Source organism: Phyllobates terribilis, unplaced genomic scaffold (assembly GCF_046119375.1).
Source record: "Phyllobates terribilis strain yellow unplaced genomic scaffold, ASM4611937v1 Scaffold_1__5_contigs__length_1240528914, whole genome shotgun sequence".
Taxonomy (NCBI): domain Eukaryota; kingdom Metazoa; phylum Chordata; class Amphibia; order Anura; family Dendrobatidae; genus Phyllobates; species Phyllobates terribilis.
Window position 1 is genome coordinate 836,395,139 of NW_027362761.1, and position 72,089 is coordinate 836,467,227.

Here is a 72,089-nt window from a genome sequence, read left to right on the forward strand (position 1 = left end):
CTTCTGCAGATTTTACTCCCCCCCCACCGTGGGGGGCCTCGACCCACCGGCGGACAGGCACCAGTATTGGGATAGGGGGCTGGCCGTCAGGGTCCACCGCGGCTCTGGCACAAACCCGGCGACACAGAGGTGGCACGGGCAGAAACGGACTGGCCGTGTCGGCTTCTCACTTTTTGGATTTTAGAAGGGCATGACATGCCTATATCTGTGTCTCCCCCTCCTTTTACTCCTCCACCTCTTTTCTTTTCGCATGACTATATGTACTTGTCACTTTTCCATGTGTTAGTTGTGTCTTCTGAGCAGTTTGTCAGCTTTTGGACACCTTTGAAGGTGTTTTCTATGTGTTTCTATGTGTTTTTGTTTGCCTGCCATTGGTTTTAATGGTGTTCGAAGGTGTTCGACGAACAGTTCGACGAACAGTTCGCCGAACACACGGGTGTTCGACGAACCGAACCGAACTCGAACAGTACGGGGGTGGCTCAACACTAGTCGCAATAGCTTAACAAGACGGTTTTAATGCCCCTTGGAAGAATGGTGGAGGTCGCAGTGGAATAAAAAAACAATATCAATGCCCCTTGTAAAAGTGGTGGAGGTCGCAGTAGCTTATCAAGACGGTTTTAATGCCCGTGGGAAAATTGGTGGAGGTCGCAGTAGCTTAACACGACGATTTTAATGCCCCTGGGAATAGTGGTGGAGGTCGCAGTAGCTTAACATGACGGTTTTAATGCCACTTGGAAGAATGGTGGAGGTCACAGTAGCTTAACAAGACGGTTTTAATGCCCCATGGAAGAATGGTGGAGGTCGCAGTAGCTTAATAATATGGCTTTAATGACCCTTGGAAGAATTGTGGAAGTCGCAGTAGCTTAACAAGATGGTTTTAATGCCCCTAGTAAAAGTGGTGGAGGTCGCAGTAGCTTAACAAGACGTTTTTAATGCCACTTGGTAGAGTGGTGGAGGTCACAGTAGCTTAACAAGACAGTTTTAATGCACCTTGGAAGAATGGTGGAGGTCGCAGTAACTTAACAAGATGGTTTTAATGCCCCTTAGAAGAATGGTGGAAGTCACAGTAGCTTAACAAGACGGTTTTAATGCCCTATGGAAGAGTGGTGGAGGTCGCAGTAGCTTAACAAGACGGTTTTAATGCCCTTTGGAAGAATGGTGGAGGTTGCAGTAGCTTATCAAGATGGTTTTAAAGCCCCTGGGAAAAGTGGTGGAGGTCGCAGTATCTTAACAAGACGGTTTTAATGCCCCTGGGAAAAGTGGTGGAGGTCGCAGTAGCTTAACAAGACGGTTTTAATGCCCCGTGGAAGAATGGTGCAGGTTGCAGTAGCTTAAGAATATGGCTTTAATGCTCCTTGGAAGAATGATGGATGTCGCAGTAGCTTAACAAGACGGTTTTAATGCCCCTTGGAAAAGTGGTAGTGGTCACAGTAGCTTAACAAGATGGTTTTTAATGCCACTTTAAAGAATGGTGGAGGTCGCAGTAGCTTAACAAGACGGTTTTTAATGCCCCTTGGAAGAAGGATGGAGGTCGCAGTAGCTTTAAAAGACGGTTTTAGTGCCCCTGGGAAAAGTGGTGGAGGTCGCAGTAGCTTAACAAGATGGTTTTAATGCCACTTGGAAGAATGGTGGAGGTCGCAGTAGCTTAACAAGACGGTTTTAATGCCCCATGGAAGAATGGTGGAGGTTGCTGTAGCTTAACAATTAGAGAAGAGCATTGTTCGACTCGAACTCTTCGCCAATCTCAAATTCGAGCTGTTTTTGGCGGTGTTCGAGCCGTTCGGCGAACATGAACGATTTGAAAAAAATTCGGCTGTTCGAGGTTATGTTCGATAACTGTTCGTGCACCAAAATCATAACTGGATTTTTTCTCAGTAATGATGAAAATTAATGTTAATACGCAGTTTGAGTGTACAGCGGGGCGGGGGGAGGGGCAGGGGATGGATCTCTGCAGGAATAATTAAGATCTCCATCTTTTTTCTCTTTCCCGCATTTACAGTGGGGAGGTGCAATCAGTCAGCCTATCAGCAGCGCACACACGGAGCGAAGTGCTTTTTTTCACACACGCAAGGGCATGTGTCATTGGCAGTGTATGTCACATGTCCTTGCCTTATAAGACCCAGCCATTTTCCCCGTCGTCATCATTTTCTCACTGCTGCAGCTGCGTGTTAGACGGCACCGCTGTTGCTGTGTGCGCTATACCTTGTTAATTTCAAGCCAATTTTCGCACAAATCTACAGATAGCTTGGGAGTATGGAATAGTTGTGATTGCAGTCCTTTTAAGGACTAGGTTACAGCATTTCCTACGACTTTTATCAGGCAGGTCTGTGCTCTTAAATAGATAGGTTGGAAGTAAAGACGAATTGTAATTGCAGTCCTTTTCAGGACTAAGTTACATCAGTTCCTATCAGTTTTTGCCAGGCAGGTCTGTGCCAGTGCTGTGCAAGTTTTTTTCACAGCATTTGGCTAAATCTAGAAAAGCTAATCCTTTTTGGCCTATTGCAGAGTGTGTTAGTCAGTGGAGTAGCCTATCTGTGTTCCAAGCTACACCACCTGTGTATAGAATACCAATTTTTTTACTGCACCTAGTGAAGTAAAACCTTTTGGGCATAGCATCATTCTATTAGTCCATCTATACTGACCTCCATCTGGTTGCAAATTGAATATAATTTTTTTCTGCATCTAGCTCTGAAAAAATATTTGGGCTTCTAGCAGTGTGTGGGACTTGTTCTATTAGTCCATCTATACTGACCTCCACCAGGTTGCAAATTGAATATAATTTTTTTCTGCATCTAGCTCTGAAAAAATATTTGGGCTTCTAGCAGTGTGTGGGACTTGGTCTATTAGTCCATCTATACTGACCTCCATAAGGTTGCAAATTAAAAATAATTTTTATCTGCATCTAGTTCTGAAAAAATATTTGGGCTTCTAGCAGTGTGTTGGACTTGGTCTATTAGTCGATCTATACTGACCTCCATCAGGTTGCAAATTAAAATAATTTTTATCTGCATCTAGCTCTGAAAAAATATTTGGGCTTCTAGCAGTGTGTGGGACTTGGTCTTTTAGTCCATCTATACTGACCTCCATCAGATTAAATTAAAAATAATTTTTTATCTGCATCTAGCTCTGAAAAAATATTTGGGCTTCAAGCAGTGTGTGGGACTTGGTCTTTAAGTCCATCTATACTGACCTCCATCAGGTTGGAAATTAAAAATAATTTTTATCTGCATCTAGCTCTGAAAAAATATTGGGGCTTCTAGCAGTGTGTGGGACTTGTTCTATTAGTCCATCTATACTGACCTCCACCAGGTTGCAAATTGAATATAATTTTTTTCTGCATCTAGCTCTGAAAAAATATTTGGGCTTCTAGCAGTGTGTGGGACTTGTTCTATTAGTCCATCTATACTAACCTCCACCAGGTTGCAAATTCAATATCATTTTTATCTGCATCTAACCCAGCCAATACTTTTGGCCTAATACCACAGTTTGGCCACTCAGCTCTGCTCAGTTCCCATCCATTGTTTTTTTGTGCAAACAACTCGAGAGTTGTGAATTAGTTAACCACCAAAATGAGTGGAAAAAGGCCTGCTGCTGGTGGAAAGGGGAATAGGCGTGTTGGGAAGGGGAAAAAAGGTTGTGTCCGTGGGGTAGGTGTTAAAGCAACAGTAACATCTGCAGAAGAAAGACCATCTTCCAGCCAGACTAAAATGTCTACTTCTTTTAGCGGACAATGTGATAAGATCCCTTTCTTACAGCCACACCAATCGCTACAAATTCCAGATGAGGCACAAAAACAGCAGGTGCTTCAACGGATATCAAGTGCTCATTTATGTGGGCTCTCCTCCACATCAACTTCAACATCATAAATACTCCAGTCCTCAGAGGTGTCACCCCAATCGCTCTTGCTTCCTCACAGCTCCCAAATCTCCAGCTGCCCGTCTGAGTATGAGGTCGAACAGATGGTTGAGTCTGCAGAGCAGCTTACTCATACTATAGCCTAGGAATCAGAGGACGGCTCCAGCGCTTCTGTGAATCCAGACGAGGAAATGATCTGCACTGATGCCCAGAATCTTTATGAGTCGGATCCAGGACCAGACGCAGAAGGTTCTGACCATAATGTAGACCCTCATTCCCAAACTGTAACTCCTGCTGGTGGAGACAATGAGGAGGACGATGATGGGACTCAAATACCTGATTGGAGCGACAACTTTAGTTTTTTGTCAGGGCAGGAACAGGTTGGCTCTGAGGACGACGGGTGTGATAACACACAGGGTGATGATGATGAGGATGGAGATCCCACTTACTGTCAACCCACAGTCAGCCAAGAGATGAGGTAAGCAGAGGAGGTGGAGGAGAATGCTAGTGACGACGAGGTCAGGTTGCGCCTTACTGGACTGAAACGTAGTACTGGAAGCACATCAACAACTGCATCCTCAAACACAACTCTGCCTCTCACCACAAGTCGTGGTGGCTCTTCTGGTCGCATGGGTGCTAAGCCTTGCATAGCCTGGGCATTTTTTCAGATCGATAAAGATGACCCAACTCATGTTATCTGTAACATTTGTCAGCAAAAGCTAAGTAGAGGCCAAAAAATACATAGTTTGAGTACTTCATGCATGAACCGGCACATGGACATGAAGCATAAGTTGCAGTGGGAAGCTCACTGTGCTACAATGCGGCCTAGCCGGCCGGGCCAACCACCGTCTGCCATATCTTGTGCATCCGAGGCCTCTTCATCCTCTGTGATTGGGGGACAGCAGTCACACCTGTTTTGGGACACAGACCTGCCACCTCTTTACCCGCAACAGCCAGCGTGATTGGCACGTCATCATTTTCTTTGGAGGTGGTAACACCAGCTGGTGTTGAGCGCTGTCTGACATCGATAGCACCACCTTTGGATCAAGGCATCCTAACATGTCCGCCTCCATCTTCCTCACAGACCGGCAGTTTGCCGGGGACACCCTTATCAACCCAGTCTAAGCACAACAGCCAGCCCTCGGTCCCTCAGATGTGGACAAGTAAAAGACCATTTCCTCCTAGCCATGAGAAAGCTAAGAGGTTGAATTTCACCATCTGCAAGCTCTTGGCTACAGAAATGCTGCCTTTCCACCTGGTGGACACAGATGATTTTCGAGACCTTATGTCTGTTGCAGTGCCCCAGTACCAGATGCCCAGTCGGTACTACTTCTCAAAGAAAGGTGTGCCTGCGCTCCACCAGCATGTCGCACACAACATCACCGCTTCTTTGAGAAACTCTGTGTGTGACAGGGTGCATTTCACCACAGACACTTGGACGAGTAGGCATGGACAGGGACGTTACATGTCGCTGACTGGGCACGGGGTAACTATGGTGACAGCAGGACAAGGGGCTGCTGTCCAAGTCTTGCCGTCCCCACGAGTTGTGCGTCAATCCTCTTTATCTCAAAGTTCCTCCACTGCTTCTGCCTCCTCAACCTCCACTCGGTCCTCCAATTGCACCCAAAGCCTGTCTGGTCTTGCCACAAGCTTTTTCACTGCGCAGAATTGATCCTGCACACCTCCTTACTATGCTGGCAGTAGGGCTCAACGTCATCAGGCGGTTTTTACTTTGAAATGTCTGGGAAATGTGAGTCACACAGCAGAGGAGTTGTTTGTCTCCACTGGACCTGAAACCAGCGAAGGCCGTGTGCGACAATGCTGCAAACCTGGGTGCGGCCCTTCGCCGGGGCAATGTCACACACGTGCCTTGTATGGCTCACGTGTTGAACCTGGTTGTCCAGCAATTTTTAGCCCACTATCCCGGACTAGATGGCCTTCTGCAGAGGGCATGGTCGCTGTGTGCTCACTTCCGCCGTTCGCATCCCACAGCTCAGCGACTTACATCTCTACAGAAGTCGTTGGGCCTTCCACTTCACCGGCTACAATGCGATGTGCCTAACCGGTGGAATTCAACTCTGCACATGTTGCAGCGACTGTGGCAGCACCGACAAGCCCTGGTGCAATACGTTCTGACGTATAGCCTAGGCCAACGAGATCCAGAGGTGGGGCAAATCACGCTGGTGGAGTGGTCTCAGATCAGGGACCCCATTCACCCTTCTGCACAGTTTTGAAATGGCGACGAAGATGTTTAGTGCTGACGATGCCATTATCAGCATGACTATTCCGGTGATTTACATGCTGGAGCCCATGTTAAACAGAATTCGGAGTCAGGTGGTGGTACAAGAGGAGGTGGCGGAAGAAGAGGAGGAGGAGTTGTAGGCGGAAGGGCTGACATCTGCAAGGTCCAGACGGTCGGCAGCACCAAGGCGGCAGGCATGTGAGGGTGGGGAAGATGGTTTTACCAGGGCGCATGATAGCAGCCAAACTAGTGAGGAAGGTGCAGGAGCCCAGGAAGAAGTGGAGGACGAGCTGATGGAAGACTCATCAGATGAGGGAGACCTTGATCACATTTCTGTTGTGCGAGGTTGGGGGGAGAGGACAGAGGAAGGAAACATGATTGTTACCTCGCCACCAACACAACAGGGACTTGGTGCTCCTGGATGCGCAAGACACATGAGTGCCTTCTCGCTGCACTACCTGCAACATGACCCTCGAATTGTGAGAATTAGAAATAATCCTGACTACTGGGTTGCCACACTCTTAGATCCCCGGTACAAAAGTAAATTTGCAGAAATTATTCCTGCCATAGAAAGGGATGCACGCATGCAGGAGAATCAGCAGAGACTGTTGCAGAATCTTACATGTGCTTTTCCACAAAACACCAGTGGTGCACGTAGTGAATCTCACAGTTCCAACTTGCCAACCGTGGGACCGTCGAGTGTTCAGCACTCAAACCATAACAGAAATACAGTATCTGCTGGTAACATCAATTTTGCAGAATCATTTCACCACTTTTTTAGCCCATCCTTTGCAAGGCCACAGGAGACAAGAAGTCTGACACATAGTCAACGCCTAGAGACGATTGTACAGGAGTATCTCCAAGTAAACATTGAAGCCATGACTGTGTCACTGGACCCTTGCTCTTTTTGGGCTTCCAATCTGGATAAATGGCCGGAGCTAGCCACTTACGCCTTGGAGATCTTGTCATGCCCCGCAGCCAGCATTCTGTCTGAACGTGTGTTCAGCGCTGCTGGTGGTGTGCTGACAGATAAGCGCCCACGGCTCTCCACTGATAATGTAGACAGACTCACGTTCATAAAGATGAACAAATCAGGTATCCGAAACTACTTTTCTACCCCTGTGTCATCCTGGGGAGAGTAAAAGCTTGATGATTGGTTAAAATCACCTCACCAACCGTTTTAAGCTTTCAAATTACTAATCATGTTTATCTGTATCTTGGCTGGATATTAATTTTAGATTTGTAGCAGTGTGCAGTACTGATTATATTAGGCCATCTATACTAAGCTCCACTAGATTTAAAATTACTAATCATGTTTATCTGTATCTTGGCTGGAAAATAATTTGGGCTTTGTAGCAGTGTGCAGTACTGATTCTATTAGGCCATCTATACTAAGCTCCACCAGATTTAAAATTAATAATAATTTTTAGCTGCATCTAGCCCGGAAAATTATTTTGGGGCTCCGAGATGCGCAAGACACATAAGTGCCTTCTTGCTGCACTACCTGCAACATGACCCTCAGATTGTCAGAATTCGAAGTAATCCTGACTACTGGGTTGCCACTCTCTTAGATCCCCCACACTCTTCGATCAACCTTTTCATTTTAATAAAGACCAAAAAAATGGTCATTTTTTAAATTAGAAGCATTAGCAGGTTATTAGAAACTGAAATCAAACAGTTTTCAACTCAAAACTTTATTCTAGGTGATGTTACATTTGCACATAGGACCCCTTGTTCGAAAGGAGCTTCTGAACTCTCTCGTCCATTGAATTTGTCAGGTTTTGGATGGTTTCTGCTTCAATTGTTTTGCATGAGGACAGAATACCCTCCCAGAGCTGTTGCTTAGATGTGAACTGCCACCCGCCATCATAGACACTCCTTTTGATGATGCTCCAGAGGTTCTGAATGGGGTAGAGGTCAGTGGAGCATGGGGGTCACACCATAAGTTTGTCCCCTTTTATGCCCATATCAGCCAGAGATGCAGATGTGTTATGTGCAGCATGAGACAGTGCATTATCATGCATGAAAATGATCTTGCTGTGGAATACACGGTTCTTCTTCTTGAACCATGGCAGGAAGTGCTGTTTGAGAAACTCCACATACATTATGGAGTTCATCTTTACCCCTTCAGGGATCCTAAAGGGGCCGACAATCTCTCTCCCCATGATTCCAGCCCAAATCATTACTCCACCTCCTCCTTGTTGGCGCTGTAGCTGTGTTTGCGTGGGGTGTCCATTAACCAGCCATCCTCCACTCCATCCATCTGGATCATCGAGCGTTGCACAGCACTCATCCGTGAACAAAACAGTTTTGAAATCAGTCTTCATGAATTGTTTGGCCCACTGGAGCCATTTCTGCTTGTGTGCAGTGGATAGAGGAGGTCGACAGGATGGCGTACGCACAGCTGCAAACCTCTGAAGGACCCTGCATCTTGTTGTTCGGGGGACGTTGGAGGCACCAGCAGCTTCAAAAACTTGTCTGCTGCTATGACAACGCTTTTTTTCCGCTGCTCTTTTAATCTGACGTAATTGCCTGAAGGAAAGAGTCCTCAATTTGCCCTTATCAGCATGCACACGTGTGTACTGTGAATCAGCTGCATACTTCTTGATTGCCAAGACACTTCATCCTGATCATCGCACAATGTTGATTGTAGTTATGCCTTGACCTAAACACTCCACAATTTGTTGCTTCTCAGCATCCGACACATCCTTTTTCTTTCCCATTTTGGCAGAAAATGTAGGCTGCTTAATAATGTGGGACAGCCTTCTTAAGTAGTCTTGCCTTTCATTGGACACACCTGCCAAACTAATTAGCACAGGTGTCTGCAATTGCTTACAGTGATATAAAGAGCCCTGACACACATCACCATCAATGAGTTTAACTGACAAACAAACAAATTCTTCCCTTATCACTCCTAAACACTTTTTGCATAATAATTTGGAACACAGCGTACATGTGCTTTTCCACAAAACACCAGTGGTTCACGTAATGAATCTTACAGTTCTAACTTGCCAACCGTGGTCTGTATGGAGTTGTTCAATAAAGGGCCCAAAATTAAGATAACATAGATGGGAGAGGTCTCTATGAATAGGAATTCCTAAGTATTTGATACCCTGTGAGGGCCAGGCAAAGGGAAAGTTGGACTGGATGGAATCCTGTATGGATTTGGGGAGGGAGACATCGAGGGCCTCAGACTTCGCTGCATTGATTTTAAAATTTGACCATGTAACAAAGTGATCTATTTCAGCTATAACAGCATGGATGGATATATCTGATTGAGTGATATATACTAGGACATCATCAGCAAATAGAGAGCACTTGTACTCAGTGCCTCCCACCTCAATCCACCTAATATTGGGGTTATGGCGAATTGATGAGAGCAGGTGCTCCGTCACTAGGATGTATAAGAGAGGGGACAGAGGACATCCCTGCCTTGTCCCATTGGTGAATATGAAAGGTGATGAAAATGTTCTGACGCGCCCCCTGGGCCTTGGGACACCCGGAGCCGGACCCTTTTTGGTGGATGCTGGTTGTTGTAGTCTCCGTGGCGGCGACCCGGTTCCGTGGCTCAGGGCGGTCAAACCAGTGGCGGAACTATTTATGTGGTTTTGATGTTTAAACGTCCGACTACGCCACCCGTGGATTGCGGTCAGAGTGAACCGCCGCTGCAGGGCAGAGCGCTGAGGCTGGTGTTGTGGGTGCAGCAGAGCATAGCATAACTCCCCACGGGAGGAGTATAGCCTCAGGGCAGTGTATGCGGAGGATGGGGGTGATTTTGCAGGGCAGCAGCAGTAACGACACAGAGTCAGTGATGCAGTCCAGGGCCTTTACTCACAGTTCTTATTATCCAGACCACTTCTGCAGGTAACGGCTGCCCACGTCGTACTGTGCTCACCTGGGGAGGGGCTCAGACAACTCCCAGATAACTTTGGAGCGCTTCACAGGACCCCCTTTGTGTGTCCTTTGTCTGGCCTTTCTTACCAACCCTTCTGTCCGGCAGCCTCGGGCCTCCTCTTGGTAAACTTGGCGCCAGTTTCCCTGACCCTATGTGGTGCCTTCCTAGCGGGTGTAGCGAGGGACTGCGCCACATAAAATTTCACAGCCTCCGGTTTCTAGCTGAGGGTCATTTCCCGCCTCCACTAGTTTCGGGGACCGGTCTCCCCCTTTGACCTGACCCCTCCACGCAGGTGGATTTGGGCGTGCGGTGGCGACTCGCCCGTCTGCAACCCTGGGATCCCTTCGTTCCTCGTTCCTGGAGCCTTCTCCGCTCCTCTTCCTTCCTTCTCCCTCTTCATGGCCTGGGCCTCTGTTACTAGGCCTGCCTCCAGAGCAGAGCTCATGCAGAGCCCCTGCTCCCTGTCACTTCTGCTCAGACTTCTCTGCACTGAACTAAGATGGTGCCCACCTTTTATACTCCCTCCTCAATGCACCCAGGAACTGCTTCCTCCCTGCTCCTGCACTTCAGGGTTCCCCTTTCTCAGTGTTCCCTCCCCCCACTCCAGCCAGGGACAGGGACTGTCGTGCCCATCTCAGGGGCATATTGGTCGCCCTGCCCCACGGCAATGTGGTGTAATGCATGCAGGTGTCGGGTCCTGATCCACACTCCATCCTTACCTGAGAGTGAGATATCACACCTCTGGGTGAGGTGCAATGCCTCTGTAGCAACCGAGCCCTCAGGGTGCTACAGTTCCATTTATCTTCAGCCTAGGTGACGTCTTGCGATACAGGGCCGTGATTTTGGCTATAAAAGGGTCCCCTAGACCCCTACCCCAAGCTTTTTAAGAGAATAATATATGGCATGCCAGGAGACTCTATGGAATGCTTTCTCAGCATCCAACGAGAGTATCTAATTACAAATTTTTAACTGCACCTAGCCCAGGAAATACTTTGTGCCTAGTAGCAGAGTCTGCTAGTCAGCGGATTATCACAGCTGTTAAGCAAGCTACACCACCTGTAGTTTGGACGCTTAATTTTTTCAAAGGAAATGCTTGGGACCACGGGATACTCAGTGAAGAGCATCAGGAGGCACCCCAAAGCATAGGGGCTGGGACTGGCGGTAGGATGCCTTGCGGTGGACAGCCGAGCTCGATCCTTATAAAAGCTTTTTAACTGCAGCAGCTTTAGTGGACGCTACTGGAGCTGGAATTACGCGGCTGCTGGCATGAGACTTGCCCTCCAATAGATCCTTGTAAAAGGATTTAAAGTGTATTCATTCAAATTAGAGAGACAATTTAAATTAAAAAGCTTAGAGCTGCCTCCACCACAGGGGGGCTCGCTCGACCCACCAGCGGACAGGCACCAGTATTGGGAGAGGGGGGCTGGCCGTCAGAGTCCACCGCGGCTCTGCCACAAACCCGGCGACACGGAGGTGGCACGGGCAGGAACTGACTGGCCGTGTCGGCTTCTCACTTTTTGGATTTTAGAAGGGCATGACATGCCTATATCTGTGTCTCCCCCTCCTTTTACTCCTCCACCTCTTTTCTTTTCGCATGACTATATGTACTTGTCACTTTTCCATGTGTTAGTTCTGTCTTCTGAGCAGTTTGTCAGCTTTTGGACACCTTTGAAGGTGTTTTCTATGTGTTTCTATTTTTGTTTGCCTGCCATTGGTTTTAACGGTGTTCGAAGGTGTTCGACGAACAGTTCGACGAACAGTTTGGCGAACACAAGGGTGTTCGACGAACCGAACCGAACTCGAACACTACGGGGGTGGCTCAATACTATTAACAAGACGGTTTTAATGCCCCTTGGAATAGTCATGGAGGTCGCAGTAGCTTAACAAGACAGTTTTTAATGCCACTTTGAAGAATGGTGGAGGTCACAGTAGCTTAACAAGACGGTTTTAATGCCACATTGAAGAATGGTGGAGGTCGCAGTAGCTTAACAAGACGGTCTTTAATGCCCCTTGGAAGAATGGTGGAGGTCGCAGTAGCTTAACAAGACGGTTTTAGTGTCCCTGGGAAAAAAGGTGGAGGTCGCGGTAGCTTAAGTAGACAGTTGTAATGCCCCTTGGAAGAATGGTGGAGGTCGCAGTAGCTTAACAAGACATTTTTTATGCCCCTTGGAAAAGTGGTGGAGGTCGCAGTAGCTTACCAAGACGGTTTTCATGCCACTTGGAAGAATGGTGGAGGTCACAGTAGCTTAACAAGACGGTTTTAATGCCCCGTGGAAGAATGGTGGAGGTTGCAGTAGCTTAACAATATGGCTTTAATGCCCCTTGGAAGAATGGTGGTAGTCGCAGTAGCTTAACAAGACGGTTTTAATGCCCCTTAGAAAAGTGGTGGAGGTAACAGTAGCTTAACAAGACGGTTTTTAATGCCACTTTGAAGAATGGTGGAGGTCGCAGTAGCTTAACAAGTCGGTATTTAATGCCCCTTGGAAGAAGGGTGGAGGTTGCAATAGCTTAACAAGACGGTTTTAATGACCCTGGGAAAAGTGGTGGAGGTCGCGATAGCTTAAGAAGACGGTTTTAATGCCCCTAGGAAAAGTGGTGGAGGTCGCAGTAGCTTAACAAGACGGTTTTCATGCCCCTTACAAGAGCCATGCAGTACAGCATATTAAAAACATTATTCCCATTATTGGGGAGTGGGTCTCCCATAGTCTTTGCCTATGCCTTCCAAGCAAAAGCTGCCAAAAATTAGGACAGAGGAACTTGCAATGCTGGCAACATGGACCATGGTCACCCTGGTGGTATAGTGGTGGTGGAGGCTGAGGATAAGGAGAAGAGCAAAATACAGCCGAAATGAGGAAGCGTATACCCATGTGTGGGTGTGAAGAGGTGCATGGGAATACACCTCCCGAAATAACACAGTGGATTTGACTTTATGTTACTCTGCTGTCATTTGGTGGTTATGAGAAGTCTGGCCCAATCCAGCCCTTGTTTATTTTGATAAGGGTCAGCTTGTCAGCATTGTCAGATGACAGGCGAGTGCGCTTATCAGTTATAATTCCCCCAGCGGCACTAAAAACACGCTCCGATAACACGCTAGCGGCAGGGCAGGCCAGGACGTCCAAGGCTTACAGAGCGATTTCATTCCAAGTGTCCAGCTTGGATACCCAAAAATTAAAAGGAACAGAGGAATCACGGAGGACGCTGGTACGGTCGGCAAGGTACTCCCTCACCATCATTTGAAACTTTCCACTCCTTGTGAGAGTATCCTGCGCCTCAGGGCCTGTAAGCTGGGCGGGTCTCCGAAAACTGACCCAGACTGTTGACAGTGTTCCCCTGACTCTGCTGGATTGTAGTTGCGTCTCTCTCGCCTGTACATCTTTGTTGGTCAACGAACTGTGACCTCTGCCTCTAGCGTGTTCAGATGGGAATTTTTTTAAGAGTTCTTCAGCAAGGGCCTTCTGGTACTGCCCCGTTTTTGTAGACCTCTCCACCTCAGGAATAAGAGAGTGAAAGTTCTCCTTGTAGCGGGGGTCTAAATGTGTCACCAACCAGTAATGACTGTCACCCAACATTTTGACAACGTGAGGATCACGGTTAAGGCAGCGTAACATAAAGTCAGCCATGCGTGCTAGACTGGTAGCGGGCAAAACTTCCATGTCCTCACCAAGATGACGACTTTTTATTACCCTATTTCCATTGATAGTACGAGTGTAAGCTATTTTACTTAATTTACAATGGGCAAGGCTCATGGCAAGGGACGTGGAACTGGACGTTCTGGTGATGGTGCGTGTAGAGGACGGGGCCGTGGCCAAGGTGAAAATGTGCCACAACCAACAGCCACATCTTCTCACACCCAGTTCTTGACCGAATTACTAGGGAAGCACAGAACAACACCAGTATTGCGAACAGATCAGTGTGAACAGGTTATTAATTGGATAGCAGATAATACTTCCAGTCACCTGGGCACCACCACCTCCGGTCTGTCTTCCACAAGGTCAAATCTTAGTAGCCGTGAGTCTCGACCGCATACTCCTCCTCACACTGATGCCCCTTCCTCCCACCATGCCGAGTGTCGTCAGACAGCAACTGATCCCACACTCGGACACTCTGAAGAGCTGTTCACTGGTCCATTTCCAGATTTGTGCCCCTCGCCTGCTCCACTTGAAGTGGTGGAAGAGGAGATCCCATGTAGCGATGCCCAAATATTTGAACAGCCACGGCCACAGTTAGTCGACGCTGGCAATTTGTCACAAGAGGTGGACGATGATGAGACACAATTGCCAGGAAGTGAGGAGGAGGATTGTGGTGCACAAGTGGAAGAGGAGGAGGTGGTGGATGATCTAGTAACTGATCCAATGTGGCAGGAGGACATGCAGAGCGAGGCCAGAAGCACACAGGGTGAGGGAGGCAGAGTACCCCAACAGGCAGGAAGAAGCAGTGTGGTGGCCTCACACAGAAGGCGGGCAACAGTTCCCCGTAACACCAACATGAGAGACGCTGCCAGTACAAACTGTAGGTCTTCCAGAGTCTGGAATTTTTTAAAGACTCTGCTGATAACCCCAAAAAGGCCATTTGTACCACCTGCCATGCCAGCATCAGCAGGGGTGACAAAACTACCAGCCTGACTACCACCAGCATGATCAGGCACATGGCAGCAAAGCACCCGATTTTGTGGGGCGAACCCCAGGGTCCACGACTAGTGTCAGCGGGTGTCACCACTGCTTCTTCCGCTGTTGTGCATGTAAGAGAACCCCCTGTTGTGCGTGCAAGGCAATCCCTGTCCACACTGCATGCAAAGATGCCCACTCCTCTCAGTCTTCACTTGTTATGGCAGTTTCTCAAGAAACAGCATCAATGTCCACGTCCACGTTCCACCGCAGCTTTCAATTGTCCATATGCCAGACCTTTGAACGAAAGCGGAAATTCGCAGCCAATGCCCCAGAGGCCACAGTCCTAAATTCGCACATTTCACGACTGCTTGCATTGGAAATGCTGCCTTTTAGGCTGGTGGAGATGGAATCCTTCCGCAACCTTATGGCGGTGGCCGTCCCTCGGTACTCGGTTCCCAGCCGACACTATTTTGCCCGGTGTGCCATCCCCGCACTACACAATCACGTGTCCCAAAACATATGCCTTGCCCTCAACAATGCAGTAACTGGGAGAGTCCACCTGACAACGGACACATGGACAAGTGCTTGTGGCTAGGGATGGTACATCTCTCTGACGGCACACTGGGTAAACATAGTGGAAGCCGGGACCCAGTCGGACCTTGGGACCGAACACATCCTCCCCACACCGATGATTGCGGGCCCTATGTCAGTCAGAGTTGCCCCCACAGTGTACAGCTCCTGCGCATCAACCTCCTCCTCCTCCTCCTCATGTTCAGCCTCCATCTCAGATATCACCACATCAGTTAAAAGCTGGAAGCACTCCAGTACTGCCTCCGCCAAGCGGCAACAGGCTGTGCTGAAACTCATAAGCTTAGTTGATAAACCTCACACTGCTTGTGAGTTGTGGACAGCTGTGAAAGAGCAGGCAGATCTGTGGCTGAGACCGCTGAACCTACATCCAGGCATGGTCGTGTGTGACAATTGCCGTAACCTGGTGGCGGCTCTGAGGCGAGGTGAGATCACACATCTACCATGCCTGGCTCATGTGCTTAACCTCGTGGTTCAGCGGTTTCTTAAATCATACCCCGAGTTGCCAGATATGTTCGTCAAAGTACGCCACCTGTCAGCTCATTTTCGCAAGTCGGCTACAGCTTCCGCCGCCCTTACTGTGTTGCAGCAGCATTTGCAGCTTCCATCACACCGACTCTTGCAAAGGATTTGTGAGCAGAAGAGAGCAGTTGTGGAGTACCAGCTGCAACAAGGCCATCGATATTCAGGTCAGAATCCACACATAAGACCTCAGGAGTGGACCTGGATGTCTGACATATGTACCATCTTGACAACCTTTGAGGAGTCCACCAAGATGGTGAGTGGCGATGACGCCATCATTAGCATCAGTTTTCCACTTGTCTGTCTTTTGCAACGCTCTCTGCAGAGAATTAAAGAGGAGGCATTGCAGCCAGAGCATGATGAGATGGATCAAGAAGGCGCAGTGGTCTATTACACACAGCCCATCCTCATCTCATCCCAACGTGCATTGGGGGACAATGAGGGAGAGGAGGAGGAGAAGGAGGAGGAGGAAGAACAGGAGCTGGTATCATGTGCTGTAGATGGTAGTACCTGTAAAACTGTCATACCGTCGGTTCAGCGTTGGTGGCCTGAGGACAGGGGGGAGGAGGAGGAGGAGAGCATGGTCAGTTGTCATCTTGGTGAGGAAATGGAAGTCTTGCCTGTTACCAGTCTGGCACGCATAGCTGACATTATGTAACGCTGCCTTAACCGTGACGCTCGCGTTGTCAAAATGTTGGGTGACTGTCATTACTTGTTGGTGACACTTTTAGACCCCTGCTACAAGGAAAACTTTCACTCTCTAATTCCTGAGGTGGAGAGGTCTACAAAAATGGGGCAATACCAGAAGGCCCTTGCTGCAGAAATGTTAAAAAAATTCCCATCTGAGCACGCTAGCGGCAGAGGTCACAGTTCGCTGCCCAACCAAGGCGTACATGCGAGAGAGACGCAACTCCAATCCAGCAGAGGCAGGGTAACACTGTCAACGTTCTGGGACAGTTTTCTGAGACCCGCCCAGCTTACAGGCCCTGAAGCGCGGGGTACTCTCACAAGGAGTGGAAAGTTTCAAAAGGTGGTGAGGGAGTACCTTGCCGACCGTACGAGCGTCCGCCGTGATTCCTCTGTGCATTTTAAGTTTTGGGTATCCTAGTTGGACACTTGGAATGAACTCGCTCTGTAAGCCTTGGAGGTCCTGGCCTGCCCTGCCGCTAGCGTGTTATCGGAGCGTGTTTTTAGTGCCGCTGGGGGAATTATAACTGATAAGCGCACTCGCCTGTCATCTGACAATGCTGACAAGCTGACCCTTATCAAAATGAACAAGGGCTGGATTGGGCCAGACTTCTCATCACCACCAAATGACAGCAGAGTAACATAAAGTCAAATCCACTGTGTTATTTCGGGAGGTGTATTCCCATGCACCACTTCACACCCACACATGGGTATACGCTTCCTCATTTCGGCTGTTTAATGCTCTTCTCCTCATCCTCAGCCTCCACGACCACTGTACCACAAGGATGACCATGGTCCGTGTTGCCATTATTGCAAGTTCCTCTGTCCTAATTTTTGGCAGCTTTTGCTTGGAAGGTATAAGCAAAGACTATGGGAGACCCGCTCCCCAATAGTGGGAATAATGTTTGTAATATGCTGTACTGCATCGCTCTTGTAAGGGGCATTGCAAGTTCCTCCGTCCTAATTTTTGGCAGCTTTTGCTTGGAAGGCATAAGCAAAGACTATGTGAGATCCACTCCCCAATAATGGGAATAATATTTTTAAGATGCTGTACTGCATGGCTCTTGTAAGGGGCATTGCAAGTTCCTCCATCCTAATTTTTGGCAGCTATTGCTTGGAAGGCATAAGCAAAGACTATGGGAGACCCACTCCCCAATAATGGGAATAATGTTTTTAAGATTCTGTACTGCATGGCTCTTGTAAGGGGCATTAAAACCGTCTTGTTAAGCTATTGCGACCTCCACCACTGTTCCAAGGGGCATTAAAACCATCTTGTTAAGTGACTGTGACCTCCACCACTTTTCCAAGGGGCTTTAAATCCATCTTGTTAAGCTACTGCAACCTCCACGTCTCTTTCAAGGGGCATTAAAATGATCTTGTTAAGCTACTGCAATCTCGACGTCTCTTCCAAGGGGCATTAAAACCATGTTGTTAAGCTACTGCGACCTCCACTTCTCTTCCGAGGGGCATTAAAACAGTCTTGTTAAGCTACTGTGACCTCCACCACTTTCCAAGGGGCATTAAAACCGTCTTGTTAAGCTACTGTGACCTCCACCACTTTTCCAGGGGGCATTAAAACCGTCTTGTTAAGCTACTGTAAGCTCCACGTCTCTTCCGAGGGGCATTAAAACCGTCTTGTTAAGCTACTTTCACCTCCACCATTTTTCCAAGGGGCATTAAAACTGTCTTGTTAAGCTACTGTGACCTCCACCACTTTTCCAAGGGGCATTAAAACCATCTTGTTAAGCTACTGTGACCTCCACCACTTTTCCAAGGGGCATTAAAACCGTCTTGTTAAGCTTCTGTAGCCTCCACGTCTCTTCCAAGGGGCATTAAAACCGTCTTGTTAAGCTACTGCGACCTCCACGTCTCTTCCAAGGGGCATTAAAACCATCTTGTTTAGCTACTGTGACCTCCACCACTTTTCCAAGGGGCTTTAAAACCGTCTTGTTAAGGTACTGTGACCTCCACGTCTCTTCCAAGGGGCATTAAAACCGTCTTGTTAAGCTACTATGTCCTCTACCACTTTTCCAGGGGGCATTAAAACCATCTTGTTAAGCTACTGCGACATCCACGTCTCTTCCAAGGGGCATTAAAACCATCTTGTTAAGCTACTGTGACCTCCACCACTTTTCCAAGGGGCATTAAAACCGTCTTGTTATGCTACTGTGACCTCCTCGTCTCTTCCGAGGGGCATTAAAACCGTCTTGATAAGCAACTGCGACCTCCACGTCTCTTCCGAGGGGCATTAAAACAGTCTTGTTAAGCTACTGCGACCTCCACGTCTCTTCCAAGTGGCATTAAAAGCGTCTTGTTAAACCACTCTGAACTCCACAGCTCTTCCAAAGGGCATTAAAATGTTGTTTTTAATTAACTCTAACCTCCACGACTCTTCAAATGGGCATTGCATTTCCCCCTAATTTTTGGCAGCTTTTGCTTGTAAGGCATAAGCAATGACTATGGGAGACCCACTCCCCAATAATGGGAATAATGTTTGTAATATGCTGTACTGCATGGCTCTTGTAAAGGGAATTGCACGTTCCTCCGTCCTAATTTTTGGCAGCTTTTGCTTGGAAGGCATAAGCAAAGACTATGGGAGACCCACTCCCCAATAATGGGAACAATGGTTGTAATATGCTGTACTGCATGGCTCTTGTAAGGTAATTGCATGTTCCTCCATCCAAATTTTTGGCAGCTTTTGCTTGGAAGGCATAAGCAAAGACTATGGGAGACCCACTCCCCAATAATGGGAACAATGGTTGTAATATGCTGTACTACATGGCTCTTGTAAGGGGCATTGCAAGTTCCTCTGTCCTTATTTTTGGCAGCTTTTGCTTGGAAGGCATAAGCAAAGACTATGGGAGACCCACTCCCCAATAATGGGAATAATGTTTTTAAGATGCTGTACTGTATGGCTCCTCCCAGGGGCACTAAAACCATCTTGTTAAGCTGCTGTGACCTCCACCACTTTTCCAAGGGGCATTAAAACCATCTTGTTAAGCTATTGCGACCTCCACCACTTTTCCAAGGGGCATTATAACTGTCTTGTTAAGCTACTGTGAGCTCCACGTCTCTTCAAAAGGGCATTAAAAGCATCTTGTTAAACCACTCTGAACTCCACAGCTCTTCCAAGGGGCATTGAAATGTTGTTTTTAATTACCTCTAACCTCCACGACTCTTCCAACGGGCATTGCATTTCCTCCTAATTTTAGTCAGCTTTTGCTTTTCAATGCAAAGGCGAAAACTAAGGGAGACCCAATCCCCAATAATGGGTAGAAGGTTTTTAGTACGCTGTAATCCACGTCTGTTTCAAGGGGCATTGCAGTTCCTCATAATTTTTGGAAAGCCTTCCATTCACTGCTTAGGTCAACAGTGTACAGGAGACCCAGTTGCTATAAATGGAAAAAACGGTTTAGTTAAGGCCCTCTGACCTCCATGTCACTTCCAAGGGGCATTGGAGTGCCCTATAGCTGTGTAGCCGCATCGCTCCTTTTGTTACAGAAACATATCCTACAAGACATGTGTGGTTGACTGGCCTGATATTGATGTGAATGGTCCCTGTTCTTCCTGCTCTTTCTTCTTTGCCACCACCTCATCCATCATTTATCACCTAAAGCTTTGTTTTAACTGGAGTCATAGAACTGGGATAGTAACAGGAAAACATCCAGCAATCCTTGGTGGAGGTAGGATATGCGCCAAAACTCTGACCACCTCAGGCCTAGCCGCTACTACATACATGCGCTTGCATTCCAAGAAAACAAAGAAGATGCTTACTTCTATCATCATCATCATGCTCCTCACCTTGGCACTCTCAACTCCCCTGATGGAGAAGCCAGGGCCCACCGGAGGTGTCTGGTTCTCTGGTGGGCCAGTCCAATGCTGCCCTAAAGCAGGCCACGCTAAGAAAAGTGTGAGGGAAGGTGACAGGAGAAATAGGGGCGGCTGGTGACAGTTTATGGACACCCGGTCACCCCCAGGCGGCTGGGGATCGTGTGTGGACACTCGGCCACGGGGCGGCTGGGGACCGAGTATGGACACCCGGCCACCGGGCGGTTGGGGACTGAGTATGGATACGAGGCCGCCGACGCAGCCATGACATGGTGGCAAGATTCCGCCTCCACATGCCTAAAAGGCCCAATTTAATGTGCAAGCAAGTAAGCAGTATGTTGTTGCAGCCTGGGGGGTGGGAGGGTGGCAGGCTGCATACTTGCGCTTGCATTGCAAGGAATGGGAGAGGTACAATTGAACACTGCCCTGGGACAAGGACTTGAACGGGGATAGTTGCAAGTCTGCAACGACAGGTGCAGGGTGGGAGGCATCTTCGCATGTGCCATGAACAGGGGGTTGGCATGTACACACTACAGCGGAATAGGCTTTCCTTCCCACTAAATGCACTGGGGAGGGCACAGGTAATGCTTTGCTATGCACCCTTAATCTTATGTATTAGGCGCACCGGGACAAATAGGGGTGGCTGGGGACGGAGCGTGGACACCCGGCCGCCGGGTGGTTGGGGACTGAGTATGGATACCTCGCTGCCGAAGCAGCCATGAGGTAGTGGCCAGTTTCGGCCTCTTCCAAAGTAAAAGGCCCCATTTCAAGTGCAAGCTAGCATTATGGTATTGCAGCCATCGGGTGGGTGGGTGGTTGGCTGCATATTTGCGCTTGCATTGCAAGGAATGGGGGAGGTACAATTGAACACTGCCCTGGGACAAGGACTTGCACGGGGATAGTTGCAAGTCTGCATCTTCTGATGCGGCAAAGATCACTTCTGATGGGCACACTTTTAGGCAGTGACCTGGGTGTCAGAGATGCTTCCAGGGGTCTTCCCCATGCTGTTACCATGTCTTTTCAGCACTGTATGCATGTGTCACACAGCACATGGCCAGATAAGATTGTAAAATGTTAAAATGACATTTCCCGGTGAATGCATTTGTCGCGGTTGAAAGCAATACAAAAGGGCAAAAACGCATAAAAAATGCTACTTGTGAACATAGCCCAAGGTGTAGAGGAGTATTTTTGTTTTTGGTTATTTATTTTACCTTATACACAAGTCTTTACCCTGGAATGGAAATTCCTTAACATATTTCACAGGAAAACTGTTTCAGTTTCGTTTTTGAACGTTTTATTGTGAGCCCGTAAAAGTGGCTTAATATCTCTGACCACATTGTTGACGGCAGTGGCCTGGGAGTCTGAAAAGCTTCCTGGGGTGATCCCCATGCTGTCCCCATGTCTTTTGAGCACTGTCACTATCGTTTTGGGCACTTCTTAGGCTTTCTACAGACTGCCGGGGGTGCCGCCACAAAAATGCTCGGGTCTCCCATAGACTAAGATTGGGCTCGTTTCTCGGGTCGAGCACCCGAGTATCACGGTGAGCTCGGCTCAAGCTTCGAGCACCCGAGCATTTTAGTGCTCGCTCAACACTAACTATTACTGGTTTTTTTTACCAGTAATAAATGCCAAAAGCAGGATAATATAGAAATTTGACCGGTGGAACTGCAAAACCACAGTTATAGTTATGTGGCGTTCACCAGAATATTTTAAACAGATATATTGGTGTCTGACCAGTCAGGGAGACACTACTACAGTTTTTTTTATGGCAAAAAATGCCAAAAGCAGGATAATACAGAGATTTGACCCATGGAACTGCAAAACCACAGTTTTATTTTTCTGGCCTACACCAGACTCTTTTAAAAAGATATATTGGTGTGTGAACAGTCACAGACACACTCAATTTTTTGGTGGTGGGGGGGAATACCAAAAGGTTAATAAGACGCATATTTGGACAGTCTGACTGAGGAAAAAAAAAAAAAAGGATTTAGATGAAAAAAAAAAGGATTTTTCCTGATCCCTGAGACCGGGGTGATAAGTCTAGCAATTTGACCAACAGGAGCACACAGGACTGTAATCCAGCATTTGCTGGTATAACCACTGCATCTCCTATACAGCCTGCCTGCCTGCCTGATATCTGGGATGGATATTAGTCCTGAGAAGAACTGTTTGTTTGATTTGGCAGGCTTTAGAGACCCTACACTAACTATTTTGGAGTATAAATCTCTCCCTAGCTCAGCAGCACTGACCCTACACTGGCTGATCCGGAGCGACTGTGTCCAAGATGGCGGCGCCCGGTTTTAAATGCTTGAGGTGATGCTGTGCGGCCAGTCAGTCACTGTAATGCCCACAAACAACATGGCTGCGGCATTACAGTGACTGGTTGGCAATCCCTGCATGTTCATTGGCTCTGTAAAGTGCGCCAAACCTGAAGGGTGGAAACCCGAGCTCTCGCCCGAGTAACCCGGAAATGCTCGGTGCTCGCCGAACATCCCGAGTAGTGCGATGCTCGGGCGAGTAATGAGTAGTGTCGAGCATGCTCGCTCAACATTAGTGTTTACTTGTGTTATCTTTATCAAATATTTAAATTTGTTTTGTGATCTGAAACATTTAAGTATGACAAACATTCAGAAGAATAAGAATCAGGAAAGGGGCAAACACTTTGTCACCACTGTATCTTATTTAGCTAATGAACCAGCAAGGACTAAAGATTTAAAAATATGATTTAAGCAGTAAAAAGTGGATCACAGTTGTAGAGTCACATCCAATTTTCAGTTTTTTAATCCTTGTTCTTTCCACCAGCAAGAACATAGAAGACATTCTAATAACATGCAAAAGTTTATGTATTATTGGCATATCTCCTTTGATTTTTGACATTTTCAATCAAAATTATTCAACCCACATTGCAAATTAGGTTTATTAGCAAAATTTAACAACTTTGTGCTATTTGCAATAAATCAATGAAACTGTCACACTTCCATCATTTACTGTGTCCTGGAGGAAGTGAGTGACAGCTCTGCTGCCCTAAAGAATCAGGGTTGTGCTGAGCTGTCAAAATTGTGAGTGACAGCTCAGCCATCCAATCTGAGGCGGGGGTATGCAGAGTTATCTGTATTGTGAGTGTCAGAGTGTCATCTGTTCTGGGTGATTACCTGGCTATTTAGATGGCTGTCAGTGTCTGATTACTGCCAGATGTAGCTTTAGCTCCATGGTGTGTATGTGTGCCTTGTTTTCCAGTGCTCTGTTTCTGATCTTTTGCTGCCCGACCTTGGACCTTGCCTTCAACCATCTGTTTGCCTGGCCCATTTGTCCTGGTCTGCTACCTTCCTGGAATTCTGACCTTGGGCTGTGACCTGACTACGACTTTGTCCAAAGAAGAAGGAATTGACAGCACTCAGCAAAATGGACGCCTGTTGCCTCCTAGGAACCGACTTGGAAAAATTGCAGCATATAAAAGGAAAAACAGCATCCAATCCAGGGTGTTCAAGGTATCAAAATTGTACTTTATTCCACCAGATTACAACGTTTCGACTGTTCGCCGGTCTTTATCAAGTATGGTTACAACCCACAATATGTTCACTTATATAGTGAGGTCTGCACAAGTACACCAATCACTACAAGTGCCACCCACTTACATAAAATACAAAAATATACAAAATATCATTGTTGTAGTCTGGCGGAATAAACTACAATTTTGATACATTGAACACTCTGGATTGGACGTTGTTTTTCCTTTTATATGCTGACTATTACTTTGTCTTACCCCTCTGTTTATGATGAGCTCTCTTGATATCTGACCCCTGACTTTATGACTACCCTGCCTCATGGCTTTTCCGTGAGTAGTGACTCAGCTTCACATTTATGTCTCAGCATCACAGAAACAAGAACAATTCAAAAAGCTCAACAAAACTAAATACAATACAAGAGATTTTTTAATTCTGCAGTCTAAGAATTATTCAACTCCTTCATGACAATCGTCTTTAGCACACAGTATAGAAGAGCACCCTTTGGCAGTTATGATTAGCTGCAAATGTGATGCAAAGCTAGACACCATGCCCTGGCAGCTTTCCTGATGAATATTAGCCCATTCCACATGGGCAACAGACCCCAGTTCACTGATAATTCTGTGTGGTCAAGGTTGTGGTCCAAAAAGAGAAGAGATTACTGCCTTACACAACAAGAGTACATATAGATAGCAAAGATACTGAATGTTAATAGACATACGGTTGGAAATAGATTGCAAGTCAGTGTTAAAAAAAACGCTGGCTAGACCACATTTATGTGGTAAAACCAGGAAGCTATCATTTATCCCCAGATTCCTGAAGAGTCATGTGTTCAAAAACCCTCAAATGAATGCAAAATACCCGTTGGAATATTTAGTGGCAGCAGGCTTTGATGTGTCGGCTTGCACAGTATGGTGGAAACTCAATTCTGAAGATCTCCATGCCTACACTTCATGATGTATAGCTCTACTGCCCCAGTAGCACAAGAATAGCCATCTCCCATAACTTTTAAGATTCTGCTCTGTGAAGAAATGAAACAAATTGGATTTTTCTCTGGCCTATGCAAAGGGGCTGGCTGCCAAATATTGGCCTGGGGGGCACGCACATAGCTGTGACCCATCATTTCTGTGTGTACCTCTGGCTGCTTCAGCAAGTAGGGGTTACATAGCTTTAAAAATATAAATCTGGTGTAATGATGGTACAGTTAGGGTCAAATGCTGACTAGATTCTCATACACTTCTCTGTGTGCTAGTGAGAGAAGTGTCTGAAATTCTAGTTGGCATGTGACTAAAACTATGAATATTACATACTTGCGGTCACTACACTGGGAATAGAGAGGAATCATAACAGTGTGTGCATTGCACACTATCACGATTCAACAATCAACAATCACAGAGTCACTATAGAAATATGCCTAAATTATGGAAAACCCCTTTAATACTGCTATGCAGTAAAAGACCCAAGCTTACTACAAAGATATAATAACAAAACCAAGAACCAAGTTTACTAATGTTTACTACTTATAGATACTATAACTGAAGCAACAATACTGCAAAAATACTTAGAAATTGTTGGATATGAAGTGTGTGGCTTGGAAATTGCATGTTATCCTTCTAGAATGTATTCCCATATACTCATTGTAAAATAGACAAAACAGTACACTTAAAGAAATGCTCACATTAACTTTTTTTCTTCTAAAGCTGTGTATATGTGTATGTAACATGGAGCAGGGCGGTAGCCATGGGTGAGGAACCCTGCTGAGGAGCCCTGGCATGTTACATTTAAGAAAGAGGAGGTCCTGGCTGAGTGTGTGGACTTGTGCTGATGGGGCATTACGCCCATGCAAGCCTCATGTAATTGGTGTTGCTGGTTTGCCAAGGCCAGATATTTCATAGTTCAATGAAGGAGACCACAGTTCAAAAATAAACTCTTTACTAAATGGTAACTTGGTAAGGGTTACATAGAATGGATAGTGGAAACAAAGTCTTATGGATGTTTAATTTGCAACATGAAGCATTTTCCACACAGTATCCTTCCTCAGCAGTTTACTCCAGTGCTATTTATGTCGGCTGTTTCTCCCTACTTCGTCACAACCCAGCTTTAGCTCTACAGTCATGATCAACAAGTCTCCTTCACTTGTTCAGCAGCTCTGCATTCTATTTCTTCCACTACTGGTGCCCTGGAACGTCCACTCGGGACCCTTCACTAGTCTCCTGTACTCAGCCCTGTTTATGCAAATTACCTCTCAGCCTTACAAGCTCAAGGTCTCGTGGCTAGGCATCCTCTCCTACAGCTAGTATCTGGAAGGCCACTCTGTCTCTCTTAGTCTCTTATCTTTAGGATCTCACTATCCCTCTTACTCGGTCTCCTCTCACTTAGAATCGTTCTTGTAAGCGATATTGCTCACTCAGCTTTCCAGACCCCATCTGCTTTCTTATCAGGACAGAGTCACTCTGCCTAAGACTAGCCCCTGTCACTAGGGGCTAGTCCAAAACATTAACTATAAACACCCTATAGTCAAATACACACTAGACATTACACAGGCAAACACCCAAATACTATACAATTCACATTACACAATATTTGCATAATATGTAACACACAGTATACATAACACTTTACATGGCACTGATGTGATTGATATCTTCAGAGGTAAGAGCATAACCGCAGCGGTTCACCATCCTTAAAAGCATGTACTGTAATATCACTTTGCTAATATACTCACCCACTGCCATTTTCTCCGGTATATGGCACCTTTCCACTCCTCTCCAGAGTCACATGACAGCAATTTAGACTCCGGATCACTTTATGCTCTCTTTTGTAGGTTTTGCACTTTATGCTCTCTGTATGAGCTGGAAGTCTCTTGTACAATGTAAGCCAATTGAGCGTCAAAATGAGGCTCAATAGGTCACTTCCAGATCACACAGAGATCCAGTGTAATCTAGAGAGTCTAAAGAGTGGTGTCATCACTCAGAAAAGGACCAGAGAGCCAAGGATGCCGGAGAAGGTGGCAGTATATGAGTAAATTAACACACTGACAATACAATAAATACACATATACACAGATTTAGAGGGGAAAAGTTAATGAGAGTGCTTTTTTAAAGCAGAAAATAAATAACATACAGTTATATTCTTTAATTTGACCTGGTAACATTTAAAAATAAGGATACATGTTAATTAGTGATGGGCGAGCACTAAAATGCTCGGGTGCTCGATACTCGGGTCGAGCAAATTGGAATGCTCGGGTGCTCAACCCGAGCAACGAGCCCAATGTAAGTCTATGGGAAACTCGAGCATTTTTCAGATGGCTCCCCCTGGCTGTCTGCAGAGGACCTAAAAATTGTCCAAATCGATAAGAACAGTGCTCAAATAACATGGGAACAGCATGGGGAAGACCCCTGGAAGCATTTCTGACTCCCAGGTCACTGCTGTCAACAACGTTGTCAGAGATATTACGCCAATAAAACATACAAAAACGAAACCAAAATGGATTTTCCTGGGAAATATGTTAAGGAACATCCTTTCCTGGGTAATGACTTGTATAAAAGGGTAAATAAATATACAAAAACAAAAATGCTCCTCCACACCTTGGGCTATGTTCACACATAGCGTTTTTGATACGTTTTTGCACTTTTGCATTGCTTTCAACCAAGACAAATGCATTTACTGGTAAATGTCATTTTAACATTTTACAACCTGATCTAGCTATATGGTGTGTGACATATCAGACACATCCTGTTTCATTTATGATGGAGGAACTCTGAAAGTCACAAAGCCTATTTTTATAGGGCCATCAGGCGGCCCTTACTATTCTTAAAGGGCCCTCGCTATTGTTACAGAGCCATCAGCCGGTTATGCTTTGTTGTTCCCATTGTTGATGTGTGGGTCTCCCATACTGTTCTAGCGTATGCAGTGACTGCAATGACTGCCAAAAATTTGGAGGCACTCCAATGCCCCTTGCAAGAGACGTAGAGGTCAGAGAGCCTCCTAAAAACAATGTTTCCATTATTAGAAAGTGGGTCTCCCATAGTGTTTCACTATGCAGTGAATGCAAAAGCTGCCAAAAATTTAGAGGCACTCCAATGCCCCTTGCAAGACATGTAGAGGAGGTGATATGGTAGATATGGTGGTGAATGATATGGTGATGGAGGATGAGGAGAAGGAGGAGGACAAGAGCAAATGGACAAAATCAGGAAGCGTATATCCATGTCTGGGTGTGAAGACAGAGGTGCATGGGAATAGAGTTAGACCTCTCAAAAAAAGAAACTGTTTTTTGAGTTTATGTTACGTTGCTATTATTCGGTGGTGTTGAGAAGTCTGGCCCAATCCAGCCCTTATTCATTTTTATAAGAGTCAGCCTGTCAGCAATTTCAGTTGACAGGCGGATGCGCTTATTAGTTACTGTATATTTCCACCAGCGGCATTAAAAACCCGTTCTGATAAAACACTAGCGGAAGGGCAGGCCAGGACCTCCAAGGTGTACAGAGCCAGTTCATATCACATGTACAGCTTGGATACCCAATAATTAAAAGGCACAGAAGATTCTCAGAGGACGTTGGTACGGTCGGAAAGGTACTCCCTCACCATCTTAACAAACTTTGCACTCCTTTTAAGAGTACCCCACGCCTCAGGACCTGTAAGATGGGAGGGTCTGAGAAAACTGTCCCAGAACTTTGACAGTGTTCCCCTGCCTCTGCTGGATTGCATTTGTATCTCTCTCGCCTGTACTCCTTGATTGTTCAACGAACTGTGACCTCTGCCGCCAGCGTTTTCAGATGGGATTTTTTTCACTAATTCCATAACAAATGTCTTCTGGTACTGCCCCATTTTAGCAGACCTGGCCGTCTCAGGAATAAGAGATAGAAAGTTCTCCTTGTAGCGTGGGTCTAGAAGTGTCACCAACCAGTAATGAATGTCACCCAAAATTTGGAGAAAGCGAGGGTCACGGGAAAGGCAGCGTAACAAACTAAGTCATGCGTGCCAGACTGCTAACACTAAGAGGACGACTGAGCATGCTCTCCTCCTCCTTGTCTTCAGGCCATCCACGCTGAACAGACGGTATGATAGTTGTGCAGGTAGTATCGTCTATAGCGCATGAAACTAGCTCCTGTTCTTCCTCTTCCTCCTCCTCTTCCTCATTGTCACCCAATCCACATTCGGATGAGATGAAGCTGGGCTGTGTGTAATCACCCTGTATGGTTCCTTGCTCCAGCTCATCGTGCTCCGCCTGCAATGCTTCCTCTTTGATTATGAGCAGAGAGCGTTTCAGAAGACTGAGAAGCGTGATGGTGACTCTAATTATGGCAACATCGCCGCACACCATCTTGGTGGCGTCCTCAAAGTTTTGGAGGATAGTACAGATGTCTGAAATCCATGTCCACTCCTGAGGTCTTATGTGTGGAGTCTGAACTGAATACCGACAGCCTTGTTGATGCTGGTAGTCAACAACTGCCCTCTTCTGCTCACAAATCATTCCCAACATCTGCAATGTAGAGCTCCAAAGCGTGGGGACATCACACACCAGTTTGTGAGCCGGAAGCTGTAAATGCTGCTGAAACATGGCAAGGGCAATGGAAGCTGTAAGTGACTTTCTAAAATGGGTACACAGGAAGCGGACTTTGACAAGCAGATCCGGTAGCTCCGGGTAGGTTTTGAGATACCACTGAACCACGAGGTTAAGCACATGGGCCAGGCATGGTACGTGTGTGAGCTTGCCTCGTCTCAGAGCCGCCACCAGGTTTCGGCCATTGTCACACACGACCAGCCACCGTTCTGCCTGCTCTTTCAGAGCTGTCCACAACTCTTCAGCATTGTGTGGTTTGTCAGCTAAGCATATTAGCTTCAACACAGCCTGTTGCTGCTTGGCCAAGGCAGTGCTGCAATGCTTCCAGCTTGCGACTGATGTGGTAATTTTGGAGATGGATGCTGAAGAGGAGGAGGAGGTGGAGGAGCTGTAAAATGTGGGAGCAACCCTGATTGACCCAGGGCCCGCAATCCTCGGCATCGGGAAGACGTGTTCCGTCCCAAGGTCCGATTGGAACCCGGCTTCCATTATGTTAACCCAGTGTGCCGTCAGCGAGATGTACTGTCCCTGTCAACAAACACTTGTCCACCTGTTCATGGTTAAGTGGACTTTCCCAGTAACTACGTTGTTGAGGGCGCGGCTAATGTTGTGGGACACGCGCTTGTGTAATGTGGGGATGGCACACTTGGAGAATGTGGGGACGGCACACATGGCTGGGGACCGAGTACCGAGGGTTGTCTGCCGCCATCAGGTGCGGAAAGCTTCAGTCTCCACGAACTCAAAAGGCAACATTTCGAGCGCAAGCAGTCACAACTAGTGTTGAGCGAGCACTAAAATGCTGGGGTGATCGAAGCTCGGGCCAAGCTCGCCGTGATACTCGGGTGCTCGACCCGAGCAACGAGCCCAATGTTAGTCTATGGGAGACCCGAGCATTTTTGCGGTGGCACCCCCGGCAGTCTGTAGAAAGCCTAAAAAGTGCCCAAAACGATAGTGACAGTGCTCAAAAGACATGGGGACAGCATGGGCATCACCCCAGGAAGCATTTCTGACCTCCAGGTCACTGCTGTCAACAACGTGGTCAGAGATATTAAGCCACTTTTACGGGCTCACAATAAAACGTTCAAAAATGAAACTGAAACGGTTTTCCTGTGAAATATGTTAAGGAATTTCCTTTCCAGGGTAAAGACTTGTGTATAAGGTAAAATAAATAACGAAAAACAAAAATACTCCTCCACACCTTGGGCTATGTTCACAAGTAGCATTTTTTATGCTTTTTTGCACTTTTGTATTGCTTTCAATCATGACAAATGCATTCACCTGGAAATGTCATTTTAACATTTTACAATCTTATCTGGCCATGTGCTGTGTGACACATGCATACAGTGCTGAAAAGACATGGGAACAGCATGGGAAAGACCCCTGGAAGCATCTCTGACACCCAGGTCACTGCCTAAAAGTGTGCCCATCAGAAGTGATCCTTTCCGCTTCAGAAGATGCAGACTTGCAACTATCCCCGTGCAAGTCCTTGTCCCAGGGCAGTGTTCAATCGTACCTCTCCCCTTCCTTGCAATGCAAGCGCAAGTATGCAGCCTGACACCCACCCACCCCCAGGCTGCAATGCCATACTGCTAGCTTGCTTGCACTTGAAATGGGGCCTTTTAGTTTGGAGGAGGCCGAAGCTGGCCACTTCCTCATGGCTGCTTTGGCAGCGAGGTATCCATACTCAGTCCCCAGCCGCCTGGTGGCCGGGTGTCCACACACGCTCCCCAGCCACCAGGGGGCGGTCGGGTGTCCCTAAACGGTCCCCAGCCGCCCCCTTTTCTCCTTGGAACATCCCCCCACACACTTTTCTTAGCCTGGCCTGCTTTAGGGCAGCATTGGACGAGCCCACCAGAGAACCAGACTCCTCCGGTGGGCCCTGGCTTCTCCATCATGGGAGTTGAGAGAGAGAAAGGTGAGGAGCATGATGATGATGATAGAAGTTAGCATCTGCTTTGTTTTCTTGGAACGCAAGCGTAAGTGTGAAACCAAACACCCACCCACCCCCAGGCTGCAATACCATACTGATAGCTTGCACTTGAAATGAGGCCTTTTAGTTTGGATGAGGCCGAAGCTGGCCACTACCTCATGGCTGCTTCGGCAGCGAGGTATCCAAACTCAGTCCCCAGCCGCCCGGCGGCCGGGTGTCCACGCATGGTCCCCAGTTGCCAGGGGGCGGCCGGGTGTCCATACTCGGTCCCCAGTAGCCCCGCAGCCGGCTGTCCACACACGCTCCCCAGCTGCCCCATTTCTCCTTGGAACATCCCCCCACAGACTTTTCTTAGCCCGGCCTGCTTTAGGGCAGCATTGGACGAGCCCACCAGAGAACCAGACTCCTCCAGTGGGCCCTGGCTTCTCCATCAGGGGAGTTGAGAATGCCAAGATGAGGAGAATGATGATGATAGAAGTAAGCATCTGCTTTGTTTTCTTGGAATGCAAGCGCATGTATGTAGTAGCGGCTAGGCCTGAGGTGGTCAGCTTTTTGGCGCATATCCTACCTCCTCCGAGGATTGCTGGATGTTTTCCTGCTACTATCCCAGTTCTATGACTCCCATTAAAACAAAGCTTCAGGTGATGAATGATGGATGAGGTGGTAGCAAAGGAGAAAGAGCAGGAGGAACAGGGGCCATTCATATCAATATCAGGTCAGTCAAACACATATGTCTTGTAGGATATGTTTCTGTACCGAAAGGAGCTGTTCGGCTACACAGTTAAAGGGCATGCAGTGAGTGCAATGCCTACCAAAAATTTCGAGGCACTCCAATGCCCCTTGGAAGTGACATGGAGGTCAGAGGGCCTTAAATAAACCGTTTTTTCCATTTATAGCAACTGGGTCTCCTGTAAACTGTTGGCCTAAGCAGTGAATGGAAGGCTTTCCAAAAATTATGAGGAACTGCAAAGCCCCTTGAAACAGACGTGAATTACAGCATACTAAAAACCTTCTACCCATTATTGGGGAGTGGGTCTCCCTTAGTGTTTGCCTATGCATTGAAAAGCAAAAGCTGACTAAAATTAGGAGGAAATGCAATGCCCGTTGGAAGAGTCGTGGAGGTTACAGTTTATTAAAAACAACATTTCAATGCCCCTTGGAAGAGCTGTGGAGTTCAGAGAGGTTTAACAAGACGCTTTTAATGCCCCTTGGAAAAGACGTGGAGGTTGCAGTAGCTTAATAAGAAGGTTTTAATGCCCCTCGGAAGAGACGTGGAGGTCGCAGTGGAATAAAACGACAATATCAATGCCCCTTGAAAATGTAGTGGAGGTCGCAGTAGCTTAGCAAGACGGTTTTAATGCCCCTTGGAAGAGAGGTGGAGGTCGCAGTAGCTTAACAAGACAGTTTTAATGCCCCTTGGAAGAGTGGTGTAGGTCACAGTAGCTTAAAAAGACTGTTTAAATGCCCCTTGGAAGAGCCATGCAGTACAGCATCTTAAAAACATTATTCCCATTATTGGGGAGTGGGTCTCCCATAGTCTTTGCCTATGCCTTCCAAGCAAAAGCTGCCAAAAATTAGGACGGAGGAACTTGCAATGCTGGCAACATGGACCAAGGTCACCTTGGTGGTATAGTGGTGGTGGAGGCGGAGGATAAGGAAAAGAGCAAAATACAGCCGAAATGAGGTAGCGTATACACATGTGTGGGTGTGAAGCGGTGCATGGGAATACAGCTCCCGAAATAACACAGTGGATTTTACTTTATGTTACTCTGCTGTATTTTGGTGGTGATGAGAAGTCTGGCCCAATAAAGCCCTTGTTCATTTTGATAAACGTCAGCTTGTCAGCATTGTCAGTTGACAGGCGAGTGCGCTTATCTGTTATAATTCCCCAAGCGGCACTAAAAACACGCTCCCATAACACGCTAGCGGCAAGGCAGGCCAGGACCTCCAAGGCATACAGAGCGAGTTCATTCCAAGTGTCCAGATTGGATACCCAATAATTGAAAGGCACTGAGGAAACACGGAGGACGCTCGTACGGTCGGCAAGGTACTCCCTCACCATCTTTTGAAACTTTCTACTCCTTGTGAGATTACCCAAGCCTCAGGGCCTGTAAGCTGGGCGAGTCTCAGAAAACTGTCCCAGAACATTGACAGTGTTACCCTGCCTCTGCTGGATTGGAGTTTTGTCTCTCTCGCCTGTACACCTTGGTTGGGCAACGAACTGTGACCTCTGCCGCTAGCGTGTTCAGATAGGAATTTTTTTAACAGTTCTGCAGCAAGGGCCTTCTGGTACTGCCCCATTTTTGTAGACCTCTCCACCTCAGGAATAAGAGAGTGAAAGTTCTCCTTGTTGTGGGGGTCTAAAAGTGTCACCAACCAGTAATGACTGTCACCCAACATTTTGACAACGCGAGGGTCACGGTTAAGGCATCGTAACATAAAGTCAGCCATGCGTGCCAGATTGGTAACGGGCAAGACTTCCGTGTCCTCACCAAGATGACGATTGACCATGCTCTCCTCCTCCTCCTCCTCCTCCTCCTCCACCTCCTCCTCCTCCTCCCCCCTGTCTTCAGGCCACCCTTGCTGAACCGACGGTATGACAGTTGTACAGGTACTACTGTCTACAGCGCATGATACAAGCTCCTGTTCTTCCTCCTCCTCTCCCTCATTGTCCCCTAATGCACGTTGGGATGAGATGAGGCTGGGCTGTGTGTAATAGCCCGCTATGGCTTCTTGATCCATCTCATCATACTCTGGCTGCAATGCCTCCTCTTTAATTCTCTGCAGAGAACGTTGTAAAAGACAGACAAGTGGGATGCTGACACTAATGATGGCGTCATCGCCACTCACCATCTTGGTGGACTCCTCAAAGTTTGTCAGGATGGTACATATGTCAAACATCCAGGTCCACTCCTGAGGTCTTATGTGTGGAGTCTGACCTAAATATCGACGGCCTTGTTGCAGCTGGTACTCCACAACTGCTCTCTTCTGCTCACATATCCTTTACAACATGTGGAGGGTAGAGTTCCAACGTGTGGGGACAAACCCACACCAATCAGTGTGCCGGAAGCTGCAAATGCTGCTGCAGCACAGCACGGGTGGCAGAAGCTTTAGCCGACTTGTGAAAATGAGCTGACAGGCGGCGTACTTTGACGAGCAGATCGGGCAACTCGGGGTACGATTTAAGAAACCGCTGAACCACGAGGTTAAGCACATGAGCCAGGCATGGTACGTGAGTGATCTCGCCTCGCCTCAGAGCCGCCACCAGGTTACGGCAATTGTCACACACGACCATGCCTGGACGTAGGTTCAGCGGTCTCCGCCACAGATCTGTCTGCTCTTTCACAGCTGTCCACAACTCATAAGCAGTGTGAGGTTTATCACCTAAGCTTATGAGTTTCAGCACAGAATGTTGCCGCTTGGCTGAGGCAGTACTGCAGTGCTTCTAGCTTGTAACTGATGTGGTGATATCCGAGATGGAGGCTTAACATGAGGAGGGGGAGGAAGATGATGCACAGGAGCTGTACACTGTGGGAGCAACTCTGACTTACATAGGGCCCGCAATCCTCGGTGTGGGGAGGATGTGTTCCGTCCCAAGGTTCCGACTGGGTCCCGGCTTCCGCTATGTTTACCCAGTGTGCCGTCAGGGAGATGTACCGTCTCTGGCCACAAGCACTTGTCCACGTGTCCATTGTCAGGTGGACTCTCCCAGTAACTGCGTTGTTGAGGACACGGCAGATGTTTTGGGACACGTGCTTGTGTAGTGCGGGGATGGCACACCGGGCAAAATAGTGTCAGCTGGGGACCGAGTACCGAAGGACGGCCACCGCCATAAGGTTGCGGAAGGATTCCGTCTCCACCAGTCTAAAAGGCAGCATTTCTAATGCAAGCAGTCGTGAAATGTGCAAATTTAGGACTGTGGCCTGTGGGGTGTGGGTTGCGAATTTGCGCTTTCATTCAAAGGTCTGGGATATGGACAATTGAATGCTGCGGTGGGACGTGGACGTGGATGTTAATGCTGTTTCTTGAGAAACTGCCATAACAAGTGAAGACTGAGAGGAGGGGGCATCTTTGCATGCAGTATGGACAGGGGATTGCCTTGCACGCACAACAGGGGGTTATATTACATGCACAACAGCGGAAGAAGCAGTGGTGATACCTGCCGACACTGGTCGTGGACTCTGGGGTTCGCCCCACAAAATTGGGTGCTTTGCTGACATGTGCCTGATCATGCTGGTGGTGGTCAGGCTGGTAGTTTTGTCACCCCTGCTGATGCTGGCATGGCAGGTGGTACAAATGGCCTTTTTGGGTTATCAGCAGAGTCTTTAAAAAAATTCCAGACTCTGGAAGACCTACCGGTTGTACTGGCAGCGTCCCTCGTGTTGGTGTTACGGGGAACTGTTGCCCGCCTTCTGTGTGCGGCCACCACACTGCTTCTTCCTGCCTGTTGGGGTACTCTGCCTCCCTCCCCCTGTGTGCTGCTGGCCTCGCTCTGCGTGTCCTCCTGCCAAGTTGGGTCAGTTACTAGATCATCCACCACCTCCTCCTCTTCCACTTGCGCACCACAATCCTCCTCCTCACTTCGTGGCAATTGTGTCTCGTCATCGTCTACCTCTTGTGACAAATTGCCAGCGTCGACTTCCTGTGGCCATGGCTGTTCAAATATTTGGGCATCGCTACATGGGATCTTCTCTTCCACCACTTCAAGCGGAGCAGGCGAGGGGCACAAATATGGGAATGGACCAGTGAACAGCTCTTCAGAGTGTCCTACTGTGGGATCAGTTGCTGTCTGATGACACTCGGCATAGTGGGAGGAAGGAGCATCAGGGTTAGGAGGATTATGCGGTCAAGACTCACGGCTACTAAGATTTGACCGTGTGGAAGACAGACCGGAGGTGGTGGTGCCCAGGTGACTGGAAGTATTATCTGCTATCCAATTAATAATCTGTTCACACTGATCTGTTCGCAATACTGGTGTTGTTCTGTGCTTCCCTAGTAATTCGGTCAAGAACTGGGTGGGAGAAGTAGAGATGAGAATTGTTCTACTCGAACTGTTCGCCAATCTCAAATTCGAGCTGTTTTGGGCGGTGTTCGAGCCGTTCGGCGAACACGAATGATTTGAGAAAAATTTGGCTGTTCGAGGTTATGTTCGATAACTGTTTGTGCACCAAAATCATAACTGGATTTTTTCTCAGTAATGATGAAAATTAATGTTAATACGCAGTTTGAGTGTACAGCGGGGTGGGGGGAGGGGCAGGGGATGGATCTCTGCAGGAATAATGAAGATCTCCATTTTTTTTTCTCTTTCCCACATATACAGTGGGGAGGTGCAATCTGTCAGCCTATCAGCAGCGCACACACGGAGCGAAGTGCTTTTTTCACACAAGCAAGGGCATGTGTCATTGGCAGTGTATGTCACATGTCCTTGCCCTATAAGACCAAGCCATTTTCCCCGTCGCCACCATTTTCTCACTGCTGCAGCTGCATGTTAGACGGCACCGCTGTTGCTGTGTGCGCTATACCTTGTTAATTTCAAGCCAATTTTCGCACAAATCTACAGATAGCTTGGGAGTAGGGAATAGTTGTGATTGCAGTCCTTTTACGGACTAGGTTACAGCATTTCCTATGACTTTTATCAGGCAGGTCTGTGCTCTTAAATAGATAGATTGTGGGAGTAAAGACTAATTGTAATTGCAGTCCTTTTTAGGACTAGGTTACATCAGTTCCTATCAGTTTTTGTCAGGCAGGTCTGTGCCAGTGCTGTGCAAGTTTTTTTCACAGCATTTGGCTGAAACTAGCAAAGCTAATCCTTTTTGCCCTATTGCAGAGTGTGTTAGTCAGTGGAGTAGCCTATCTCTGTTGCAAGATATACCACCTGTGTATAGAATACAAATTTTTTTACTGCACCTAGTGAAGTAAAATCTTTTGGGCATAGCATCATTCTATTAGTCCATCTATACTGACCTCCATCAGGTTGCAAATTGAATATAATTTTTTTCTGCATCTAGCTCTGAAAAAATATTTGGGCTTCTAGCAGTGTGTGGGACTTGTTCTATTAGTCCATCTATACTGACCTCCATCAGGTTGCAAACTGAATATAATTTTTTTTCTGCATCTAGCTCTGAAAAAATATTTGGCCTTCTAGCAGTGTGTGGGACGTTCTCTATTAGTCCATCTATACTGACCTCCATCAGGTTGCAAACTGAATATATTTTTTTCTGCATCTACCTCTGAAAAAATATTGGGCTTCTAGCTGTGTGTGGGACTAGGTCTATTAATCCATCTATACAGACCTCCATCAGGTTGCAAACTGAATATAATTTTTTTCTGCATCTACCTCTGAAAAAATATTTGGGCTTCTAGCTGTGTGTGGGACATGTTCTATTAGTCCATCTATACTGACCTCCATCAGATTGCAAATTAAAAATAATTTTTATCTGCATCTACCTCTGAAAAAATATTTGGGCTTCTAGCTGTGTGTGGGACTTGTTCTATTAGTACATCTATACTGACCTCCATCAGGTTGCAAACTGAATATAATTTTTTTCTGCATCTACCTCTGAAAAAATATTTGGGCTTCTAGCTGTGTGTGGGACTTGTTCTATTAATCCATCTATACAGACCTCCATCAGGTTGCAAACTGAATATAATTTTTTTCTGCATCTACATCTGAAAAAATATTTGGGCTTCTAGCTGTGTGTGGGACTTTCTCTATTAGTCCATCTATACTGACCTCCATCAGGTTGCAAATTAAAAATAATTTTTTGTCTGCATCTAGCTCTGAAAAAATATTTGGCCTTCTAGAAGTGTGTGGGACTTTCTCTATTAGTCCATCTATACGGACCTCCATCAGGTTGCAAATTGAATATATTTTTTTTCTGCATCTACCTCTGAAAAAATATTGGGCTTCTAGCTGTGTGTGGGACTTGTTCTATTAATCCATCTATACAGACCTCCATCACGTTGCAAACTGAATATAATTTTTTTCTGCATCTACCTCTGAAAAAATATTTGGGCTTCTAGCTGTGTGTGGGACTTGTTCTATTAGTCCATCTATACTGACCTCCATCAGGTTGCAAACTGAAAATAATTTTATGTCTGCATCTAGCTCTGAAAAAATATTTGGCATTCTAGCAGTGTGTGGGACTTTCTCTATTAGTCCATCTATGCTGACCTCCATCAGGTTGCAAATTAAAAATAATTTTTATCTGCATCTACCTCTGAAAAAATATTTGGGCTTCTAGCTGTGTGTGGGACTTGTTCTATTAGTCCATCTATACTGACCTCCATCAGGTTGCAAACTGAATATAATTTTTTTCTGCATCTAGCACTGAAAAAATATTTGGCCTTCTAGCAGTGTGTGGGACTTGTTCTATTAATCGATCTATACAGACCTCCATCAGGTTGCAAACTGAGTATAATGTTTTTCTGCATCTAACTCTGAAAAAATATTTGGGCTTCTAGCTGTGTGTGGGACTTTCTCTATTAGTCCATCTATACTGACCTCCATCAGGTTGCAAATTAAAAATAATTTTTTGTCTGCATCTAGCTCTGAAAAAATATTTGGCCTTCTAGCAGTGTGTGGGACTTTCTCTATTAGTCCATCTATACTAACCTCCATCAGGTTGCAAACTGAATATATTTTTTTTCTGCATCTACCTCTGAAAAAATAATGGGCTTCTAGCTGTGTGTGGGACTTGTTCTATTAATCCATCTATACAGACCTCCATCAGGTTGCAAACTGAATATAATTTTTTTCTGCATCTACCTCTGAAAAAATATTTGGGCTTCTAGCTGTGTGTGGGACTTGTTCTATTAGTCCATCTATACTGACCTCCATCAGGTTGCAAACTGAAAATAATTTTTTGTCTGCATCTAGCTCTGAAAAAATATTTGGCCTTCTAGCAGTGTGTGGGATTTTCTCTTTTAGTCCATCTATACTGACCTCCATCAGGTTGCAAATTAAAAATAATTTTTATCTGCATCTACCTCTGAAAAAATATTTGGGCTTCTAGCTGTGTGTGGGACTTGTTCTATTAGTCCATCTATACTGACCTCCATCAGGTTACAAACTGAATATAAAATTTTCTGCATCTAGCTCTGAAAAAATATTTGGCCTTCTAGCAGTGTGTGGGACTTGTTCTATTAATCCATCTATACAGACCTCCATCAGGTTGCAAACTGAGTATAATTTTTTTCTGCATCTACCTCTGAAATATATTTGGGCTTCTAGCTGTGTGTGGGACTTGTTCTATTAGTCCATCTATACTGACCTCCATCAGGTTGCAAACTGAAAATAATTTTATGTCTGCATCTAGCTCTGAAAAAATATTTGGCATTCTAGCAGTGTGTGGGACTTTCTCTATTAGTCCATCTATGTTGACCTCCATCAGGTTGCAAATTAAAAATAATTTTTATCTGCATCTACCTCTGAAAAAATATTTGGGCTTCTAGCTGTGTGTGGGACTTGTTCTATTAGTCCATCTATACTGACCTCCATCAGGTTGCAAACTGAATATAATTTTTTTCTGCATCTAGCACTGAAAAAATATTTGGCCTTCTAGCTGTGTGTGGGACTTGTTCTATTAGTCCATCTATACTGACCTCCATCAGGTTGCAAACTGAAAATAATTTTTTGTCTGCATCTAGCTCTGAAAAAATATTTGGCCTTCTAGCAGTGTGTGGGACTTTCTCTTTTAGTCCATCTATACTGACCTCCATCAGGTTGCAAATTAAAAATAATTTTTATCTGCATCTACCTCTGAAAAAATATTTGGGCTTCTAGCTGTGTGTGGGACTTGTTCTATTAGTCCATCTATACTGACCTCCATCAGGTTGCAAACTGAATATAAATTTTTTCTGCATCTAGCTCTGAAAAAATATTTGGCCTTCTAGCAGTGTGTGGGACTTGTTGTATTAATCCATCTATACAGACCTCCATCAGGTTGCAAACTGAGTATAATTTTTTTCTGCATCTACCTCTGAAAAAATATTTGGGCTTCTAGCTGTGTGTGGGACTTTCTCTATTAGTCCATCTATACTGACCTCCATCAGGTTGCAAATTAAAAATAATTTTTTGTCTGCATCTAGCTCTGAAAAAATATTTGGCCTTCTAGCAGTGTGTGGGACTTTCTCTATCAGTCCATCTATACTGACCTCCATTAGGTTGCAAACTGAATATATATTTTTTCTGCATCTACCTCTGAAAAAATATTGGGCTTCTAGCTGTGTGTGGGACTTGTTCTATTAATCCATCTATACAGACCTCCATCAGGTGGCAAACTGAATATAATTTTTTCTGCATCTACCTCTGAAAAAATATTTGGGCTTCTAGCTATGTGTGGGACTTGTTCTATTAGTCCATCTATACTGACCTCCATCAGGTTGCAATCTGAAAATAATTTTTGGTCTGCATCTAGCTCTGAAAAAATATTTGGCCTTCTAGCAGTGTGTGGGACTTTCTCTATTAGTCCATCTATACTGACCTCCATCAGGTTGCAAATTAAAAATAATTTTTATCTGCATCTACCTCTGAAAAAATATTTGGGCTTCTAGCTGTGTGTGGGACTTGTTCTATTAGTCCATCTATACTGACCTCCATCAGGTTGCAAACTGAATATAATTTTTTTCTGCATCTAGCTCTGAAAAAATATTTGGCCTTCTAGCAGTGTGTGGGACTTTCTCTATTAGTCCATCTATACTGACCTCCATCAGGTTGCAAATTAAAAATAATTTTTATCTGCATCCAGCTCTGAAAAAATATTTGGCCTTCTAGCAGTGTGTGGGACTTTCTCTATTAGTCCATCTATACTGACCTCCATCAGATTGCAAATTAAAAATAATTTTTATCTGCATCCAGCTCTGAAAAAATATTTGGCCTTCTAGCAGTGTGTGGGACTTTCTCTATTAGTCCATCTATACTGACCTCCATCAGGTTGCAAATTCAAAATAATTTTTTGTCTGCATCTAGCTCTGAAAAAATATTTGGCCTTCTAGCAGTGTGTGGGACTTTCTCTATTAGTCCATCTATACTGACCTCCATCAGGTTGCAAATTCAAAATAATTTTTTTCTGCATCTACCTCTGAAAAAATATTTGGGCTTCTAGCTGTGTGTGGGACTTTCTCTATTAGTCCATCTATACTGACCTCCATCAGGTTGCAAACTGAATAGATTTTTTTTCTGCATCTACCTCTGAAAAAATATTGGGCTTCTAGCTGTGTGTGGGACTTGTTCTATTAATCCATCTAAACAGACCTCCATCAGGTTGCAAACTGAATATAATTTTTTTCTGCATCTACCTCTGAAAAAATATTTGGACTTCTAGCTGTGTGTGGGACTTGGTCTATTAGTCCATCTATACTGACCTCCATCAGGTTGCAAATGAAAAATAATTTTTATCTGCATCTAGCTCTGAAAAAATACTTGGCCTTCTAGCAGTGTGTGGGACTCATTGTATTAGTCCATCAATACCAATCTCCACCAGCTTTTAAATTAATAATAATTTTTAGCTGCATCTAGCCCTGAAAATAATTTTTCTTCCCAATAGTGGTAGCAATAGAAATATGGAGCGCGCGCCTGGCTTACAAAAATATACGCTTCATAATAAAAAACACCAGCCTAGCGCACTGCATTAATAAGATGGCATCATCATCTCCCCCAGTGCTAGGCCTACTACCCAAGCTAGCATTCCTGTGCCTAAAACACAATGTATGGGTCCGCGCTAGCCACTATGCTGAGGGGTCTAAAGCTGCTGCTAACGCTTTATAACAATTCAATTGGCAGATTTTCACAGAGCTCTTCCACAACGCCCACCCATCGGGCAACAGTTGCCCACCTTCCCTATGGGATCTAGTGGCGAATAGTTGATGCCATTAATCAGAGCGTCACTTGCCCCGTAGACGTGGCAAGCATACAGTAAGGCATGGGAAGAGTGGACATGACTTGTAGCAGGCAGACGGGTTGACCAATGTGAACAAGCGAGATCACAAGTCACCATAGAATTTCTCCACCAGCTAATTATGAGGGGCATATCAGGGGCGTCAGCGCAGCGGTGTCTGACCGGAGTAGCATTTCACTTCCAACTACTGAATTGGGGAGATGTGACAAAGGTTCATCATCAGACAATCCATAAAAGGGTGGAAAAGGGGTCAGCCAAGTCAGGAGTGTAGACGTCCCGTCCCGTGTCACTAAAACTGATTTCTCACATCATATCCCAAACACCATTAACATGACACTCACAATTTGAAGCAACACTACTGTCTACTGCATTTGTGATCGCCTTCTTCGGGGCGCTATGCATAAGAGAATTAGTCCCTCAATCCAAAATTACCACCAGTGGAGGCTTATTACACCAGGACGTAGTCATAGCCAATAATGCAATACGTCTATGCATACACAAATCGAAAACGGTTCCAGCGGGCAGGGGCACTTGGGTACTTCTACAACCCACAAACGGTACACTGAGTTGGGTAACAATACTAAAAACATATCTAACCATCAGATCACAAAGAAATTTCTTCCTATCACACATTAATGGAATGCCATTATCAAGATACCAGTTCCAAGCTATATTTAATAAATGCATAACATCGGCAGGGAACCACCCCAAAGATTACGGGACACACTCATTCCGCATAGGCGCGGCCACGGAAGCAGCAAGAGCAGGAATGTCAGAAACGGAAGTTCAGAGGATAGGGAGATGGCGATACACGTGTTTGGCAAGATACATAAGACCGGACTTGTTATCCTAACGTGGTTTGTTTCTTTTACAGGTGACGCTAATCCAACAGTGTGGGTGATAGGCCACTCGTATATGTATTGGGCACAAAAAAGGGCGAAAGTCTGCCCAGGCGGGAGGAAATTAGAGTTTCATAACACATATTTCAACTAGAGAGGTATTAGAGGCCTACTATGGCCAAAGGTACTAATGGAGGTAATCAAGGTAGGGAGAGAGGCAAGATGTCCAGTCATCTTAGTTATACAGGCCGGGGGAAACAACCTAGGTCATCATAACAGCGCATAACTAATGGCAATAATGAAACTAGACACTGAGCGCTTCAGAGAATTTTTCACAAAACTAGCGATAGTATGGTCAGAGATTGTGCCGATAGCGGTATGGCAAGGTGCGCGAGACATCACGGCCATCGAACGGACAAGGCGGGTAATAAATATTCGGATGGCAAAATTTAGAAGAGACAGAGGCGGTGTAGTGGTACGACACCGACAACTGAAAGGAGATAAAGCAGGCCTCATATGGCCCGACGTTGTTCACTTAATGAATATTGAACTGGACATATTCCTGTCAGGACTCCAGGACGGAGTGGAACAAGCGTTAAGAGTGATGGGTGGGGGTCAGAGTCCTGCATACGAGTATGCAGGATCCTCCGTGGCCTGGAAATAGAAAGGACATGTTGGAGAGTTACACTTGTTGGCCAACTTGCCGGAGTGGAGACCCAGGTCATGCTGCAACAAGCTGAATTATTTTAGAAATAAAATGCCTTTCTAATGGAATGAGTATAAAGAGTTAATAAAGCTGTGACCGATCCTCACCCATCCAGTTGTAAGAGTTACATTATTGTATTGTCAAGGAAAGGGGGGCGGTAGGGGGGCTGAGCGTCTGGGTTTGGTTGGGGGTCCCCACAGTCTGCCTAGGCTAGATGCATTTAAAAATTCTTATTTGATACACAGGCGGTGCAGCTTGCTTTGCAGCTGGGCTACTACGCCCAAAGTATTGCCTAGGCTAGATGCAGTTAAAAATTCTACGCTGACTAGCAGACACTGAAGATTTGGAGCAGACCTCTGAGCTCTTCAGACTCAACCATCTGTGTTACCCCAAGCCATAGTGTATCTAGTTTCTTACAGTTAAAAAGGGGGGGGAGCGACCCAACCCACCTGGAATTGACGATGCCAACGTCACGTAAGACACAGCAAGGGGACTCCAAAAAGAGTCTCCATTTTTTCCCAAAATTGTGGCACAGACACCACTTAACCCTAGAACGCATACTTGGGGCCTCGCAGGCCCGCCCTGTTAATTGTTTTCTATTTTCTGCAAGATTACTTTAGTTAGAATTTTGAAACTCTAGGTATTCTTCATGTATATAGTTGTTTGTCATTTGAGTTTGAGTTATTCCATGTTATTTGCACACGAGCCTAAAATTCCCCAGGTATATGAAAGTGTAGATTTTTATGGTCATGCGTTCTAGGGTTAAGTGGCATCAATTGCCCCACAGTTGCTTAAAACGGTTGGTGAGGTGATTTTACCAAATCCTCAAGGTCTCCCAAGGATAACACAGGGGTAGAAAAGTCCTTGCGAATCCATGATTTGTTCATCTTTATGAACGTGAGTCTGTCTACATTCTCAGTGGACAGACACGTGCGCTTATCTGTCAGCACACCACCAGCAGCGCTGAACACACGTTCAGAGAGAACACTGGCTGCAGGGCATGACAAGATCTCCAAGGCGTGAGTGGCGAGCTCCGGCCATTTTTCCACATTGGAATACCAAAATGAGCAAGGGTCCAGTGACACAGTCATGGCTTCGATGTTCACTTGGAGATACTCCTGCACCATCATCTCTAGGCGTTGACTATGTGTCAGACTTCTTGTCTCCTGTGGCCTTGCAAAGGATGGTCTAAAAAAGTGGTGAAACGATTCCACAAAATTGCTGTTACCAGCAGATACTGTGTTACTGTTACGGTTTGAGTGATGAAGACTCAACAGTCCCACGGTTGGCAAGTTAGAACTGTGAGATTCACTACGTGCACCACTGGTGTTTTGTGGAAAAGCACATGTAAGATTCTGCAACAGCGTCTGCAGATACTCCTGCATGCGTCAATCCCTTTTTATGGCAGGAATTATTTCGGCAAATATACTTTTGTACCGGGGATCTAAGAGTGTGGCAACCCAGTAGTCGGGATTACTTCGAATTCTGACAATCTGAGGGTCATGTTGCAGGTAGTGCAGCAAGAAGGCACTCATGAGTCTTGCGCATCCAGGAGGACCAAGTCCTTGTTGTGTTGGTAGCGAAGTAAGAATCATGCTTCCTTCCTCTGCCCTCTCCCCTCAACCTCGCACAACAGAAATGTGATCAAGGTCTCCCTCATCTGATGAGTCTTCCATGCCCATCGCCAGTTCGTCCTCCACTTCTTCCTCGGCTCCTGCACCTTCCTCAACAGTTTGGCTGCTACCATGCGCCCTGGTTAATCCCTCTCCCCCACCCTCCCATGCCTGCCGCCTTGGTGCTGCCAAACGTCTGGACCTTGGAGATGTTATCCCTTCCGCATACGACTCCTCCTCTACTTCCTCCACCTCCTCTTGTCCCACCACCTGACTCTGAATTCTGTTTAGTGTGTGCTCCAGCATGTAAATCACCGGAAGAGTCATGCTGATAATGGCATCGTCGTCAGCACTAAACATCTTCGTCGCCATTTCAAAACTGTGCAGAAGGGTGTGTGGCGCCCCTGAGGGTTCAGTCGCCACAGAGTTACTGCATCTCACCCAGAGGTGTGGTATCTCACCCTCAGGTAAGGAAGGCATATGGCTCGGGACCCTAACACCTGCATCCAACACATACCCGCAGTGGGGGTAGGGCAAGATTGCTCCTAAGGGAGAGCACAGTCCCAGGTCCCTAGCTGGTGGAAGGGTCCTATGTAGTGGGTGCTTAGGGGAGCAGCTTAGCGGAGCACATGACAGGGAGAGTATAAATAGGAAGCTATCTTAGAAAGAGCAAGCCAGTCAGAGGAGGAAAAGTGACTGGAGCAGTGTCATGGTTGTGTCGCCACGAAGATCGTCACAATTGCACAGCCTGACTTCTCGCAGCTGAGTTTTTGGTGCTTTGTGCTTTTCGGCAGTGAGGGAGTTTACTCTCTCTCTCTCTGTGCTAGACAAGGTCCAGCCTCGCCCAGCTGCAATCAATTCTGCAGTAGTGAGATTCCTTCATATGTCTGCTGCTCTGTTAGGGAAGTGTCGGTGAAAGCATTTCATGCAGACTAACAGAGCAGATCGTGGTATTTGGAGTTTCAGAGCTAAGTGTATTTGGAGTGTTTTTTCCCTTCCTCGCTTTATCATTTATCTCCTTTCCCGTTGGTGTTCCCTCTGTTGTAGTTGTGTAGTTTTTGTATGCAAGGTGGTTTTGGTTTTACCCTTGTACTGTCTCGTTCGTCTAAGTACTGAGTGTTGGCATATTATTACCTGTCCCCTTTTGTTGTGATCGGGGTCCTTCTCAGGACTAGATTACTTAGGTGCAGGGATCCTCAGGAGGTAGGGGTTACTCTGGCGGCCTGGACCTCTGTACCTTTAACAGTACCTCCAGGTAGAGGGATTAGTCAGGGCCCCAGCTCAGGGTCAGCTTAGGCCCCCTACCTCCAGTACACAGAGACAGCGTGACATTTTCACCGACCCCTTAGATTTTCTCCTGCTACCATGGATCCAGTAGTCGGTCTAGCTTGGCAGTTGCAGAGTTTGTCCATGGAGCTGGCGGACGTTAGGTCCAAGGTTTTGTGTCCCCAGGAGCTAGCCGGACCAGAACCTAAGGTAGCTCTCCCTGACAGGTTCACTGGGGGGCGGGACAAGTTTTTTGTTTTCTGAGAGGCATGCAAGTTGTACTTTCGGCTACGGCCTCGGTCATCGGGGAGTGAAGAACAAAGGGTGGGAATTGTCATCTCGCTCCTACAAGGGGACCCACAATCTTGGGCGTTCTCTCTTCCCCCGGGCTCCCCGGCTCACCAGTCAGTGGATACTTTTTTTGCTGCTCTGGGTCTTGTATATGATGACCCAGATCGGATCTCCCTTGCTGAATCTAAGTTACGTAGGATCCAGCAGGGAGATCGTCCGGCGGAGGAATTCTGTTCGGAGTTCCGTAGGTGGGCCACTGACACCCAGTGGAATGACCCGGCTCTTAGGAGCCAGTTTTGTCAAGGTTTATCCGACAAATTAAAGGATGTGTTGGCACAGTATGACTCTCCCGCGTCACTGGAAGCCGCTATGGCCCTTGCTATTCGCATTGACAGACGGCTTCGGGAGAGGTGCGGGATAACTCCACCCCCTGTGATGACTCCACCTCCTACAAGGTCCCCTCATATGGTGGTTCCCCTGGTCAGTCCAGAGGAGCCTATGCAATTAGGACGGACATCATTTCGGGGGAGGGGACCGGTGGCACACCACAAGACTGGAAGGTGTTTCTTCTGCGGGAGAAAGGGACATTTTATTGGGGGGGTGTCCATCCCGTCCTTTGCAGAGTAAAGAGTCGTCGGAAAACTTTTAATCCCAGGTTGTGTGGTGGACGGCAATCTGGGAGTAGGTATTTCGTCCCTGGGGTCATCTCAGTTTCTCGTACCGGCGGAGGTGGTGGTGGGTATGAGAACTGAGAAGATATCTGTTCTTTTAGATAGTGGGGCCGGGGCTAATCTGGTGGACGCTCGGTTTGCCCGGGTTCAAGGTATGCATTTGAGTGAGTTGGCTAAACCCATCCCCATATTCTCGATCGATGCCAGGCCCCTCGGTCAGGGAAGTTTTTTGCATGTTGTGCATAACGTAAAACTTCAAGTGGGGGCGATACATAAAGAACTGTTGTCTTGCTACGTGTTGGAGGGTCTCACACTCCTATAGTGTTGGGCCTTCCTTGGTTAACTAAGCATAACCCAGTTATTAATTGGCAATCCAGAGAGATAAGCCAATGGAGTAATTTCTGTAATAAAAACTGCATGAATACGGTCATCGGTGCTGTCACTCCTAGGGTCTTGCCTCCATTTTTGGTGGACTTTGAGGATGTATTCTCGGAGAAGAGGTGTCGAGAACTACCTCCTCATCGCGAGTATGACTGTTCTGTTAAACTGCTCCCTGAGGCCAAGTTACCTAAATCTAGGTTGTATAACCTTTCTGGTCCTGAGAGGCAGGCCATGAAGGATTATATTTCTGAAAGTCTGGCTAAGGGGCATATTAGACCTTCATCTTCCCCGGTGGCCGCGGGGTTCTTCTTTGTGAAGAAGAAGGATGGAGGCCTACGCCCTTGCCTGGATTTCCGTGAACTTAATCGGATTACGGTCCGAGATCCGTACCCGCTCCCACTTATTCCCGATCTCTTTAATCAGATCGTGGGCGCCAAATGGTTCTCTAAGTTGGATCTCAGGGGGGCGTACAATCTGATTAGAATGAAGGAGGGGGATGAGTGGAAGACGGAGTTTAACACTCCGGAGGGGCATTATGAGAACCTTTTCATGCCATTCGGTCTGACTAATGCCCCGGCGGTGTTCCAACACTTTGTTAATGACATTTTTCGCCGTCTGGTTGGACAGTTTGTTGTCATATATCTGGATGATATCTTAATTTACTCGCCTGATCTGGTGTCTCATCAGGAGCACGTTAGGCAGGTGTTACAGATCTTGCGGGATAATAAACTGTATGCTAAATGGGAAAAGTGTGTGTTCGCCGTACAGGAACTCCAGTTTTTAGGTTTCCTGGTTTCAGCGTCTGGTTTTCGTATGGACCCTGGGAAAGTGCGGGCAGTTCTTGAGTGGGATCTGCCTGAGAATCTTAAGGCACTACAACGTTTCCTGGGGTTTGCTAATTATTACCGGAAGTTCATTCGTAATTTCTCGTCCATGGTTAAACCTCTCACTGACATGACAAAAAAGGGGACGGATTTTTCTAGGTGGTCTGACAAGGCTTGTCAAGCTTTCTCCTCCTTGAAAAAATGTTTTGCCTCGGCACCCATACTCATTCAACCTGATGCGTCACAGCCATTAATTGTAGAGGTAGACGCTTCCGAGGTAGGGGTGGGAGCAGTGTTGTCACAAGGTTCGTCCCCTGGTAAGTGGCATCCGTGCGCCTTTTTCTCTAAAAAATTGTCGTCCGCCGAGAGGAATTACGATGTCGGCAATAGGGAACTCTTGGCCATTAAGTTAGCTTTTGAGGAGTGGCGCCATTTTTTGGAGGGGGCAGTCCATCCGGTCACCTTCATCACCGATCACAAGAACCTGCTTTATCTGGAGTCTGCAAAACGTCTGAATCCCAGACAAGCCAGGTGGTCGTTGTTTTTTACCAGGTTTAATTTTGTCGTTACGTTTCGTCCTGGGTCAAAAAATGTGAAGGCAGATGCCTTGTCTCGTAGTTTCCCTGGGGCCGGGAATACGGATGACCCGGTTCCTATCCTTCAAGAGGGGGTGGTGGTGTCGGCAGTATGCTCTGAGCTTGAGGAGGAGGTATTGGAGGCTCAGGGGGACGCCCCTGTTGGATCTCCAGGGAGACTGTTTGTTCCAGATCAGCTACGACAAAAGGTGATCGAGGCACACCATAACTCAGCTTTAGCAGGACACCCAGGGAGTAAAGCAACTGTGGATCTCCTCTCGCGTCGGTTTTGGTGGCCTAACTTACATAAGGAGGTGGTAACTTTTGTTGCGTCCTGTGGGGTTTGTGCGCGCTCTAAGACCCCACATACCCGTCCATCTGGGGCCCTCTTACCTTTGAAGATCCCGGAGCGTCCTTGGACTCATCTGTCTATGGACTTTATTACGGACCTCCCGCCGTCTTCGGGTAAAACTGTCATTCTCGTTGTAGTAGACAGGCTCAGCAAGATGGCACATTTTATCGCTCTTCCTGCTCTTCCTAATGCTAAAACTCTTGCGCAGGTGTTCATTGGGGAGATTGTGAGGCTTCACGGGGTACCCTCCGATGTGGTGTCGGATCGGGGGTCTCAGTTTGTGTCCAAGTTCTGGAAGGCATTTTGTACTCGGCGGGGGATGCATTTGTCGTTCTCATCGGCTTTTCATCCCCAGACCAATGGTCAGACGGAACGTCTGAACCAGAGTTTGGAGACATATCTCCGGTGTTTTGTGTCAGAGAACCAGGAGGACTGGGCTTCTTTCTTACCTCTGGCGGAGTTTGCTCTTAATAATAGGCGGAGCGAGTCCACTGGTAAGTCCCCGTTTTTTGGGGCATATGGTTTTCACCCCCTGTTTTGTACTTTCAGTAGAGGGGGCTCTTCGGGGGTTCCTGAGGAGGAACGATTTTCGTCATCACTCGCTTCTGTATGGAGAGGGGTACTGAATAATCTGAGTACTATGGGGAACCGTTACAAACGTATGGCTGACAGGAGGAGAGTGTCTGGTCCGGACCTAAGTGTGAACGATCTGGTATGGTTGTCTACTAAGAATATAAAACTTAAGGTTCCTTCCTGGAAACTGGGTCCCAGGTTCATCGGGCCGTACAGGATCAGTTCTATAATTAATCCGGTGGCATTTTGTCTCGATCTCCCCCCTAGGTTTAAAATTCACAACGTGTTCCACAGATCGTTGCTTAAGAGGTATGTGACGCAGGTGATACCGTCACCTTTACCTCCGCCTCCAGTGGTGGTCAATGGTAACTTGGAGTTCCAGGTATCGAAGGTCATCGATTCACGCTTTAATCGTCGGTCCCTTCAGTACTTGGTTCATTGGAAGGGGTATGGTCCTGAGGAGAGGATGTGGGTTCCTGCGTCAGATATTAAGGCAGACCGGTTAATTCGGGCCTTCCACTCGACTCACCCGGATAAACCTGGCCCTGAGGGTCCGGAGGCCCCTCGTAGAAGGGGGGGTACTGTCATGGTTGTGTCGCCACGAAGATCGTCACGATTGCACAGCCTGACTTCTCGCAGCTGAGTTTTTGGTGCTTTGTGCTTTTCGGCAGTGAGGGAGTTAACTCTCTCTCTCTCTGTGCTAGACAAGGTCCAGCCTCGCCCAGCTGCAACCAATTCTGCAGAAGTGAGATTCCTTCATATGTCTGCTGCTCTGTTAGGGAAGTGTCGGTGAAAGCATTTCATGCAGACTAACAGAGCAGATCGTGGTATTTGGAGTTTCAGAGCTAAGTGTATTTGGAGTGTTTTTTCCCTTCCTCGCTTTATCATTTATCTCCTTTCCCGTTGGTGTTCCCTCTGTTGTAGTTGTGTAGTTTTTGTATGCAAGGTGGTTTTGGTTTTACCCTTGTACTGTCTCGTTCGTCTAAGTACTGAGTGTTGGCATATTATTACCTGTCCCCTTTTGTTGTGATCGGGGTCCTTCTCAGGACTAGATTACTTAGGTGCAGGGATCCTCAGGAGGTAGGGGTTACTCTGGCGGCCTGGACCTCTGTACCTTTAACAGTACCTCCAGGTAGAGGGATTAGTCAGGGCCCCAGCTCAGGGTCAGCTTAGGCCCCCTACCTCCAGTACACAGAGACAGCGTGACAAGCAGAGGCTCGTCATGAGCTCTGCTCCAGAGGCGAGCCTAGCCTGGGAGGCCCAGGACTGAAGGAGAGAAGAGAGGAGTGGGAGCAGGAAGGCTCCAGGAACCGAAGGGACCCTAGGGCTATGGGCCGTGCAGAAGGCCACCCGTACTCCTGCTGCTACCAGGAGGTAGAGGCGTCAGACCAGATAAGGGAACCGGTCCCTCAACTAGCGGAGAGACAGCAAGGCTCAACTAGAAACGGGAGGCTGCAGCATTTCATGTACTGCAGGTAAAAGTCCACACCAGTCTCACTAAGAAGGTAGCCACATAGGACCCAGGGGACGGAACACAAGTCGCCCGCCAGGGCCCGAGGATACCGGATAGAAGTGCCTCTGGGTGTGAGGTGCAGGTAGAAGGCCAGAGAAAGGACACACAGAAGGGGGTCCTGCTAAGTACTCCGGAGCTATCTGGGGGTGGACTGAGCCCCTCACTGAGTACGCACAGCACGACGGGTGAGATTGCTCTGGTACCTGTAATCTGGACTGCAACAACTGTGAGTAAAGATCTTGGGACTGCATCACACGGACTCTGTGTTCATTACTGACTCCCTGCACTACAACCACCATCATCCACCCACACTGCCCTCAAGCTACACTCTTCCTGTGGTGAGTAATAATACCATTGCTGCAAAACCACCAGCTTCAGAGGACTGTTCCGCAGCGGCAGCCCCTTTTGCCCCACTCCAGAGGTGGCGTAGTCGGACATTATAAAACCCATATATACAAATTACCCTTGGATTGACCGCCCTGGATCACGGACCGGGTCACCGCCACAGTGACTACAACCCCCAGCGTCTACCGGCCCGGCTCAGGGTACCCCATGGCCCAGGGGGCGCGTCAACTTCATAGGTCCCTGATCTGAGACCACTCCTGCAGCGTGATTTGCCCCACCTCTGGATCTCGTTGGCCCAGGCTATACGTCAGAACGTATTGCACCAGGGCTTGTCGGTGCTGCCACAGTCGCTGCAACATGGTCAGAGTTGAATTCCACCGTGTCGGCACATCGCATTTCAGCCGGTGAACTGGCAGGCCCAACGACTTCTGTAGAGATGTAAGTCATTGAGCTGCGGGATGCGAACGGCGGAAGTGAGCACACAGTGACCGTGCCCCCTGCAGAAGGCCATCTAGTCCGGGATAGTGGGCTAACAATTTATGGACAACCAGGTTCAACACGTGAGCCATACAAGGCACGTGTGTGACATTGCCCCGGCGATGCAGCATTGTCGCACACGGCCTTCCCTGGTTGCAGGTCCAGTGGAGACAACCATTCATGAAACTGGGTCTCCAGAGCTGACCACAACTCCTCAGCTGTGTGACTCACATTTCCCAGACATTTCAAAGTAAACACTGATGCCTTGAGCCCTCCTGCCAGCATAGTAAGGAGGTGTGCAGGATTCCTTCTGCGCAGTTAGAATGCAGGTGGCATTACTAGACAGGCTTTGGGTGCAGGTGGAGGACCGAGAGGAGGTTGAGGTGGCAGAAGCAGTGGAGGAACTTCGAGATAAAGAGGATTGACGCACAACTCGTAGGGATGGTAAGACTTGGACAGCAGCCCCTTGTCCTGCTGTCACCATAGTTACCCAGTGCCCAGTCAGCGACATGTAACGCCCCTGTCCATGCCTACTCGTCCAAGTGTCTGTGGTGAAATGCACCCTGTCACACACAGAGTTTCTCAAAGAAGCGGTGATGTTGTGTGTGACATGCTGGTGGAGCGCAGGCACACCTTTCTTTGAGAAGTAGTGCCGACTGAGCATCTGGTACTGGGGCACTGAGACGGACATAAGGTCTCGAAAATCCACTGTGTCCTCCAGGCGGAAAGGCAGAATTTCTGTAGCCAAGAGCTTGCAGATGGTGAAATTCAACCTCTTAGCTTTCTCATGGCTAGGAGGAAATGGTCTTTTACTTTTCCACATCTGAGGGACCGAGGGCTGGCTGTTGTGCTTAGACGGGGTTGAGTAGGATGTCCCCGGCAAACTGCCGGTCTGTGAGGAAGATGCAGGCGGACATGTTAGATTGCCTTGATCCAAAGCTGGTGCTCTCGATGTCAGAGAGCGCTCAACACCAGCAGGTGTTTCCACTTCCCAATGAACTGATGACCTGCCAATCACACTGGCTGTTGCAGGTAAAGAGGTGGCAGGTCTGCGTCCAAAAACATGTGTGACTGCTGTCCCCCCAGTCACAGAGGATGAAGAGGCCGCGGATGCACAAGATGGGGCAGACGGTGGTTGGCCCAGCCTGCTAGGCCGCATTGTAGCACAGTAAGCTTCCCACTGCAACTTATGCTTCATATCCATGTGCCGGTTCATGCATGAAGTACTCAAACTATGGATTTTTTGGCCTCTACTTATGTTTTGGTTACAAATATTACAGATAACACGAGTTGGGTCATCCTTATCATTCTGAATAAATGCCCAGGCTATGCAAGGCTTAGAGCCCATGCGACCTGAAGAGCCACTACGACTTGTGGTCAGAGGCAGAGTTGTGGTTGAGGATGCAGTTGTTGACGTGCTTCCAGTACTCCATCTGTGTCCAGGAAGGCGCAACCTAACCTCGTCGTCAATAGCATCTGTGGCGCCCCGCTGTGCTTGGTATCACATATACTAGAAGAGTGTATTGATGGAATCCTCCACAAGAGGCCCCCATAAACATTCACACATCTCCACCTTCCACCTCAGACCAGCAGAGGGAGCCCGTTAGGGATATAAATAGGGAAGGTGGAGCTAGGCAGTTCAGTTCCTCTGAAGAGTTCCTGCAGTAGAGAAGCCTAAGAGAGGTCAGTCTGCAGTGGAGCTCAGTCAAGTCTAGAGAACTCAGTTAATAGTTCAGCAGTGGAGCACGAGGCTCCTGCTAACTAGATTCAGTAAGGCATAACCGGAATCCCTGAAGAACTACAAGTCCCAGGATCGCTAAGGTGCTGATACGTAACAGAGCCAGGAGATGCTTAGGCCCCGCATAGTGGGAGCGTGAACTCCAAGAGAAGGCCCTACCACAAGGTCAGCCAGCGCAGGACAGAGACAAAGTTAGGCCTAGCTCCAGGCAGGTCAGAAACTTACTACGCAGAGGCAAGAAACAGGAGGCCCTACACCCGCTCATTGGGGAGGATCCTGATATTCACCCTTCACCCTACAGTGCTCCGGCATGTGCCTGAATTTCCTCCAGTAAAAGGTACTGAAATGACTACCGTGTCCGTTCCCGTTCTTGCTCTGACCCAGCTGGGTCTTGCCTGTCCTGCATTCCCCCTGCATACGCTGCCCTGAGACCTAGCTCCACCTGTGGGGAGCTATACCATCGAGCAGCCTTATCACAGGTCTCAGTGGACTGCTGCAGCGCTGGTGCTTCTCACCAGATACCACAGGTGGCGTCACAAACTCTTATAAAATTAACAATTATCCACTCTATTAAAGAGTGACCCCAGGGTACGGGCCAGGGAGCCGACCACCGCGACATTCCCAAGGCCAGGCAAAGGCCCGGGTACCGAGTCATCCCCATCCCCTGGGCTAGTCACATCCTCCTCCGCCTCCTCCGTTGACCTCATCGACTGGCTGACTGTTGGTTGACAGTAAGTGGGATCTCCAACCTCGTCATCATCACCCTGTGTGTTATCACACCCGTCGTCCTCAAAGCCAACCTCTTCCTGCCCTGACCGAAAAGTCAAGTTGTCGCTCCAATCAGGTATTTGAGTCTCATCATCGTCTTCATCATTGTCTCCACCAACAGGAGTGACAGTTTGGGAACGAGGCTCTACATTATGCTCAGAACCTTCTTCATCTGGTCCTGGATGCGACTTATAAAGATTCTGGGCATCAGTGCAGATCATTTCCTCGTCTGGATTAACAGAAGCTCTGGAGCAGACTTACGTTTCCCAAGCTATAGTATGAGTAAGCAGCTCTGCAGACTCAACCATCTGTGTTACGCCATACTCAAACGGGCAGCTGGAGACTTGGGAGCTGTGAGGAAGCAAGTGCGATTGGGGTAACACCTCTGAGGACTGGAATATTTGTGATGTTGAAATTGAGGTGGAGGAGAGCACTTGATATCCGCTGAAGCACCTGCTGTTTTTGTGCCTCATCTGGAATTTGTAGCGATGGGCGTGTCCGTAAGAAAGGGATCGTATCACATTGTCCACGAAAAGAAGTCGACATCTTAGCTTGGCTGGAAGATGGTCTTTCTTCTGCAGATGTTACCCCCCCCAATGCGGGGGGGCTCGACCCACCAGCGGACAGGCACCAGTATTGGGAGAGGGGGGCTGGCCGTCAGGGTTCACCGCGGCTCTGGCAAAAACCCGGCGACACGGGCAGGAACGAACTGGCCGTGTCGGCTTCTCACTTTTTGGATTTTAGAAGGGCATGACATGCCTATATCTGTGTCTCCCCCTCCTTTTACTCCTCCACCTCTTTTCTTTTCGCATGACTATATGTACTTGTCACTTTTCCATGTGTTAGTTATGTCTTCTGAGCAGTTTGTCAGCTTTTGGACACCTTTGAAGGTGTTTTCTATGTGTTTCTATTTGTTTTTGTTTGCCTGCCATTGGTTTTAACGGTGTTCGAAGGTGTTCGACGAACAGTTCGACGAACAGTTCGGCGAACACACGGGTGTTCGACGAACCGAACCGAACTCGAACACTACGGGGGTGGCTCAACACTAGTGAGAAGATGTGGCTGTTGGTTGTGGCACATTTTCACCTTGGCCACGGTCCCGTCCTCTACACGCACCATCACCAGATCGTCCAGTTCCACGTCCCTTGCCATGCGCCTTGCCCATTGTAAATTAAGTAAAATAGCTTGCTCTTGCACTATCAATGGAAAAAGGGTAATAAAAAGGAGATTAAAACAGTGGAAGAGGAAAACCACAGTTCTATTTCTCTGGCCTACACCAGAATCTTTTAAACAAATATATTTGTGACTGAACAGACAGGGAGACACTTTTTTTTTTTTTTACATAAAACAGGCCAAAAGCAGGTTAATACAGAGATTTGAACCGTGGAACTGCAAAACCACAGTTATATTTTTCTGGCCTACACCAGAATCTTTCAAACAGATATATTTGTGTCTGAGCAATCAGGGAGACACTATTACATTTTTTTTTACGGCAAAAAAAGGATAATACAGAGATTTGACCGGTGGAACTGCAAAACCACAGTTATATTTTTCTGGCCTACACCAGACTCTATTAAACAGATATATTGGTGTCTGACCAGTCAGGGAGACACTATTACGTTTTTTTTTACGGCAAAAAATGCCAAAAAAGGATAATACAGAGATTTGACCCGTGGAACTGCAAAACCACAGTTATATTTTTCTGGCCTACACCAGACTCTTTTAAACAGATATATTGGTGTCTGACCAGTCAGGGAGACACTATTACGCTTTTTTTTACGGCAAAAAATGCCAAAAAAAGGATAATACAGAGATTTGACCCGTGGAACTGCAAAACCACAGTTCTATTTTTCTGGCCCACACCAGACTCTCTTAAACAGATATATTGGTGTCTGAACAGTCACAGACACACTCAATTTTTTTTTTTTTTTGGGGGGGGGGGAATACCAAAAGGTTAATGAGAAGCGTATTTGGATAATCTGACTGAGTAAAAAAAAAAAATGGATTTAGATGAAAAAAAAAATAATTTTTCCTTGCCCCTGAGACCGGGGTGATAAGTCTAGCAATTTGACCAACATGAGCACACAGGACTGTAATGCAGCGTTTGCTGGTATAACCACTGCGTCTCCTATACAGCCTGCCTGCCTGCCTGCCTGATATCTGGGATGGATATTAGTCCTGAGAAGGACTGTTTGTTTGATTTGGCAGGCTTTAGAGACCCTACACTAACTATTTCGGAGTATAAATCTCTGCCTAGCTCAGCAGCACTGACCCTACACTGGATGATCCGGAGCGACTGTGTCCACGAAGGCGGCGCTCGGTTTTAAATACTCGAGGTGATGCTGTGCGGCCAGCCAATCACTGCAATGCCCACAGACAACATGGCTGCGGCATTACAGTGACTGGCTGGTAATCCCTGCATGTTCATTGGCTCTGTAAAGAGCGCCAAATGTGCAGGGCGGAGACCCGAGCTCCCTCTCGAGTAACCCGGAAATGCTCTGTGCTCGCCGAACATCCCGAGTAGTGAGATGCTTAGGCGAGTACCGAGCAGTGTCGAGCATGCTCGCTCAACACTAGTCACAACCTGTCTCCCCCATATATCTCTGACCTAGTCTCCCAGTATATACCTGCACACAACCTCCGGTCCTCACAAGATCTCCTTCTCTACTCCCCTCTTATTTCCTCCTCCCACAATCACATTCAAGATTTCTCCCGTGCTTTCCCCCTACTCTGGAACTCTCTACCCCAACACATCAGACTCTTGCGGACCGAGGAAACCTTCAAAAGGAACCTGAAGACCCACCTCTTCCGACAAGCCTACAACCTGCATTAACCATCACCCCACCATACCGTGCCACGACCAGTCCTACCCTCACCTACTGTATCCTCACCCATTCCGTGTAGACTGAGACCTTGTGGGCAGGGTCCTCTCTCCTCGTGTACCAGTCGCCGTCACATTGTGTTCAAGATTATTGTAATTGTTTTTGTTATGTATACCCCTTTTTCACATGTAAAGCGCCATGGAATAAATGGCTCTATAATAATAATAATAATAATTCTGATGTGTGAAGAAAGTAAAGTATCAAATTCATTCTTCAAACTCATACATCATTTGAATTTGGTTTGGACAATGTTTGTGTGAAAGTCCTGATTGCTGAGTGTATAGCTCAATGTTGAGTGTGCTGACTGTGAAACATATGCTTTTGGGTTCAAGTCCCAGTAGGGGCAATGAACTTTTTATTAATTATTATTACTATTATTATTATTATCCTTTCAAACCAAAACTATGTGTGACACGGATGCCTTACCATTAAACTATAGGTTCATTATTTGATTATTTATGTAGTGATGTATAATAATAATTATATAACAAAAGTAAATTGGGAGTTTGCAGCCAGTAATTGGGTGGATGGAAATAAAAATTTACAATAAAGAAATTTTATCATTAGACCCCTTTCAGAAATTATGCAAATATAAAGTCATTTGGAAATAGATATGTAGTAAATTATTGCCTCCCAATTTACTTTGGCTATGTAATTTACCATACAAATAGATAGTGTGTCTGAAACTGTTAACACATCAGGATGACAGTGTCAGATATTAAAAGTAAAACACCCCTGTAGTTTGTGTGCTAAATAGGCATAATTAAAAAAAAAAAAAAGTTTTTATTCCTATCAGGATTTGAACTCTGACACTGTAGTTTTAGAGGCTGATGCCCTACCATTGCACTATCCAGTCAAGTGATGCTAACTGATAGCTTTTCTTGTCTTATGAGATCAACCATGAAAATACTCAGGGTGACTAAAAGTCATTGTGATTCTGATTCTGATGTTTGAAGAAAGTCACACATCTGACTCACACATCAAAATCAAACATCATTTGAATTTGGCTTGCTTGCAGTCTGTGCATAAGTCCCAATGAGTTTTAAACAAGTTTGGACTGAAAATCATATAACCAAATAGAACTCCTATGAGCAATCCACTTTCCAGGAAACGGTTCATGTAGGAATGCTCGGACCTGACACCCATAATGTGGTGGTGCACCATCTTGTTGGAAAAACTTAGTTTCCTGGAAACAGTTTCCTGGAAAGTGGATTGGTCATCATGGGCCAGTTGAATGGTCACCAAGGTCTCCTGATCTGACCCCCTTAGACTTTTATCTTTGCGGTCATCTGAAGGCAATTGTCTATGCTGTGAAGATACGAGATGTGCAGTATCTGAAACAACAGATACTGGAAGCCTGTGCTAGCATTTCTTCTGTGGTGTTGCTATCAGTGTGTCAAGAGTGGGAGAAGAGGGTTGCATTGACAATCCAACACAATAGGCAGCACTTTGAACACATTTTATAAGTGGTCATAAACTTGTAAAAAACTCATGAAACAATAAAGTCACGTTAAAACCAAGCACACCATTGTTTTTCTTATGAAATTCTCAATAAGTTTAATGTGTCACATGACCCTCTTCCCATTTAAAAAATAAAGTTGGATCCAAAATGGCCGACTTCAAAATGGCCGACATGGTCACCACCCATATGGAAACGTTTTCCCCTTCCAATATACTAATGTGGCACAAACAGGAAGTTGATATCACCAACCATTCCCATTTTATTTAGGTGAATCCATATAAATGGCCCACCCTGTACTCTATCCTCAAATATTTGTATATACGGAGGATTTATAGATAGGGTCTGTATGACATCAAAACTATCAAAATAATCCTTTTGAGGGTAAGGTATTTTGCTGACAGCTCCTGAAGTGGCTCACAAGGTTCCTTGGTCAATGCTTCAAGCTCCAGGTTCAGATCCCATGGGGGAACCTTAGGGATTGAGACTGGCCTATATCTATCACAGGATTTAATGAACCTTGAAATCCACTTTTTGGCCGCAAGGTTGCAGTTATATAATGCCCGAAGGCTGATACCTGGACTTTAATCGTACTGGTAGCTAGCCCTAACTGGAACCCCTTCTGCAGAAACTCCAAGATTGAATCTACTGGAGTCTTTTGACTCAACATTTTCCTGAAAAAATCTAAGAATTTTTTCCACGTTCTACCGTAGATTCTAGTAGTTATAGGTTTAATACTTTTTAACAGAGTGGAAACTAAGCATTGTGAAAAACATCTGCTACTCAATATTGCCCTCTCAAATTCCACACTGCAAATGGAAGTCCTTTACTTGAGAGTGGAATACCGGTCCCTGTTCGAGAAGATCCGGGATCTCTGGCAGGATCCACAGATCTGATAGTGACATTATTCTCAGGATGGAGAACCATGGTCTCTTTAGCCAAAAGGGGACTTTTTCACTACTAGTGGAACCATAGCTATCGGAGGGAAAGCATAAGCCAACTCGAAGTTCCAGGGGATCTGGAAATCAACTATAGCATTCAAGTTTCCCCTTGGGTCTAACAAACAGAACATTTTCATCTTTCTGTTATTGTCAGCAAACAAATCTATCTCTGGCAGCCCCCATAGCTGCACTATCTGCCTAAATCCTCCAGCTTGTTGTGGCTTAGAAAGTTTGCCCTGGTGTTTTCTATACCTCATTTGTGTTGTGCTGTAAGGGACAGAAAATGTTGCTCTGCTACCTGAAAGAGTCTGCTAACTGCTTTCATTAGAGAGTGGGACCTCGTTTACCCCCTGGAGGTTTAAATATGCCACTGTAGCTCAGTTGTCTGGCATAACTCAAACAAGGCAACCCCAGAGTAGAGGGAGGAAGCCCTCTAGAGCGTTCCTTACTGCCCACAACTCTTTTATGTTTGATGACCCTCTTTTCTCCGGGGATGTCCAAGACCCCTGAATCATGTGACTCCTCAGATGTGCCCCCCAACCTATGTTGCCCACATTGGTTGTTATGATGTTTTCTATTGGTGTCTCCCATTGGATTCCTAGAGCTAGATTCACCTTGTTTGTTCACCACGAAAGGGAGTTTTTGACCTCTAAGAAGAGATGAACCTTCCCTTCCAAAACACCCTTTCAACAATTTGTGCCAACAGGATTTCCCACTGGAGATGTCTCGTGTGGAATTGGGCCCATCTGACTGCCGGAATGCAGGATAATAGGGTTCCTAGTAGGCACATAGCTTTTTATAAGGACATATCAGGGATTTCTATGGCTGCCGAGGCCAAGTTTACGACTTGGTCTATCTTGTTCTCGGGTATAAAACAAGTCTGAAGTTCTGAGTCCAGAATAAACCCCAGGAAGGTCTGAACCCTTGTGGGTTTTAGTCTCGATTTTTGGGTATTCACCAACAAGCCTAGGTTTTTCAAGACGACTGTCACATCTTGTAACTGTGTAGCACAGTGAACCCTCCACTATAAGGAAGTCTTTTAGGTAGGGAATGATGACTGTATTTTGAATGTATAGAAAAGCCGTCATCTCTGCTATCAGCTTGGTGAATGCTCTTGTTGCTATTGACAAGGGAAGGGCTAGGAATTGGAAATATCTCACCCTTTCCTGTATTTAAAGAGCAACTTTAGGTATTTTTGAGGATTTGGATGAATTGGAATGTGATAATATGCATCCTTTAGATTGATTACCACCATAAAACAGTTGAGATATAGGAGTTTTATGGCCATATTCACTGACTCCATCTTGAACATATGGTTCTTTGCCAGGCGATTGAGACTCTTCAGATTTATAATGGTTCTGAATGAGCCGTCCATTTTTTTTTTTTTATCAAAAAAGGAGGAATAAAATCCCCTTCCTTTTTGTTTGTCTGGGACCTCGCATAGAACCTGTTTTCCTACTAAGCTCAATATCTCTTTTTCCAGTGCAAGTTGCTCCTCTGGTGACGTTCTGATGATGGTTATTACAAATGAATGTAATAGTTGCTGGTAGAATTTGTATTTTTTGGGCCTTCCCACACTATATTCAGGACCCGGGTGCTGGAGAAGATGTTCTCCCAGGCCTGAACAGAGAAGGACAGCCTTCCCCCTACTTGTGGCCTGGCGTCATTTGCATGGTTTCTTGGAAGTGGAGGAGGGACCTCCGAACATGTATCCGGATTCCCTTTTATTCTTGAAATCCCAGTTCCTCTTTTCTCGTGGGGGGGAGACCCCTATTAAATTTCCTCCTCCGAAAATAGGTCTTCCTTACGTCCCCAAGACCCCAGGAAAATTACCTTTTTTATCCCTTGCCTTTTCAAGGACATCAAAATTCTTTCCAAAAACAAATTGGCCGTCACAGGGTATGGAACACAATCTATTTTTTGACTGAAGGTCCACTGGACATCCCTTAAGCCATGAGGCCCGTCTTGCCGCATTTGATAATCCGGCCGATCTGGCTGCTAGCTTCACAGAATCTGCAGATGTGGCCTCTAGAAAAGCTGTAGCACCATGTAACAGGGGTAGATTTGATAGAATCTTGTCCCTTGAGGTCTTTTGATCTTTCAACTGATCCTCCAGCTGTTGCAACCAAACCATAAGGGAACGGACAGTGCAAGTTCCTGTGATTGTTGGGTTTAGACCTCCTGCTGCCGCTTCCCATGAATGTCATAAGAATATATCTGCCTTCTTATATAAGGGGTCTCTAAGAACTCTAGAATCCTCAAAGGGCAGTGCTGATCTTTTTGATGACCTAGATACAGCATCAATTTTAGGAACCTTATCCCAAGATTCTGAGTCTTTTTCCTCGAAGGGATATTTCCTCTTTAAGAATGAAGGCAAGGCACTCGTTTTCTCTGGTTTCCTCCACTCTTTAATAATGAGTGCTTGGACCTTGGCATTTACTGGAAAGGTGCGTTTTTTCTTTTCTTCTAATCCTCCAAACATTATGCCCTCAAGGGATTTAGCTGTTTTGTCCTCTTTCAAGCCCATTGTAGATCTGATGGCTTTTACCAATTTTTCAGTATCCTCTACTAGTAAGCACTGTCTGCACCCTCTGTCACTGTCCGAGGAGGATGAGAGTGAGATATCGCTATAACACTGTCCTTCCGACAACAGAGAGGAGTCAGGATCAGAAGAAATTTCCGATAGGATTTTTCTCCTTTTCTTCAATACTGTTTTAAGGCAACCCTCTACTTCAGATCAGATTACGGACCTGTGGTAGCTGAATAGTCAGGGGTACCCTCACTGATAGTCCTGTGTATGCAGTTTGAGCAGAGCTCTTTCTGACAGTCCCCTGCTAACGGGTTTTTGCATAGCACACATTCCCTGTTCCGCTTCTTGGCTGTAACTTTCCTGGGTCCCTCCCAGTGATTTAAGCACATAAGAGGCCCATTAGCAAAATATGGTGACATTCACGAAGAGCACTCACCTCCACTGATCACTGAGGATACCGGAAATAGAGGCTGTTGCGGGAAACGCGACGCATCCCTTCCGGATACCGAAGAGTCTTGAGAAACTCTGCTCCTCTGGCTGGCAGGCTGCTGCTCCTGCCATTTCAGCAGATGCCTCTCGCATGGTGAACAGATGATAGTGGCGGTGGCTGCTGCTGCTTCTCCCGATCTTGATCCTCCATAGTAATCAGCTTCCTGACCCTGCCGATCCCCCTTAAACCAGGGGGTGGGCGGGGTCAGAGCCACCTTCCGGTCCTCTTCTTCCTCCCCCACTGCTACCTTTTAGAGGTGCCGGCCAGTGAAGCACAGGAAACCACCATCTTGTTTCCGGCACCACCCCTGATGTCACCCAGGCACACCCTCCCAGTAAGATTTGCGCCATGACGTCAGAGGTGCGCGACATCGCTGTAGCATCGGCGTCTCTGCCCCGTTCTAGGCAGAGACGCCGTCCCTCTCACCTCCCTGCTCCTGGCGCGGCGTCCTCCAGCGCTGCTCTCCCCGCTGCTTCCGGCACGCGCTCCTTCCCCGGCAGTGTGCTTAGGGCGCGCGCGCTCCCCCTCTCTTAAAGGGACCGCGCGCGCGCCGTCCTAAGGAGTCCCCGGCCAATTGCCGGAGGACATCCCATATAAGAGGCACCTCCTCCAAAATGGAGGAGCCCGAGCAATGTTGTAGCACTGTTCACTACTCTGCTTCAGCCCTCAGGTCCCGTTGCCAGTTACCTGCCAGATACCTGCCAGATACCTGCCAGATACCTGCCAGTCTGCTGTCTAATTCCTGCCTGATATCCTGCTACCTGCCTGCTAGCCTGAGGTCCGACGGTCTGCCTTCCAACTTCTGTCAGTCTGTCTAAGGACCAGCTTGCCCGCTCACCTGGGAGCGCACATCTTCTACCTGCCTGCTTGCCTACCAGGAGGCTCTGCCGTCACGTGCTGTGACCACCCGCCTGTCCAGAGATTCCTGCCCGCTCACCTGGGAGCGCTCATCTGCTACCTGTCTGTTGGTCTTCCTGGAGGCTCCGCCATCACATGCTGTGACCACCCGATTATCCAGAGACTCTCGCCTGCTCACCTGGGAGCTCACGTCTATCATCTGCCGCCACAGGTCGTACCAATCCTTTACCCAGAGACTGCCCCGGTCACTTGCCGTGACCTCCTGCCCGTTCATCCAGAGACTGCCCCGGTCACTTGCCGTGACCTCCTGCCCGTTCATCCAGAGACTGCCCCGGTCACTTGCCGTGACCTCCTGTCCGTTCATTCAGAGACTGTCCCAGTCACCTGCTGTGACTGCCTGCCCGTCCACCCTGGTCGCCACCCGCTCCCTTACAAGGACCGCCCCCTTGTATAGTAGCTCAGAGGTTCCGCCTCCCTGACCCGTTACAGTTTGCTCAGGCCATGGAACCCGGTGGTACCCAAGCTCCCTCGCTCTCGGACCTGTGTCATGAACTGTCCCGTCAGAGGTCCCAACAGGAGTCCATCCTGGGTCACCTGCGGAATGTCAATTCTCGCCTGGACACTCTGACTGCTCTGCCTGCAACCACCGCCAGTGCCATGACTCGCAATCCGGCAGCTCCACTGCCCACTAATAACATGGTATCCTACCCCGGACCCCAGCTTTCTGCACCTCCTCGTTTCGGAGGCGACTCCGCCCAGGCTCGGGGCTTCATAAATCAGTGCACCCTGCACTTTGAACTCCTGTCTCACCAGTTTAACTCCAACCGGGCCAAAATTGCCTTCATCATGTCCCATCTCACCGGAGAGGCCCTGGCCTGGCTAAATCCTCTATGGGAGACAGGAGACCCCCTGGTGTCCGACTTGCCTGCCTTTCTCACGGCTTTCCGGAAAGTCTTCGACGAACCCGGACGGAAGACCTCATCCGCATCATCTCTGCTACGCCTCCGTCAGGGAAGTCTCACCGTGGGCCAACATGCCATACGGTTCCGTACCCTTGCCTCGGAGCTGGCCTGGGATAATGACGCTCTGGTTTCCGTCTTCTGGGAGGGTCTGTCCGGCCGTATTAAAGATGAACTTGCCGGTCGGGACATTCCTACCACTCTCGATGACCTAATAACTTTTGCCACCTGGATTGACCTGCGGTTCCAGGAGCGTGCCAAAGAGGTCACCCGTGAGAGGAGGTTTCCACGTCTAGCTCCTACTTTTCAGAAACCCATCACTCCCTCCGTCTCTCCTGAGCCAATGCAGGTCGACCAGACCAAGATGGTCGGTTCTCGCCAAGAATCTCGCCGAGCCGAGGGAAGCTGTTTTTATTGTGGCAGTATGAAGCACTTCATCCGTTCCTGCCCGGAAAAGCCGGGAAACGCCAGTGTCTAGGACCACTCGGAGAGGTCGTCCTAGACAAAAGTAAGCCCTCTCCGTCTCTGACCTTACCGGTCTCTATTGCTTGGGGAGAAAACCGTCTCTTTGAACTCGCCCATCTGGATTCTGGAGCTGCTGGAAACCTCATCTCCCAGTCTCTGGTAGAGAGATACCATATTCCCACCAAGTCCCTGGCTGAACCATTGTCAGTCGCCTCCGTGGATGGAAGACTTCTCTCGGAGACCATCCTGCTCGTCACTGAACCCATAACCCTGCAGGTGGGAATGCTGCACTCTGAGGAGATCTCATTCCATGTGCTGTCCGGACTTTCTCACTCCCTGTTGCTAGGTCTACCTTGGCTCCAGACACATGAACCCGTATTGAACTGGCGGTCCGGTGAAGTACTCCGATGGGGTCCTGACTGCCATAGGACCTGCCTGGTCCCGGTCCGTCCACTTCGCCCTCAGCCTACTCCAGCTAACTTACCTGGTCTCCCGGCTCCCTACTGGCCCTATGCGGACGTCTTCGGTAAGAAGGAAGCTGAGACGTTGCCACCCCATAGGCCATACGATTGCCCGATCGACCTGGTACCTGGCACCACTCCTCCCCGTGGGCGTATCTACCCGTTGTCTGCAGCCGAGACCGGAGCCATGTCTGAGTACATTGAAGAGAATCTGGCTAGGGGATTTATCCGAAAATCTACCTCCCCGGCTGGAGCCGGATTCTTCTTTGTCAAAAAGAAAGACGGCTCGCTACGTCCCTGTATTGACTACAGAGGACTCAATCTCATCACGGTAAAAAACAAATATCCCCTGCCACTCATCTCCGAATTGTTTGACCGTCTCAAGGGCGCCAGGATCTTCTCCAAGCTGGATCTACGAGGAGCGTATAATCTGGTCCATATCCGTCAAGGAGACGAGTGGAAGACGGCATTTAATACCCGGGACGGTCACTACGAGTACCTTGTGATGCCCTTCGGTCTCTGTAATGCTCCCGCGGTCTTTCAGGAACTAGTCAACGACATCTTCCGTGACCTCCTGTACTCCTGCGTAGTGGTATACCTGGACGATATCTTGGTCTTCTCTCCGGATCTCCCCACACACCGGAGGGATGTTCGTCAGGTCCTGCTTAGGCTTCGGCAGAACCACCTTTACGCCAAATACGAGAAGTGCCTCTTCGATCAGACCTCCCTTCCGTTCTTGGGCTATGTCATCTCCCAAACAGGTCTGCAAATGGATCCCGAGAAGCTCTCTTCCGTTCTAAAATGGCCTCTTCCTGAAGGTTTGAAGGCGATACAGCGATTCCTGGGCTTCGCTAATTATTATCGTCTTTTCATCCCACATTTCTCGTCTCGGACTGCTCCCATATCTGCACTTACCCGTAAGGGGCTAACCCCAGGACATGGTCGCCTGAAGCCGAGGAGGCCTTCCTTTCCCTAAAGAAAGCCTTCGCCTCTGCTCCCGTCCTGCACCGTCCGGACTGTAATAAACAATTCTACCTGGAAGTGGATGCCTCCTCCTCCGGAGCCGGAGCGGTGCTCACCCAGAAGTCTTCTACCGGGAGAATGGTAACGTGCGGCTTCTTCTCCAAAATCTTCTCCTCGTCGGAGCGCAACTACTCCATTGGAGACCGGGAATTGCTAGCCATCAAATTGGCACTGGGAGAGTGGCGCTATCTGCTTGAAGGGGCTCTCTACCCGGTAATTATCTACACGGATCACAAAAACCTGGCATATCTCCAAAATGCCCAGAGACTCAATCCTCGCCAGGCCCGGTGGTCGTTGTTTTTTGCCCGCTTCGACTTCATTCTTCATTTCCGTCCGGCGGACAAGAACGTCAAAGCTGATGCCTTGTCCCGGTCCTTCCTGTCCTCCGATCAAGAGGAGGAACCTACGCACATCATCGACTCCTCCAAGGTGATGAATGTGGCCCCCTTGGATCTGACTCGTCTTCCACCCGGTAAGACGTTCATAGCTGTGCCAGATCGGGAGAGGGTTCTTCGCTGGGGACATTCTTCTAAACTAGCTGGCCATGCTGGCCAAAAGAAGACCTTCCAACTTATTACCCGGCATTACTGGTGGCCTACCCTGCGTAAGGATGTGGTAGACTTCGTCGCGACCTGTTCATCCTGTGCCCGTAACAAAGTTCCCCGACATCTACCTGCCGGCCATCTCCTGCCCCTTCCCGTACCTGCTGCTCCTTGGCAACACATCGCTATGGACTTTATCACCGACCTTCCAGTTTCTGCCGGTTGTACTGTCATTTGGGTTGTCGCTGACCGTTTTTCTAAGATGGCCCACTTCATTCCCCTGCCTGGTCTTCCGTCTGCACCCGAGCTGGCTAAAGACTTTATCCGCCACACCTTCCGTCTCCATGGTCTGCCCCTCCACATCGTGTCGGATCGTGGGGTTCAGTTCACCTCTCGCTTCTGGAGAGCCACATGTAAGCTGCTGGACATTACCCTGGATTTCTCCTCCGCTTACCACCCTCAGTCCAATGGTCAAGTGGAGCGGATCAATCAGATCTTGTCCAGCTACCTCCGGCACTTCATTGATGCTCACCACTCGGACTGGGTGGATCTCCTACCATGGGCCGAGTTCTCTTATAACAACCATGAGAGCGAGTCCTCTTCCAAATCCCCGTTCTTTATAGTCGGTGGCCAACATCCCCGGATTCCACTTCCTGTCTCCGTTTCTGTGGACAACCCTGCTGCGGAGTCTCTTGTCAGTGAATTTTCTACTATTTGGGAGTGCACCAGGTCCGCTCTTCTTCTCTCCTCTGAGCGGATGAAGAGATATGCTGATAAGAGACGTCTGGATCCGCCCCAATTCCGTCCGGGAGACAAGGTTTGGCTCTCATCCAAACATGTGCGGCTCAAAGTACCCTCCTACAAGTTGGGCCCTCGATTCATCGGCCCCTTCGAAGTCCTCAGGCAAATTAACCCTGTGGCCTACAAATTAAAACTCCCGGCCACCCTACGGATCCCCAACTCCTTCCACGTATCTCTCCTCAAACCCGTTGTCTTTAACTTTTTTTCCAAAAATCCAGGTGCCCCTCCTGCTCCGGTTTCCGCTGATGACATCTTTGAGGTAGAGAGTATTCTGGCCTCCAAGAGGGTAAGAGGAAAAACCTTTTTTCTGGTAGATTGGAAGGGGTTTGGTCCTGAGGAGAGAACTTGGGAACCCAGGGAGAACATCAACGCCCCGCTTCTCCTTGAGAAATTTCTTTCTGGCCAAAAAAAGAGGGGGCATAAAGGGGGGGTACAGTAGCATCGGCGTCTCTGCCCCGTTCTAGGCAGAGACGCCGTCCCTCTCACCTCCCCGCTCCTGGCGCGGCGTCCTCCAGCGCTGCTCTCCCCGCTGCTTCAGGCACGCGCTCCTTCCCCGGCAGTGTGCTTAGGGCGCGCGCGCTCACCCTCTCTTAAAGGGACCGTGCGCGCGCCGTCCTAAGGAGTCCCCGGCCAATTGCCGGAGGACCTCCCATATAAGAGGCACCTCCTCCAAAATGGAGGTGCCCGAGCAATGTTGTAGCACTGTTCACTACTCTGCTTCAGCCCTCAGGTCCGGTTGCCAGTTACCTGCCAGATACCTGCTAGATACCTGCCAGTCTGCTGTCTAATTCCTGCCTGATATCCTGCTACCTGCCTGCTAGCCTGAGGTCCGACGGTCTGCCTTCCAACTTCTGTCAGTCTGTCTAAGGACCAGCTTGCCCGCTCACCTGGGTGCGCACATCTTCTACCTGCCTGCTTGCCTACCAGGAGGCTCTGCCGTCACGTGCTGTGACCACCCGCCTGTCCAGAGATTCCTGCCCGCTCACCTGGGAGCGCTCATCTGCTACCTGTCTGTTGGTCTTCCTGGAGGCTCCGCCGTCACATGCTGTGACCACCCGATTATCCAGAGACTCTCGCCTGCTCACCTGGGAGCTCACGTCTATCATCTGGCGCCACAGGTCGTACCAATCCTTTACCCAGAGACTGCCCCGGTCACTTGCCGTGACCTCCTGCCCGTTCATCCAGAGACTGCCCCGGTCACTTGCCGTGACCTCCTGCCCGTTTACCCAGAGACTGTCCCGGTCACTTGCCGTGACCTCCTGCCCGTTTACCCAGAGACTGCCCCGGTCACTTGCCGTGACCTCCTGCCCGTTCATCCAGAGACTGCCCCGGTCACTTGCCGTGACCTCCTGCCCGTTCATCCAGAGACTGCCCCGGTCACTTGCCGTGACCTCCTGTCGGTTCATTCAGAGACTGTCCCAGTCACCTGCTGTGACTGCCTGCCCGTCCACCCTGGTCGCCACCCGCTCCCTTACAAGGACCGCCCCCTTGTATAGAAGCTCAGAGGTTCCGCCTCCCTGACCCGTTACAATCGCCAAGCTCTCCAGTCACATCTGGAGCAGGCCTGGGATGTGCTGCAGGGGGAGGGTGTCACAGCGGTCTCATAGAAGCCTGGGACCTCTCCACCGCCAGCACGTGCAGCAAGTCCAGAGGGAATCTGTGAATGGCACTTCCAGATACCTGAAGGCCGTCACCACAGGAATGCAGCCCATTCTTCCAGCGCTGGGACAGGCCTGGGTGAGCACTTCTCTTCTTCCACCATCTTCTTAAACAGGGATCCCCATCAAGGACAGGAAACCAACTAAAGTGGGGCGGAACAGCCCTTTTATTTCAGAAGGATTCCGGTCCTTGGTGGGTGGATCATCTCTCAGGTGTGCTGTCATGGGCGAAGGGAAAAAAATTATGTTAACATTCAGCATTTTTGCAGTGTTTTTTGCTGCACATTAAAAACTTTACAGTACCAGAAAAAGCTTTGACATTTCAGAAACTTCATACACACGCTTGGTTTTATTTTCCTGACTGATTTTGAGAACTGCAGTGTTTTCTAAAGCTGCAGCATGTCAATTCTTTCAGCATTTTCACCATATATAGGAATGAGAAAGGGAAAAACATTGCAAAAAATGCTACAAACATTTTTGTGGCATTTTCACAGAGTTGTATGTGGAGTTTTTGAAGTGTTTTTGGTGAATAAACTAGCTTTATTTAACATATATTATACTAGAAACAAAGAGCCAACCAGTACAAAAAAAAATAAACACAACTTTATTATTTCATCACTAAAAAGGTAGGCAATAATATATAATGCATATATAAGGACAGGATGATAAGTAGATAGACTCAGGTATTAAGGGTATGGGGTCCCTATATAACAATAAGGGCAGGGCGAAAGAGCCATCTGAAAATGCAATTGCATGGATAATTGTTGGCATATATTACATATGTGTAGTACAACTGAATTTATAATACCAATGCATGGCCAGTACCAGACACTGAGTAAAACCCTCTATGACTTCTGCATTGTGGCATAACAGATTGAGATAGTGTGTCTATACAAAAACCATGAAATCTAAATACCCAGGTAGCACATTCGTACCCATGTCTTCACCTATGGGAAGCCAGACAACCGCCACAACACATGCTGTATTTACTTTTATTTTTTGGACTACTTGGCTCTTTGATTCTAGTATAACATCCCATATTTTGAGTGTGTAGTTGAGTCATTATGACTGGTTCTTCAGGCATATGGACCTTTATGTGATAAACGTGTAAACACATAATGTTTTCTGTTCTGGTGATTTTGTTTCATATTTATCATGAACTGTTGACAAAGCACTCATGTAATCCGCACCCAAAAAAAATGTGAAAAATGCAACAAAAAACAACCAATCAATATTTTGAACTGCCCAGCATGTTTTACCTGCAGAATAAAACTCTGCAAAAACACTGCATGAGACACAGCCCAAGATAGATTCAATATCAGGAAATCGTAGGAGAATCATGCCATGCCTTCAGTGAGAAAAATGAAGATTGGGAATTATTTGACCATCAAATGGGGATGTTCCCAAGTAATATCCACCAAGGATTGATTTTAGAAAAACAATAACAATATAAGTAAACCAGAGGTATAGGCTCATGAAGAAATGACTAAGATGCTGTAATAAATTGGTGTTTGGTTGTTCATCATGTTTGCGGCAAGTCATGACAACCAATGCACTATACCAAGTACTAAAGACAAAAACCGATAGCAATTATCCGACAAACCGGCCATATTTTAAAAAAGGAGAATCTTTATTGAAACATTAAAACATGATATGTGGTGGCACAGAAAGAGCATCCACTAGATAGCGTAAGTGAAAAGGTATATAGAGCCAAAGTGTAATACAGAAACAAGATCAATTTTAGTACAAAAAATAGTACAAAAAAAAATACAAAAAATAGAGTCAAAGCCTTGTACAAAAACCCAGAATCAGTTCTAATACATAAAGGTATAAAGGTGTCAATATATATAAGGAGATTAAATAGCTCATCCAATAAGTAAAAGGCACCAAGGAATGTTGTTGGCAACTGTGTTAGGAATATGTATGTGGAAGGTACAAAAGTTAAATGTAAAACCTGGTAGGTCTAAGTA